We start from the raw sequence: 72089 nt of genomic DNA on the forward strand, positions 1-72089 counted from the left end.
ACCATTTTCTTCATTGTTTATCATCCAAATTGTACCTAATTTTTACATTTCTGTGATTTGCAGAATAAAGAGCAAAAGGACTATATGCGTTAGTTTCTCATCTATATGCATTAGTGTTATCTTATTGTTATTCTTCTTTTACAATTTATTAATTAACTTTAATCCTGGCCCAAGGATGTGTTCACTGATGTGAGACAGAGAGAGAGAGAGAGACAGAGAGAGAGAGAGAGAGAGAAACATCAATCCATTGCACCCCAACTGGGGACAGAACTTACAATGTACCTGTGTACTCTAATGGGGAATTGAACTTACAGCCTCGTTTTGTGTGTGTGTGTGTGTGTGTGTGTGTGTGTGTACGTGGGAGGAAGAGAAAATCAGATAAACCACCAGGCCAGGGTTTTTATATATATAAAATATATAATTTGTCTTTTCTCACACCATAGAAATACTTTTTTCAGGATAATATACATTTCCTTACATTCATTATTAATTAAAACAGTTGTGCTCAAAGAAAAAAAATATACAATTCACCAGGGGCCTTTCCAGGAATATCTTATCCTCATAATTAAATGAGATTACAGAATAGTTAATATGTAAACTATGTTATCTTCCACAGAGTTGGCTAGCTGAGAAAAAATATTCTCTGCAATAAATTACAGTTTTATTGGATGCTCACTTAGTAACCTTTCTTCTCTGAATTTAACAGTAAAAGATATCCATTGTGGTAAATTTAGAAGTTCTCTGTCTCAAAAAAGAAAAGAATAAGAAAAGTATTTATCATTTTCCTACTAGGAGAAAACCATTTTTATTGTCGAATATACTCCTTACACACATGTAAATGTATGCAACCCCATGCACACTCATGCACAAGGGTTTGTGGTGGGTGCATGAGATATATATGGAGTTCAAAAGGATTGCGATTTTACTGTGTATATGCTTGGATAATTATAAATTACACTAATTATAATGTATGACATGAAAAGTTATAGAAAAGAAATACCTGAATGTTCTTTGTAAAGCTATGCAAGCAGAAAAAAAGTTACATAATTTTTCATTCTTAGAATTGAACATTATGAATTATTAACTCCATATCAATAGATCTTCCATCAGTGTAAATATCTTTACTTTGCAGGTCTAAGGTTCAGGCAATCTGATTCCTCTGGAGAAAACAGAAAACTTGGGTGAGATCTAAGTGGCATTTGTGACATCCTTTACCTACTATTGTAGCCTATTCTCTTTATTGTTGCTTCACAACTCCACCCTGGTCTTCATTTCTTAGGAACACAGGGCTTTGATTCCATATCTTACTTTCCTACAGTCCTAATAAGAACACCCCTGGTTTCTGCTGAATTGCTTTTTCAATACTGTACATGTTTACTTCTATCTTTTCTACATCAAAATGATCTCATTTATATGAGGAATAAAATGAATGAAATAAACTGACAAACAAAATAGAAACAGAGGCATGGATACAGGGAACATACTGACAGCTGTCAGAGGGGCGGGGGAGTTGGGGGACTGGAGGAAAGAAAGCTGAAGGAATATATATATATATATATATATATATATATATATATATATAGACACAGAGTGGTGATAGCCAGAGGGAAGGGGGGTGGGGGTAAGTGAAGGTGGACAAAGGGAAGGAAAATAGAGATAGAAAGAAACTTTGCTTGGGGCAATGGGCACATGTTGCAGTGTTCAGATGATGTTCAATTGAGTTGTACATTGAAACTTGTATGGTTTTTTGAACCAATGTCACCCCAATAAATTCAATAGAAAATTTACATGGCTTTCATTTGCAACAGTATGGATGGACTTGGAGAGTATTGTGCTAACCTACGTAAGTTAGTCAGAATAAGACAAATACCATATGATTTCACTTATATGTGGAATCTAAAGAACAATATAAATGTACAAACAAAACAGATATAGGCTCATAGATACAGAGAATAAACTAGTTGTTCCCATAGGGCAAGCAGAGGGGGGACTGAGTGAAAAAGGTGAAGGGATTGGGAAGTACAGATCAGTAGTTATAGAATAGTCATAGGGATGCAAATACAGCCTAACTATGCGTAGCACAGTCCTCTTCTCAGTAAGCATAAATAGCCACAATAGCAGAGAGGATGTGATCAGAGCTACAAAGAAGGACGAATGCATTTTTATGACAATCACATGCCAGAAGTTGACTTCAGTTTGGTTAATGCAGTGGGAAGAACAATTTATGCAAGATGCACCATTTCATGAGTTATAACTGTACTTGCCCTCTTTAGATTCAGTCTTACAATTACATTTTCTACCCACCAAGTCCATGATTTACCTTTCATTATAATACTCTTACTAAACTGTTTAATAAGGTTACTGATTACCTTCATGTTGATAAATTCTATAGTTATTAATCATTACTCATCTTGTGATCCTTCCGCAGTTTTTAACGTAGGTCAAGACTTTTCTCTGCATCTACATACTCATTCTCTTAGTGATCTCACCAAGTTCAGGCTCTGAATATCATGTATGTGGTCATATCTCCCAAATTTATACCTCTGGTCTGCATTTGTACACTGAATTACAGATTCGCATTTAAACTTCCTATTCTGCTTGCAATTGGAGGTCTATTAGGCATTTCAAATGTAACTTAATCAAACCTGAGTTCCAGGTATGTCTTTTACTGCCTTGTCACCTTAATTAATGGAAACTCTGTCCTGCCAGTTGTAAGGTCAATTTTTTTCACTTTTCATGGATGTAAGTAAAAATATAAGTCATGTCCAACATGTTGGTTGGAAACATGTTGGTTTTAGCTCCAGCATCTCTGGAGAGCCTGATCAGGTCTTAATAACTCTACTATCAATGACACCATTCTCTGTCACTCAGAATCACTGGAACAGACTCCTGACTTTTCTGCCATCTGCCCTTGCTCTTATAAATCAATGACCAGGGCAATGGCTAGAATAACCTTGTTAGAACTTGAATCAGATTACGTTATTCTTCTGCTCAAAACCCTCCAAGGCTTTCCATCTTATTTTATTTTATTTTTATTGTTGATGCTGTTACAAATGTCTCCATTTCCCCTCCCTTTGCCCACCTCCACACAGCCTCACGTGCCTTCCCTCTGGCCTTCACCACACTGTTGTCTGTGTCTATGAGTGTGAACGCATTGTTTTATGATGTTCTTCAAGGTCCTTCCTTATCTGTCTATCATCTCTCTGACTTCATGTTTTAAAAGTCTCCCCTACGCTCATTTCATCTTAAACAATACGCACAGAAGGCTGGCACTCGCTTCAGAGCCTTTTCAATTTGCAGTAAGTCTCCCTGGCACACTCTCCAAACAAACATATGGCTCACTCACTCACATTCCCAAATTGTGATTCAAATGCCATTTACTAGTACTACAAGATTTTTTCCTTACACTATAATTAAAATCGCAAACTTTCACTTTCTTTTCCCCTTTCTGTTTTTTTTTCTTGATAGTAATTAACATTATCTAACATGCTGCAGTGAATGGACTTTATCTAAGCAGACTTTTTTTTTTAAGATATTTTATTTATTTATCTTTAGGGGGGAAGGGAAGGAGAGAGGGAGAGAACCATCAATGTATGGTTGCCTTTCGTGCGTCCCTGCTGGGAACTGGCCTGCAGGGAACCAGCCTGCAACCCAGGCATGTGCCCTGACTGGGAATCGAACCTCGATTGTCTGGTTCGCAGGCCCGTGCTCAATCCACTGAGCTACACCAGCCAGGTTCTAAGCAGACTTTTATATATAAAAGAAGAAAATGTGTATTTTACAATATAAGCTATAACTCAAAACTATATCTAAGTTACACCTAAAATTAATATAGGAAAATAGTTGGACTTCATAGGTAGTTGGAAAAGGGAATTTAAACTTGAATTAGGGGAAGCTAAAAGAATTTGAATTCATTTAGCTGTCACTAAAGCACAACTGTATGTTGGAGGACAGAGATAAAGGAGGGATCCTTCAATAATATGCTACTTTAGGAATATTTCTATTAATATATCAATAGCTACAAAATGATATAATTCATCCTTCAAGAAGTGATTTACAGAAAATGTTTGAAATAGACCAGTGGCACTAGTTATTTTTATGAGCTAGTGTGAGAGAGACAGTTTGAGAAAGAAGCTTTCTGACATTCTTCAAGCCATATTCCAGTTGAAGAAAATGACAGAATAATTTAATTCTGTTAGGGACAGGGACGGGGAGCAGGGTATTGCCTCCAAGTGAAGAACAGCCCCGCACCTTCGCCAGCAGTTCATCTTTGCATTTAGTCCTTACATGTAAGTTATTCAAAACATGTTGAGTTGATCAGGCTCCACTTCCCATAAGAATGGAAAGCCCACTACGAAGACTATAAGCACAGTGCCAGGCTTAGCACCACCTATAGTTGATGTGATTTGCTCTGTGTATGTCAGCAGAAACACTTTCCTTACTGACCTTGCTATTTCTTCATTATTATACACAATGGCAGCTTGCTTATTATTACTTATTTGCCTGTGTTACTCTGATAACTTGCAGCCAAGACTTCTACAGATACCTCTGAGAAGCTGCTTTATATACACTTAGATTTCACTAAAATGAAATTGAGGGAATGGAGTAGGTGGTGAGGGGTTTGGGGCTCTTACATTTAGCATCCTGACCCGGGACTTGGACTTTATGGTACTCACACAGCCAAGCAGCAAGTCTTAACAAAGACCATAATGCAAGCAATCACAGGATATTGAAATTAAAGTTATTTCAGAGGTCTCCTTCTCTGGCATTTCCCTTAAGGTTCAGAGATTTGAAATGATGTTCATGCTCATTGATGATTCCGGTTTAAAAGGTAGAACTGAAATACAATAGTTTATTTCAATTAAAACATAATTTTTTCTGACCTTAACCAATCTGCCCTTTAGATCTATAAAGCTTTTTCTGGAAAGACTTGATATACTTTTTGTAGTATCAGAATATATAGCGGGTATAAAAGCAGTAGAATATTCAGATTTAAGAGACCGATCTATTATATTAGTCTGCTATTAAAATAACAAAATATTTCAAATCTTAGTGGCTTTCCACAATGATTATTTATATTTTTATTCTATGTATGTATGTCAGTTGGGGCAAATGTGCTTCAGCACGGAGGCCAGCTGTATTTTGTGAGGTGTACCAGTCTGGTTCTCATGTCCCTTCATTCTCTTTGGACCAGACATTCTCAGGTACACAGTGTTCCCATAGCAATAGTCCTTATTTCGTGTATTTTTCCTTTTCCTTTATCATGTAATTTAAGTTAATTTTATATCTAAAATAAATGAATCTATAATATAATTTTATTAAATGTGTGCCCATCATGTTGTCTACTGAAAGTGACAACTAGTGATTGGGTACAAGTTTTAGGAAATCTACAATTTTTATATCATGTTGAAAGAATAGTTTGATTTTTTAGTAAATGTGTCTTTTGTTCAATATTTTAAAAGAAATAGTGCCTATTCTCTAAGACCTCATTTCTCCTGATTTGATTTCTTTATTTACCATTTCTCCTGAAGAAATCAACCCATTGCTTTGCTTACTCCTCATCCCTCATCTAGTTTTCTCAGAAAGCCATTTACTAAATGTGCTGGTGCATAGAATTAATCAGGCCTTAGCAAAGGCATAACAAAAAAAGGTATTCCATAGCTGCAGTTTGCCTACCAAGACCCGGCTCTGTGCCAATCACCCACACTTTTGCTTGTAAATCATGAATGGCTTAATCTTAACACATACCCATCAGAACAACTGGAAAAGTCCACATTCCACTGAAAATAGATTAAAACTGTGAGCTATGAAACCAATTAACAGTGTATTTGTTACTCTCATGGTCATTCTTTGCAACTTGTGATGTGAATTCACCTCACTATAAAAGTAGAAGTAAATTTCTATACAACCATGGAGCATAACAAGGAGAGGTTTGTGGCTAACACTGTCAGTGCTCTGCATATGTAGCTTCGAATTCCTAAGAACACTGTTATGTACAATATACAACGGTGCTTTCATTTTAAAAGCCAACATCAGTATATTTTTTGTCAGGCTGCTAGAAACCACATTACTTTTGCCCACAGAGAGCCCAATTTGCCTGGAAATTTATACATTCCTTTTAATTAAGAGAGACAACTTTTAACCAATACCTGTGAGACATAAGAATATAAATAATTCATACTTTTTCCCTTTATGGAAGACAATTTGGAGATGGGAGCTACACTATTTCCACAACTCTTCTCTCAATTTGAGTGGTATTTAACTTTAACAAGGCTTTGCTAGATAATGCACCCTTACTTGCCCCCTTTCTTTTCTGGTCCTACCTCACTGTTCCTTTAAGAGAAAAACACTCTCAAGATCCATTCTCTGGCATTGTCTGCCACTTTCTCTATCACATGTTAGTGTGGTCCTATAGCTCTTTCAAGAAATAATTCTTTTATCATTTTTTTGGAAACAGGTCTGTCTTTCCCAACTGGTTGTGCTGCAACTTGACCTATCTGTATTTTCATAGCTAGGAGAGGTAGATGTCAGGTCTTGAGGAAGGGAAGTTATCAGTTTGCCAGGCATCCACCATAACTGAATCTTTTGTGTGGTCCTCAAACCTATTCTATCTTTACTATCTTATAATAAAGCATTCTAGCAGACTGGGAGGTTTAATATTCTTTAGTGAATCTATTGAGACATACATCTCTCAAGTCTTAGAGTCCTACTCTTTCCCTATCTGACCTGTGACTCTAGCACAGGAGACATGCTGGGGCTTTGCACTTAGGCCTTTTTGTGGTTCTGTTACTCTAAACACCAAGCCTATACTTAAGATCTGATTATAATAATTGACTATAATGGGCATGACTGCTCAAAGCTTAGGAAAAATATAACAGTTTTTATAAAGTGAAGTGGTGTTGCCCGAAATGCCCTAGTCGAGGAATAATGAAGAAGGCCTGAGAGAGGTGGTTATTCTAGATGGATCAATTATGAAAGACCCAATAACCTCAACCTCCTCCTCTACTTGGCTTTTTCCTCTAATAGGCCTCGGAAGACACAACCTTTTACTAAGGTTATTAGGATTACTTTAATGGTAGAAATGCTGGCATTATAAAGCTCGGTATGAGTTGTCCTCTATAGATTAAGGTTAACGATCGAGGTTGTACTTATGAAACTGGGCTCTCTAGTGATAATGAGTATAGTAAGATTCCAGAACAGTAAACACTAGTGACAACATTAAACTTTTAGAGAACAGGAACACTGAATTATTAAAATGCAAGCACAAGACACAAACCCTTAGATGGTTCTAAGAAAAAGAGCCCATACAATAAAAGAGGATCCGAATGTGCATTAGGTAGGACCCTCTAACACAACGGTAAGTGTATTTGGTGGCAATTCCTCCAAACTTTCCCCAAAGGATTCTGTGACCATTTCCCTACATTGCTGTTTTAGATGTGGTACCTTTGCTAAAATAAACCAGAAGACCTCTGGTACTTGGTATACAAATTGATCTACAGATGAATGTTTTCTTTATTACCCATTAGGAAAAAGAATCAGGAGTAGTTTGAATGTATAGTGGGCAAGTCTGCAGATTTGCAGACTTTCCTCAATATTAACTCTTTTTGACCTTAATTATTTTCCAACTTCCAATTCCTCTATCTTCTATTATTTTTTCTTAAGAACACTTTTTATTATTTTACTTTCATTTGAATATTTATCTCAAAATCTGTTTTTGTGTAAGCCAACTTAAAATAGGTCCACTTCATTTGTTTTGTTTTTTTAACAAAATTACATAAATCAGTTTTAAAAACAAAGTCAGGCAGTGATGAATTACAGAAGACTGAATGAAAACAAATATTACCCCACATATAATGAGATATATTTGCTCACACAAACTGCAATCATTTTAGTTTTTTTTTTTAACAGAACACTCATGATTTGGCTTTTCATCTACCATAGAAACTGTCTATAAATGGGTCCCCCCCAAAAAACCAAGCAAGTATCTCTGAGTGTACTGTACCTTAGAGTTGAAGGAGGTTTTCTTGTTCTGCAAGTATGCAAACAAACATAAAGACAAACAGATGAAAATTATGTTGTCTGTAGTTCTTTTAGAAAGCAACAAAATTTCCTAATTTAAAAGAGAGGCCACCATTGCTTAATGAGTGAACTGATGGTGTATCCCTTGGATGCTGTAGAGCTCACCAAGTTTCATTTGTCAGAGCGGATAATAGCTCTCTGAGAAATGATTATTCTGAAGTCAATCAAAAACAAAAGACAAAATGCAGAAGCAGGAAGTGGCACCCACATCCCTGTGACCCTGAACCATCTTACTTTAGCTGAGCGGGTCCCCAATAGTCCATCAGAAATCAGCCAAGTGTGCCTAGAAACAGCCTGAGTGCCTCCAGCAGAATCTTGAGCAAAGGCTATTAGCCAAGAACCCAGTAAATGTAAGGCATTTTCCCCTCCTCATCAGTTTTTTTCTTCTGCATTGCCTTCATACAACCTCAGAGATACCCCCATTTTCTTTCATTTGGGAGAGATTTCACAGGGAAATAAAAGGCTACGTAAAAGGGCTTGCTGAGGAAATTTTTTGTTGTCTTATCAGCCTTTAAAAACAATATACACTGTGTGGGCTTTTATATAAAAGTGTCACATAGTTCAGAATTTTTCTCCCTGTCTCATTCAGAACACTAATATTCTGTCCATTATAACTGGGATTAAATGACATCATTTAGTTGGATGGCTGGTGAGTATTAAAATAAGGTAAAAGTTGTGCTACTTTCTGGAAGTGTCAGGAACAGAATGGAGAGAGGTTGCAGTCATTTTTATAAGCTAAAGCAAGTTGTAAAGATTGGGCATTATTGTATTGTGCCTGAAAGTACTCCTAGGATTTTGTAATGACCAGGCTAGAATCCAAAGAATGTTTTTCAGAAGAGGAAGCATACCTCTTTCTTTTCTTTCCTTTTTGCTTTGAATTAGCTACTTAGGAACCTGCGGATTCAGTGTAAAGATCTTCATGTCCTCCTTTGTTCATAGAATTTGTGGATAAGTTCCTACTGTCAGACCTCATGCTTACATAAAAGGTTCACTCACTCTTTCTGTGACTTGATGGTTTCTTTTTAGTTTAAAAGAAAAATGTGACGACTTACCCTGGACAGCAATGGCAGTAGTAAAACCACATTAAATCTGGTTCATCCCTTTTCTTATAAAAAATTATTTTCTTGCAGAAAAGAAAATCCCAGTGTATTTCCAACTTTGATGAACAAGTGAATTCGGGTCATACTTCATATTTACTTGTGTTCAGAGATATGAAACACTGGTAATTGGGCATCTGGTTTTCTTTGACAGCAGTAATTCTAGTTTCCTGGGAACTATTTACAACTATTTCATTTCACCGTAAAACTTAGAAAAGAGAGGCTTTATGCTTTTCTCTATTACTTTTAAGGGCAACGGTCAGCACAGGAAAAGTAAAAAATAAACAAACAAAAACACTTCATAGGTTGCTGATACTTCAACTACTGCTTTTGTCTGACTACATGCTCATTGTGTCAGAATAAAAGAAACAAAGCAAATGTTCATACTTAATTCAAGTATACTAAAATACTTTGATTGTATATTAGCAATACTTGCATCCAGACTCAGTTTTGCTTATGTAAGGAATAATCCTTTGCATGCATTGCTTTCATCTTATAACCTTGTATGGAGAGCAGTTACATCCATACATCAAAATGTTTGTCGAAGGCACGCTAATCAGTCATGAAGCAAAAACAAAGAAAAGGCACAGCACGGGATGCACAAAGCAGTGCTCTGCCTCAGTATGGAGCAAAGCATACTGCCTTCACCTCAAAATGCACAAAAATATCCAAGCAGAAACTCATCTTTGTTTTTCTTGCAGATTGCACAGTTTATCTCCAATAACACACACATTTACCATCACCAAAGCTCAGCAGAATAATTATGAGTATTTACTGAATAGACCATGCAAAACCATATGCTGTTGGTAGAAAAAATGTAGAAGAGATACTGAAAACTGGCATAAATAATAAGACTGCAAAGTCAGCCACTTACAGTTGAACAGCATTAGAAAATCATAGATGCAATGAGAGTGGCCACGGGCTGAAAATAGAGTATGGATTTCCATGAAGCAGAACTAGTTGGATAGGAGAGGATAAAAACTCCAAAATTTTTGTAAAAAGTCATAGAAGTTTTTAAATAGTAAAAGGGGCTGTTAATATACATTATGGCACTCTATGTATATCATTGTATTTTTTTAAACCTGCACAGCTAAAAATTTTCAAAGAAAACATGAGTCTGAGGATGCAGTAAAGGAATCTTATGCCATTACATTAGTATCAAGAAGCACTAACCTGCCACTTCAGGTAAAGCACTAAAAAATCATTATCTATTAAATTTCATTGAATTTTGCAGTTTACAAAACACGTTTCTGCATAGGTTTGCATTTGATTCTTTCAATAGTTGTTGTTAGACCCTGATCCTTGTTTTATGAATGATGACATAAATTCAAGGTGTTTAAATAATTTGTACAAGATTACAAATATGTTACTGGCATCAACAGAGCAGGATTCTGATTTATTCCTAAATTTGGCATTCCATGGTAGCTGAGATGTTTAAAAAAATGAAGGTTGTCAGAAACACAGACCTGTATTCAAGGCAAACCAAAAGTCTTTGAGGGACCAAGCTAAAAGGAGGTAATTAAGGGCACTACATAACATGCAGAAGAGAGAATACAAGGTTCTCTGATATAATATTGGGCTTAGTGGCCCAGTTTAACATTTATAGCCTGAAGCAGTACCGTTGTTAGAACTCTTATTTTACATGCTGATTCATTAAAAAACCACAATGTGATTGCCTTCAATCTTTCTTTATTTTAAACCAATTTCAATTTCTTCCAGAGTTTTAAACTAACTTACTTCAAATCAGACAGTTTAAGAAATGTTTAGTTTCTGAGACATAAACTGTCTTTTTCTCATCACTATTCCTCCGATTTCATTGCACTTTTCATCATATTATTTATGATTATCTGTCTATTATATATTCCTTCTACAATAATATAAGCACCATAAAGTTAAGAAATTCGTTTCTATATCCTTTCAGTCACTGCTAGGGGTATTTCTGGAATGAAGTAGGAACTCATTAAATATTTCTCTAATTGATTAATAAATATAAAACTAGTTGTATTATGATTTTCCCTGTCCCTTTTACTAGCTCCTTCTTTCCCTTTTTCAGCTCCTTTGTTGTGTAAATTCTATAACATTTAATATCTTGGATTTTACTCTCATGATTTCCTTTCTCATTTTTCTTTACCAATGTTAATCCATGATTCATTGCACTGCATTTTATTTGCTGTATCTTTCTCATTCCCATTGCCTAGTCATAATCAATGTGCATGTCCTGCGATAGCAAATGTCTTATTTTTTTCCCCTGACTTAATCTAATTATTCAATGCAGTCTGCAATTTATTTCCACATTACTATTCTTAGAATGCCATTTTAATCAGCCCACTCCATTTTTTCAGGAATGGCTATTGGCTTCTGATTCTCATCAGATGGATTACAATGGAAAAAAGAAAACATGTCATGTCCTATTTCCCTGCCAACACACAATCTTTAAAACATTAGTTTGCTCTCTTGATTTATCAGGTAAGGTTATATCATTTTAGCAGAATCAAAGAGGTACCAGGGACTGATACAGTATAAATAGATCCCATTACCCTCAAACCTCAAGTTGTGTATATTTCAAAAATAAGTAAATACAACTTTCTATGATATTATTCACCTAATGTAAAGTTTTATTACAACTGGAAACTTTAATTATTCTGACAGCATGAGGCTTACATCATTTAAGGGTTATTTGAGTTCTTGAATGAAAATAAATGCCAGAAAGATCAAATGTAGGGATTGTTCCAGATTTATTGAATAATACATCTGCTTTCAGCTTTCTTGCTTTGTAAAAATTATATTTTTTCCGTACTACAGTAGCCAACTCCGTTATAACAACCCAAATCATATGGTTCTTATACTGTGTTTCATCTCAATAAAACTGTTTCTACAATGTCTATTCCCTTGCATCTTGGTGAGTCATAAGGAGGAAATGAGGTAGCAATGCTTCTTAGATAAGAACACAGACTCTTTTTTTAATCTTCATCCAAGGACATTTTTTCAAGACTTTTAGAGTGAGAAGCATTGCTGCTAGGGAGAAGCATAAATCGGTTGCTTCCAGTACTTGGCCAGATGGGGAATTATACCCACCTGGACAAGGAATCGAACCCACAACCTAGGTATGTACCCTGGCCCAGAATCAAACCCTCAACACTTCAGTTACTGGAGGACAGGCCAACCAGCTGAGCCACACTGACGGGGCAAGAACACAAAACTCTTGAGTGAGGCTGGTTCCATCAGTTAAATAGCTGTGTGATTTCAGGCACACCCCATCACTCTCAGCCTCAATTTCTTGTTTATATGAAATGGGAATAATAATGACATCTTATTTAAAACACAGTTGTATTCTTTTTTTATTATTATTTTTCTTTTTTACCTTTTTTTTTTTAACCAGGAGTGTAGAACCTCCCAATTCACTTCAAGGGGCACAGTCACAGCCCCCAAAGGCGACGAGATCCGCTTGCCATCAGCACCTCTGTTTAAACTGCTGCTATGGCAAACAGCAGTGCTTGGGTTTAGGTGCTTGAGTTGTATTCTTTCTAATTGGGAATCATTTGTTGAGATCAGTAGTAACAACTTCTCTAACACCTTTTCTATGATACATCCCTTTCAATAATCATAGAATATTTTCCTAATGAACAGCAACAATTTGAGAGCATACCGTCATCAGAGATCACTTTCGGATCCCAATTACCAGTGTTTCACGTTTCGAAACACAAGCAAATATGAAGTGTGACCCAAATTCATTTGTGCATCAAAGTTGGAAATACACTGGCATTTTCCTTTCTGGTAGAAAATAATTTTTTATAATAAAAAAGATGAACCAGATTTAATGTGGTTTTACTACTGCCATTGCTGTCCAGGGTAAATCGTCACAATTTTTTTTAAAACCAAAAAGAAACCACCAAGTCACAGAAAAAGTGAGTGAAACTTTTACATGAGCATGAGGTCTGATGGAGCAACTAAAAATAAAATCATTCCATAAACGTGTTGAGCACAAACAAAAACCAAGTTTGATCCACAAAGATAACCAATCATGTTCTTCTTCTGGTTCACGTGAGAGACTTCTTTCATAAGATGCTTTTTTTTTAGCCTCACTCTCTTTCTGTCACTTCCTAGGTTTAAAAAAGTAAATCTTTTATAGATATATATATAAATATATATATTTATATATATAAATATATATATAAATATATATTTATATATATCTATAAAAGATTTACTATATTTATATATATATCTATAAAAGATTTATATATTTATATATATATCCTTTTTCTAAGGATTCTTTTATTCTATAAAAGGATTTATATACATCCTTTTTAGTGTGTATGTGTATATATATATACATATATGTATATCTTAAAGATATATTCTGTCTTATAGGCCTATATAAGTAAACTCTGATCCCAACAAACACTCATTTTAAGCTGTCAAAAAGTTCAGAAGAATAGTAAAATTAACGAATCACTAATGCAGTAATTAGGAAAAGTTTATCATATACATGCCAAAAATATAGTTTGCAAGCCAAGAGCACTCAAACCAAAACATGGGATGAAGCTAAGAGTCATATTATCATAAAGCAGTTTGTATGGGATTGAAGCTGTGACTTTATTCTTCACAGTGATTGGTTATAATATTGTAATTTTGTTTTATGAGAGGGGTTGGTTACTAGTTATCACTTATGAATTTAGAAGAAAAATTAGTTTCACTTCTGGTTTTCAAAGGAAAAAGTAATCCAAGTCAAGTAAACTCACTTATCTTCTAAAATAAACTTAGATTAAGATTTGCTTGTATAACTAAACAGATTTTGTCTTCACAGAGACTTTTCAAGTCTGGTCTCTGTTGTGTTTGATTTTAACAGACCCAACCTCCCTACAGTGCAAATTCTCAGGTAGAGAATTGTGTTGGGAGGAAATTTAGCACACACATTTTAGAATAGTGTTATTATAAGGTGAAACAGATTAACAACAACAACAAAGAATATGCTTTATGTTGGAACTAGGCTTTTTCTTGATGTGAAATCACACAGGGACACTTGGCTCAGTAAGAAGGAAGAATTCTCTCAGCTATATTCATTCCCTCTCATATTTAGAACCTGCAAATTGATTCTATTCCTGCCTTATATTTAAAGGGCGACTCATACCCTTGGATTTTAATTCTCTTCAGAAATCCTTCACAACCTTTTACTGCTTAGGGAGACCCAAGCAATTCAGTTAATTATCCCCTAATCATATATGTTAAAAGGCGGTTGGTCCCAAATCCCACTATATCCAGTTCTCCCAAAAAAACTTCCTCAAAAACTCAGTGTCACAAAGACCTCTGTCACTGGGTCTCTCAAAGAGCTCAGTGTTCCTTCCTGCAGCTTTTCGATCCCTTAAAACCTAATCACATTTCTGATACTACCTGAAGCATGTCAAGTGGTTATGGGTTAATAAGTCCAGGCAATGCTCACATCCCTTAACTTTTAGCACCACATTTGATTAACCTAAAATAGAAAATCTTATTAGAAGAGTGGCAGCTACCCAAGACAAGAATATTTGCATAGTAACCCAGGTATGTGCCCTGACTGGGAATCGAACCGCGATTCTTCATTTTGCAGACCAGCACTCAATCCACTGAGCTACACCAGCCAGGGCTGAGAACAAATTCTTATGTGTCACTGTGGTTTTATACTTAGATGTTACATCAACAGTCCAGAAAATATCTTACACTATCCAACTTCAATTTGAGGGAATAATTGAAAACATTAGGCTCATATCATCATTAGAAAGAAAAAAGCAAAAAAATATTCAATGCCCAGGGGACCTTGAGAAATAAATTTTTGTATCCTTAAAAGCTATTTGCCTGAAGATCCTTATTATCTATTACTGATAGATATTTGACACCGATCAGTCTTCCATTTAAAACCTTTATTTTATCAACTAAAAAAGTGTTGGGCATATAGCAATAACCTACTGATTGAGTAATTAAGTAACCATGTTGTGTTTCTTACAAATTTCATTTACCATCTGAATGAACAATTAATTTAAGGATATAAGTAAAACCTAAGTAAATAGTTTTTTAAAAACTGAGTAAAAATTATTTTGTATATTTAACTTATTTTTTCACTACCTTAGAATTGCATTATATTTTATTTATATTGACATATTAGCTCTTCTCCCTTTTCCTTAAAATACAAACAAGAAATCTTCCAGTTAAAAAAACTTAAATTATATACTCACTTTTGTTTATTAACTTCCTCAATGGGAAGGAACATGTTGAGATAGCAGGGAAGGGAGAATTTCTAAAGACTGAAAATGACAACGAAGTGCCAACACAGAGCCCTAAATGAAGTTAAGTTCACTGTAACCTTTTGACCCTGTGATGCTGGTGGCTGAGAGCAGAGGTCTCCAAAGGGCACTGTATGCTTCCAGGTTGTACTAAAGCTTCTGGTGGATGTGAGCTGGTGCTACAACTTTAAGCAAATCAGTTTCCACATTAACTTTCATCTGTATGTTTTTCTAAAACTCAGCTGCTCGCGAATGTTGCTGTGGTCCAAGTTCCAAGCAGCTTTGCCATTTCTAGTTTTTTCCAAAAGGAGAAAAAAATTAAAAAGTCAAAATCTCAACCCACCTGAGTTTGACTGCATTACATTTTTCTAGTATGTAAATAAAACTTCTGAAGAGTTTAAAAAAATAAAAAGAAGGAAAGGGAATTGAAAAAGGGAACAAAAAAAAAAGGTTAACATTAAGAAAAGAGAGAAAAAAACAAAAAAGTACAAAACAAAACAAATATCCAAAAAGGATAATTCAAAATAATCTCATCTGACCAATCTCTGTAATCAGAGAACTGCCTCAGCTACTTCCTTTGCTCTATGATTTCAAATAGAAGAGGTAAAAGCATTTCCATTTTTCCTTCCATGGCCCCCATTCAGAATACAGAGCAGGCAAAGGGTTTGGGCTCAGTTGTATAAGGGTGGGTTTACTGCGCCTCCTCTTTCTGTACTGGCAGCAAAAGAACACAGCCTGTGCTAAGCACTGGAAGGCCTTTATTGTTTTCTGAGACATCAAAGGCATTCATTATCTGGCATTCAAAAGACATTTCAGAAATAAGTTAGCTTAAAAATGTATTGAGACTTACAAGAGGAATTTTCATTATATTTTAGCAAAAGATTATTGAACACTGAAAATTTCTTATGAGTTTTTTTGTTTGGTTGCAAGTTGACTCACAATCACTAGTCAACTAATTGTTTCCTTGTTTATTTGTGCATTCATGTACTTACTTATCTAATGTTAATCTAGCTGAAATATGTTGAGATTCCACTGTAAACAATGTGCTTTACAACAATTGTTAAGTCATGTTTTGTAAGACCTTAATTTATTGGTGACCCATTGCTCTTGCCAATTGCTCTTAATTTCCACTGAACCTTGCTTTATTCTGGCAATAAGTCATATTCATCTGTGAGTACATAAATTAACTTTAAGAGACTTATTCATCTCATTAACTAGTACATTTCCAGTAAAAAATTATTTTTTATGTTTTAATCAATTGTGTACTGTTAATAATCAAATAGTAATTTAATACAAAGAAATTTATTAACATTTAGAGCTTTGTAAGAATTGAAAAATCAATTTTGATTTATCGATATAATTTACTTGAAGAGAGGTATGATAGAGAGAGCCACAAAATAGAATGTAATAGGATGAATTTCTGTTTAGGAAACACCATGCAACTGAGTCAGTGAAAGAAGGCACAGGGTTGACTGAAAATGATTCAAGGTACTCCCAAAGGATTGCTTGGATAATGGCCTAAGTGGAATTTTTTATTTCTCTGCTCAGAAAGAGAGGACATATCGGAAATGAATTTCCATGGTGCTTTCTAGTCCTTACAAATGTCTACATTTTCCAAATGGCCTCAAGACTTCCAGGTAACAAGCAGGTGGTATTCCAGATATTTTTCACAAGTTGATGTCACTCAAATGACTTGCAGGGTACAAGTTATCCATATGATTCTTCACTAATAAGGTTGTTCTTCCATTTTTCCTATGAAGAGAAAAATGGAAGAGAATGTCCATCCACCGGAATGTAATCTATTCTGCATGTCCCTCCCAAATGGTGGTAATGGGGATATAGGAGTTCATACCTTCTCTGTAGCTGACCTTGGCCTTGTTAGCTTTCCCCACATGAAATGTATTGCTCACCTACAACACAGACTGCAGAATCCTTGTACAACGGGTAGGGCTACACATAAGACCACCTTAGCATAGAAAACAATGTAATAATATTTATGAATGTTGAAATATAACACTATAATATACTTCTATATGGATAATAGTGGGTATTAACTCAAGATTTATTTAACACATTTAAAAGAGTAAAGTAACAGTTTTATTCTAAAATTTCATTATTAAAACACAAGAGATTGGGAATTTTTTATCCATTTAATATTTAGGTTAAAAATTAGATACTATAGATTTATAATTTATCAAAACTTATACCAGTATGCAAACAAAAGTAAAATTTGATGAACAATAATCAGTTACATAATTTTAATTGATCATGCAAGGCAGGAGGTGCAGTTACAGAAGTTTTATAAAATATGGAGAAGATCAAAGCTGTGAAGGACCACTTGTTCAATGAAACCATGACCTAGAACAAAACAGGAACAAAAAAAGAAGAGAAGACTCTACGTTAACTTTCCTGTCTTGGTTTTACTGTTCTGTGTAAGGGTATGTTCTCTTGAATTTATAACCATAGGCTTCCTTTCATGCAGTTTTGGAACTGACATCATGCTACCAGTGCAATCCCCAAATCCCCAGGCTGAGTATATCGCTGAAAGTGATTTCAGGTTTATGGCACCCCAGAGATGCAGAGGAAGCAAACTGAAACACTCTCTAGAGGAGCTCCTTTAAAACCAGTCTCCAAGAATTCTCCCTCATAAATTATGAAGAACTGTGGGCTCCTAATATGAAGAGGCAAGATATCAACACTAGAAGCCAAAAGAAACAACTCAAAATAAAGTGATTTTGTAAAAGTGAAAATACTGACATCATTAAAAATCAAGTAAAATCAAGGTTTAATATGATTAAAGAAATAAAGTGAAACCTAAATTACAAAACAAAAACAAGTGACTACAAATTAAAAACTCATATTTGAAAATTATTAAAATAAAAAGCACAAAGAATAAAGAACAGGTAGATACAGATATATGAAAAAATTTCAGAATTCATCAAAGGAAAAGATAAAGAAATATGAAATAACAATATGGAAATATGAAATAATATGAAAATATGAAAAACTGAGATTTACATTTTATAAGTGAAGTTTCAGAAAGATAGAAGAAGCATAAGAAGAGGCAATATTCTAAGAGACAGCATTGAAGATTTTCCAGAATTAGCAGCAGGCATCTACTCCCAGATTCAGGAAGCCCAATATTTCCCAACCAAGAATTTTAATAACTAAGGAAGGAAGAAATTTCCACCTAAAAATATTATTGTAAAATTGAAAGATACCAAAGAGACAGAGAAAATATTATAAGCTTAGAAAGAGAAGACAGACAGTATACAAAGGAATAACAACTAGACTGACCACTAAATTATTAACAGGAAAGTTGGCCACCAAAGGGTATAATAAAATTTTAAAACCTGAGAGAATTTAATGAATAATTGCATAATCAACTAAACTGTATATCAGGAAAACAGTCTAAAAAACTGAGAGAGCTGAGTAGAAACAGAATCACCTGAAGAAATATCTGAGGAATGGACTGTATTGGAAAAAAGGAAAGGAAATAGATGCTAAAAGAAAGGTCTTAGTTATAAAAAAAATGGTGAACAAATAAAATAATTTGCATGTGACAAATTTAAACATAAAATAATCGGTGAAACAATGATCATTTCTGGAGATAAAACTAAACATAATAGTAACATAAGCGTTTGTCTTAGGTTGCAACATCTTATAAAAAGACAGTGGACATGATGTGAGTGCAAATTTCATGACATGCTGGTAGTTTGAACTAAGAGAGGGCAAGATATAAAGCCCATAATTAGTGGGTATTCCCTGTGGTAGCTGTGGTTCAGTCCCTCCGAGGTCCTTTGGGAGACTCCATGCAGCATAATTTCAAGTCTGTGCACCTAAGGTATGATGTGGGTGCAGCCTTCATCTAATAGTTGAGAGTTACCCTCCAGTGTGCAGCTGAGTACTAGTGTACTTATACATATGATGACAATCCTTGAGGTCGGAGAGAGAACTATCCAGGAGGTGGTCACACAGTGCTCGTATTACTTCTTATTACCACCAGCCAGACTGCAAAATTTAATGGTTCATTTGGTGCAATGTTAAAACTGGTTCATTACTGGAGACAATATAGTCCTAGACTGAGCACTGTCCTGATCCTACCTAAAAAAATCGTAAAAGCAAAACCCAAAAGGATCAAGCTTTTTGTAAGAAATGTGATAGCATCTTTGTTCAGAAACAAAGCTGAAGAATATTCATAGGAATACATCAACAAATGTAAATTTCACAATGTCTCCCATGCAGAACTATTCCTATACGCCAGCGATCCAGTCATGGTGCAGTTAGGGGCTCCCCTTCAGGTTCTCTCATAAGCTAAGAAGCTGTCTGCTAGGCCCAGTTATCTTAAAGCACAACCAGGGAACAGATCATGTGAAAAGTTCCAAGTTCACATGATTATTAGCAGGATTCAGAACAATAGATTGCAGGCAACTGTTGAATTGTTGGCCTCAGTCTGTTGGGTAGAATCTGCTACCACTTTTTTTGCTGCGTAGGTGGCTGCAACATTGGGACTTGATTCTTCAAAACATGGAAGTGAAGAAGGCAGTAAAGAGCGTTTGCTAGCAAGACAGACATTACAATCTCTTGTATCTTAACCAGAGAAGTGACATTCTATCGCTTAGCTGTTTTTGGTTTGTTAAAAGCAAGGCATTAGGCCAGCACACACTCAGGGCCTGGGGCCATATGAGGAAGTGAATAATGGAGGCAGGGATCTTTGAGGTCTTTGGCCTATGGTACAAGCATATAAAGGACTAGAGAACCATAACTAAAACCAAACCAAACCAAACCAAAACAATCAAACAAACAAAAAAACAGAAATAAACCAATCAAAATGAATGCAGAACAGACACAATAGTAGAGAAGACCATTAAAACAGCTATTAGGACTATATTATATATGTTCAGAAATGATGTAGAGCAAAGGAAGATATAAAGAGACCAAATCTTATTTCAAGTGAAGGAAACTACAAGGCCTAAGATGAAAACTACACTGAGTGGGATTAAAGACAGACTAGAAAATACAAGATAAAATGTAATGTCTTTTAAGTCACAGCAATATATTAAAGGGAAATATAGACATACATTTAAAAAATAAACATCACCAAGTGACCTCTGGGACAAAAAAAAAATTAAGAGAAATAAGTCAAAATCTTTCGAATGTGAAAAACCTCAATAATATCCAAATATAAGAATCTCAGCAAACCTCATCTAAGCACAAGAAATATTAAGCAAACTTCAATAAGGCACATCACAGTCAATTTTTTCAAAACTGGTTATAAAAACTTGGGTCTGCTTAGGTCTTGGGTTCCAACCTAGTTTGCAGCAACATGGCTAAACTCACCAAGAAGGTTGGAATTGTTAGTCAGTAGGGCACCCATATGTCGCCTCCCTCAGGAAAATGGTGAAAAGTTAGATCAGCCAGCATGCCAAGTACACTTGCGCCTTCTGTGGCAAAACCAAGATGAAGAGGCGAGCTGTGGGGGTCTGGCTTGGTGACTCCTGCATGGAAACAGTCCCTTCTGCTGCCACAGTGAAGTCTGCCATCAGAAGGCTGAAGGAACTGAAAGTCCAGCAGAAGCTCCACAATTTGACGCATTGCTACAATAAATGGGTTAATTTAAGTAACAAAGTTAAAAAAGACTGATGATAAAAAGACAATCATAAAAGCAGCCAGAATAAAGATGTTAGATTTACAGAGTAACAAAGATAAGGATGACAATATATTTCTTGTCAAAAACAAACGGAAAAAGTAAGCAAAGGACAGTAAAGCAACATCTTTAAATTACCAAAAGATAAAACCTGTCAATCTTGAGTTAACCCAGTGATTGTTTGATTGCTGTGGCTTTTTGCTTAGAGACACATTCCAGGCCATGTTCCAGAGAAAGGAAACCAAAAGCAGAGCCTGGCATATTTCAGAGCTAAGAGTCCAGAGAGACCATAGTGAAAAGAGTTAGCAAGACAGAGTTTAAACTCCTAGAATTAACTGAGTTTTGCAAGGCTGCAACATATAACATCAACAAACCAAAATCAATAGTATTTTTATATCTTATCAATGAACAATCCAAAATTAATTTTTTAAATATTTATAAATGCAAGAAAATATAAGATCCATAAGAATAAGTCTAACAAAATATATGCAGGACTTGTGACTGAAAAATATAAACAATACAGGGGGAAATTAAAAGACATAAATAAAGGAAGAGATGCACCGTGTTTACATGTTGAAAGACTTAAATTGTTAAGATATTTATTCTCAGACAATTGATCTATCAATTCAATATAATTCCAATCAAAATCACAATGAATTTTTCAAAACGATTGGCAAGAGGATTTTAAATTTATCTGGCTATGCAAAAATTATAGATGGAGCTCACAAATAGGGCTACATCTCAGTGTCTATTGAGCTTTGACAAAAATGTGAAATTGATTCAATTGGAAAGATAATGTATTTAAATGATTAGAGGAACATTTAGAGGACTTTTGCAAAAACAAAACAAAACAAAGCCCACAATTACCTCATTTACACATACACAGAAACTGACTCAAAATTAATCATAGGATTCAATGTAAGATTTAAAACTCTAAAACTTCTGGAAGAAAATACAGAAACATCTTAAAAACCTTGGGTTTGGAGTATATTTTTAAAATAAACACAAAAAGTAGGATTTATAAAAAAATTCAATGCATTATTGATGAAAATTTCAACTTTTGGCTCCTCAATAGAGACCATTAATAATAGATAAGTGCAGACTGGAAGAAAATATTTGCAAAATGCATATCTCATTATTAAGCAAAGGACATATTCACTAAAAATATTATGTGGATTGAACTGTATCCCTTCTAAATTCTGATGTTGACATTTTAATTCTCAGTGTGCCTGTATTAAGAATAAGTAGTTAAGGTTTAATGAGATGATGAGGGTAAGGCCTGACCTGATTGGATTAGTATCTTTAGAAAACGAGATATCAGAGATCTCAAGCTCTTCCTCCACCACGTTAAGACACAGCAAGAAAACTATTACGTGCAAGTCAGAAAGAGTGCTCTCACTCGAAACTGGTCATTTGGCATCTTGATCTTGGACTTCTCAGCCTCCTGAACTGTGAGGAATAAATTTGTTTTTAAAGTCACCCAGTTTGTGGTATTTTACTATGACAGGAGTCAACTTAGACGGATGGAAAATAAGAATATCAAAACATTCTTAGCTTTATTTGTCATTGGGGAAATGACAATGAAAACTATGGCCAAGTAGTGTTCCACTGTATGTCCTCTAGTTGTTTTATTCATTCATTTATTGATGGACACTTGGACTACTAAAAAGAAGAAAATTTTACCTTTTGTTGAAAGTATGAATGGACCTGGAGAATATTATGCTAACTGAAATAAGCTGGTCAGAGAAAGACAAATACCATATGATTGCACTCATATGTGGAATTTAATGAACAAAGTGAACTAACAAGAAAATGGGGACAGACTCATAGATGGAGAGCAGGATGACAGCTAGTGGTGGGGGCGGGGTTAGGAGGTGGAGGGATGGAGCAAAAAGGAAAAATGACTCATGGACATGGACAACAATGGCGTGATGATTGTTGCTGGAGAGAAGGAATATAAGGGGACTAAATGTTAATGGAAAAATACAATAAAGATTATATTAAAAAATAACAAAAATGAAAACTACAAGAGGTATCAGTACACACACCAAAATGGCTAAAATTAACACTTTGACCATACCAAATGTTGAAGTTTGTAAGGCAACTATAACTCTCATGTACCACTCAGAATATAAAATACTACTACCACTCTGACATACAGCTTGGGAATTGCTTAAAATGTTTAAAATACACTTATCTGCATTTCTTCCCTGGTATTTACCTAAGAAAAGTAAAACCACATTTCCTTACAAAGACTTAAACATAAATGTTCATAGATATTTTTATAATATTAAAAATCTAGGAAAAAACAGATTTTATCAACCAGAGAATTGATAAACAAATTGTGGCATATTAATTCAATGGAATATTACTTAACAGTAAAAAGGAATAAGCTATTGACACATATGATGTGCATGAATCTCAAAATAATTATACTAAATAGAAGACAGCAAATAAAAATAGTACAAATCGTGGCAAAAAGTGCACATGTACAATTTAGTTTATATACAACTCTCGAAAATGCAGATCAGTGAGGATAGGGTTGAGGCACTAAATGGAATAAAGGACCACTCTAAAGTGGTAAGAAGAAATTTGAGATATGACATGGTGTTGATTTTGGTGATATATAAATATGTTAAAATTTACCAGAGTATATAATTTAAATATGTCAAGTGTACTGTATATTAATTGTAAGTAAAGCTGTAAAAAATTTAAACTGCAAACAAAAACTCACAGATGAGGCAACAATGGGGTGGAAAGGTAGTAAAGGGCGAATAGGGTTAAGTATATGGTGAAACAAGAAGAGTAGACTTTGGGTGGTGGGCACACAATGCAATATGTACATGATGTACCACAGGACTGTGCACGTGAAGCCTATATAATCTTATTCACCAATGTCATATCCTTTAACTAAGATAAACTTAGTTAAAATTAAACAAATTAAAAATTAAACTTACGGAATCACAATCTATGTTTTCACTTGCCCGTTGATTCTTATTCACTTTAAAGTTAAGTTCCCAGACGCCAGCCAAGGGCAAACCTTATGAGCAGCCTTTATACCAATAGCAGTCTGAGTCCCGCTGTTAACTCTTTAGAACAAAAAACTTGCAAAGTCAATGATTTCACTGGTGACTTCTTGCCAGTCACCAATGCATGCACCAATGGCCAGTCACCAGTAAAGGCATGCATGTGTTCATGTGTTTATACTCTATGGCAATTTTATTGCTTGATAAAATTGTGACTTAAAGTGTGTTAAATGTTACCCTTCATTTACCATGCTCAACATTTGAACACTTTAGACCAATGGAAAAGTAAAGAGATAAAGACAGATTAAAAATGGCAGATATTCAAAACATATTTATCTCTTTATGAACTGTGATGTTACTTTTGTAATTCTACAGGATTTTTTTAGTATTAGTTCTAGAAATTTCAGTTTCAAGACAAAATCAGAAATCTTCAGTAACTACTACTCAGGCAAATCTTGATAGTATTCAGCATCCATCACTGTCTTCCCCAAAAACCTTCCTCTCATTTATCTTGCATAACAGAATGGATTGTTTTAAAATTTATGTCTACCTCAGAGAGTATGTCATATGTTTCTTGAAATTTCTGCATATTATTATTCCTCTAGGTGGAAGTAGCTACTAAAAACCATATTTATGAGAGCCATCAAATTCAGGGCTTTATAGAAAAAGTGCCAAACAGGCAGCAGTTGCATTAATCATTAATCTGATTATTCTTGTGAAGAGAATTGAAAGAAAAATTTTACTGGAAAAAAAAACTTAAGTCTTATGAGCAAATAATTGTTTGGAACTCCAAATATATTTCTATCATGATTTTTACTTCTTCACAAAGGTCAAAGATATATTGATCTTTTTTTAAGAGATCAATTTTAAGTATATGCAAGTCCTATTTAGGTCACAAGAGGAAAAAATCTGTGTATGTTCTTTTCAATACTTAATGAAACAAAAGTTAGTGCATATATGTGAATATAAATGATGCTGATTTAATCTTGTTTAGAAATTTCTTCTAGCAAACAAGTCATGGGGCCTGAATATGCTAGAGACACAATGTGATATCTGGGAATTGCTACTTTTTATTTCAAATCAGCAGAGAAAACCAGAAAAAAATTGATAGAAAATCACTCTATGTAAATATTTTAATACATAGAATTTTTATTTGGTAACATGACAAATTATATTGAACATACTTTGATGATTTAAACCCCTCAGCCAACAATTACTAATAAAAAGTTTTCAGAGACTTCCACCAAGATGGAGGCGTAGGTGGAAGCACTGCACCTTCTTGGTTTTAAACCAAGTTTAAAAACAACAAAGTTTTAGCAACAAAAATGCAGCCAAACCACAGAAAATTGAACTACATGGAAGTCTGACAACAACGAACCCTTCAGCCAAACCTGCAAGAGGGGCAGAGACAGCAGCAGAGTGGGGTTGAGCAGGAAAGAACCATTGGACTGAACAGAGCGAGCGACCCACGTGCGTGTGCCAGCAGCCTTGGGTGGATCCCAGGTGTGGAGAAGCGGGCAGACCCACTGAGGGCACAAAGCTTTGGACCCACTGAGGGCGCAAGGCGGTGGACCCACTGAGGGCTGATCACGGTCACACACTAGTGGGCAGATAAACCTGTGAAGGAGTGAGCAGTGAGACGACAAACTGCACAGGCCCCCGAGGCAGTGGTGGGAAGCGGCAGAGGGGACCTCCATTGTCCCTCTCTGACCCTGCCCCCACATACAGCGTCACAAACCAGTGACCTGGGTGGCCGTGACCTGGTGAACATCTAAGGCTCTGCTCCTCATACATACAGGCATGAACAGATCAAAACATGGCTCAAGAACAACTCAGAGCCCCAGAGCCAATAAATCTAAGCCACGAAGAAATAGCCACACTTTCAGATGCACAGTTCAAAACACTGGTGATCAGGATGCTCATAGAAGTGGTTGATTTTAGTCACAAATTAGAGGAACATATGAAGGCTAAACTAATTGAATGAATGGAAATGCACAGGAAACCAATAGTAATGGAAAGGAAAATGGGACTCAAATCAAAGGAGTGGACCAGAAAGAGGAAAAAAATGACCAAACAGAGAAGGATGAAGAAACAAGAATTCAAAAAAATGAGGAGAGGCTAAGGAACCTTCAGGACATCTTTAAACATTCCAACATCTGAAATATGAGGGCACCAGAAGGGGAAGAGGAAGAGCAACAAGTGGAAAACTTACTTGAACAAATAATAAAGGAGAATTTCCCCAATCTGGAAAAGGAAATAGACTTTCAGGAAATCCAGGAAGCTCAGAGTCCCAAAGAAGTTGGACCCAAGAAGGAACACACCAAGGCACATCAGAATTATATTAGCCAAGATCAAAATGAAGGAGAGAATCCTAGAAGCAGCAAGAGATAAGGGGATAGTCACTGACAAAGGAATTCCCATCAGACTGTCAGCTGATTTCTCAAAAGAGACCTTACAGGCAAGAAGGGGCTGGAAAGAAGTATTCCAGGTCATGAAATCCAAAGACCTACATCCAAGATTGCTCTATCCGTCAAAGCTTTCATTTAGAATGGAAGGACAGATAAAGTGCTTCTCAGATAAGATCAAGTTCACAGAGTTCATCATCACCAAGCTCTTTTTATATGAAATGTTAAGGGGACTTATCTAAGAAAAAGAAAATAAAAAATATGAACAGTGAAAGGACAGCAAACTGACAGTTAGTAACAACCATACCTAAAACAAAAGCAAACTAAGAGGACAGCTAGATCAGGAGTGAACCATAGAAATGAAGATCACATGGGGGGTTAGCAACAGGCAAGTGTGAGGAGGAGAAGGGGGAAGAAGGTACAGAAAATAAGTAGCATAGACAGTAGGTAGAAAAGAGATGGGGGGGCAAGAATAGTAGGGGAAATATAGAATCTAAAGAACTTGAGACATGTGGTCATAAACTAAAGGGGAGGATGGTAGGGGAGGGGTGTGCAAGGTGGAGGGGAATGAAGGGGGGGAATAGAACAACTGTAATGGTATAATCAATAAAATATATTTTTAAAGATTTTAAAAATAAAAATAAAGACACCAAGGAGAAAAAAGTTATCAAATGTCTGAACTTTATGAAAAACTTGAATTATAATAAATATATTAAAATATACATTTTATCAGAATAAAAATCACAAATAAGAAATATTGAGCATCAATGATATGTAATTAAGTTAAAGTTTAAAATAAAATTAAGAATAAAATTGAATCTCAATGTATCTTGTAGTTTAAAAATAACCAAAATCAACAGATATACACAATGTAAAATTCAAAATAAATTCAGCTGATTTTAATGGTGTATTCCATTTTCTAAAATGATTTTTGTGGATCTGAATTTAACAGAATACATATTTGTGTTAATTTTTCTAAAATGACTACTTTAAACAAATTAATTCTAGAAATCTTGATTTATTCCTCCTTCTTAATCTCATTAACTATCCTAAATAAGAAATGTTCCCATTTTGCTTCTCTAAAATATACTCATATTAAAGCCTTAGAATGCTTAAATGTCTTCACAGGCAGTGGTTTATACTTCCCAGTCCAGATACTCATAACTTCACTGTTAGTGAGAAAAATGGCAATGTTTAGGTATTGTGTATTTTAAAGAATCTCTTTGTGGGGAGAAACATTATTTCTTTTAAAATGGCAGATAATAATTAAAAGTGTGGTATATACCAGTCAATAATAATCACTGAACTTTAGAAAATGAAACGAGGGGAAGAAAAATATATTAAAATAAATTAAAATATTTAAATTATTTAGAAGTAATTGAGCAAACTATGCAAGTGGTACTGAAATTCAATCAAATAATGTTTTTTAAATTTATTTATTTTAATTGTTGTTCAAGTACAGTTTTCTGTCTTTTACTCCCATCTCAGCCCACCCCCCAGTGCTCCCCACCTCCCTCCCATTTCCACCCTTATTAGTTTTTGTCCATGTGTTCTTTATAATTGTTCCTGTAAACCCTTCTTTCCCTTTTCCCCTGAAATTCCCTCCCTTCTCCCCTTTGATCCCTGTCAGCCTGTTCTCTGTTTTAGTATCTTTGGTTATATTTTTCTTGCTTGTTTGTTTTGTTGTTTAGGTTCCTGTTAAAGGTGAGATCATATGGTATTTGTCTTTCACCACCTGGCTTATTTCACTCAGCATAATGCTTTCCAGTTCCATCCATGCTGTTGCAAAGGGTAGGAGCTCCTTCTTTTTTTCTGCTGCATAGAATTCCATTGTATAAATGTACCATAGTTTTTGGATTCATTCACTTACTGATGGGCACCCAGGGTGCTTCCAACTCTTGGCTGTTGTAAATTGTGCTGCTATGAACATTTGGGTGCATGGGTTCTTTTGAACTGGTGTTTCAGGGTTCTTAGTATATAATCCTAGCAGTGGAATTGCTGGGTCAAAAGGCAGATCCATTTTTAGTTTTCTTAGAAAATTTCATACTGTTTTCCATAGTGGTTGTACCAGTCTGCAATCCCACCAACAGTGAACTAGGGTTCTCTTTTCTCCACAACCTCTCCAACCCTTGTTTTTGTTGCTTTGTTTATGATGACCATTCTGACTGGTATGAAGTGGTATCTCATTGTGGTTTTAATTTGCATCTGATAGCTAGTTATATTGAGCATCTTTGCATGTGACTCTGGATCCTCTGTATGTTCTTTTTGGAGAAGTGTCTGTTCAAGTCCCTTGCCCACTTTTTAATTGGGTTGCTTGTCTTCTTAGAGTGGAGTTGTGTGAGTTCTTTGTATATTTTGGAGATTAAACCATTGTCTGAGGAATCATTGGCAAATGTGTGTTCCCATACAATTGATTCTCTTTTTATTTTAATACTGCTTTCTTAGCACCTGCAATTTTGAAAAAGAAAAGCAAAGTAGGAGGGATCACAATACCTGATACCAAACTGTATTACAAGGCCACTGTAATCAAAACAGCCTGGTACTGACATAAAAACAGGCACATAGACCAATGGAACAAAAGAGAGAGGCCAGAAATAAACCCAAGTCTCTATGGTCAATTAATATTCGACAAAGGGGGCAGTAACATAAAATGGAGTAAAAATAGTCTCTTCAACAAATGGTGTTGGGAGAACTGGATAGCTATGTGCAAAAAAAAATGAAATTCAAGCACCAACTTATACCTTACACCAAAATAAATTCAAGGTGGATAAGACACTTAAATATAAGCCATGACACCATTAAAGTCTTAGAGGAGAACATTGGCAGGAAAATCTCAGATATTGCACACAGCAACATTTTTATTGATATGTCCCCTAGAGCAAGGGACATAAAGGAAAGAATAAACAAATGGGATCTCATCAAAATAAAAAGCTTCTGCATGGCAAATAATATTTTTAAGCATTGTTAAGCATTTGAATAGCTAAAATTGAGTGGATGTTGGATCAGTCCTCATAGAAGTGTAACTGTGTAAGATTTAAGCATCTTTTGAGGTAATTTATTTTTTCAGAAAATTTTCATTGAGGGAATATGAAAATATCTGTAATCTTTTTGATTGTTCACTTATTGATGGTAAGTCAACTCCAAAGATTTTTTTCTCTGTCACAGATTCCTTTGGGGATGGCTGAATGCCATTAAAATAGTCACATTTTAAATCCCTAGCAAACTTCCTAATTACCCCTGTTCTCTCATTTGTTGAACCTTTAAAACATATTGTAGTTGTGGGGGAGGGCAGGGGAAAGCAACAAGAAAAATGTGGCACAAGTATAATAGAACAATAATAATAACAAAAAAGAGTTAAAGAGAAAAAACAGATTGTAGTCCCTTTATTTTTATATAGTGCTGTCGTAAAAAACTGGGTGCACATTTAAAATGCCATAATAAAGGGACAGATTTATTATGTTTTAGTTAAGCTAGGAATTTTATTTTAAAGTTTCTGGCCCTATTATCTAATTTCTAAATTGCTTCATGCACAGTTCTAGCAAATGTCATGTCATGGGACAATATTATATTTTTGAGTTAAAATAATGCAAATGGCACTTTGAATATTAAATGAGAGACACTCCAGTGAGGACCTCCACTATAATTTACAGTCACACAATTGTGCCCTTTGAATTGGTCTTGTGAGTTAGTGCTAAACCTATCTTATGATATGGTTCCAAATAATGTGACAGGCTACCATTTGTCTCAGTAAGTTGTTGGCAGTTATGACTGACAAGCAGATTAGAATAAAGCCAGAAACAGAAATGTCTGATAAACACAGATTAGTTTGCTAATGAATATGATTGTGTAGTTTTTAGTTTCCAGTAACCCAAGGACTAGAAGAACAGACACGGGAATGTGGTGAGTAAGAAGTTCATCATAAGAGCTGTCAGTTTGTTATTGCATCTGGAGGCACAAGCCAATTTTTTCAATGACAATACCTCTATGTAATATGAAATGTTGTATAATAAAAATAATAAATTGCTCTATTGTCTTTCTATCACCAGGTCACAGCAAGAAATAAAACAAGAGGAGCCAAAGTAAAAAAAAAAATAGAAACCATATTGTTCCAAAGGTCAGTATAATCTCCTTCATTCTCTTTTAAAATTGCTCATATTAAAGTACAGTTTATTTGTATCATAGTCATAAACATTCTTTAAGGAAGGATTAAGGCTATGTGGAAGCTGCTTGTTTGAGCATATGGGATTCCTTACTTAATATACAGATATTTTATTTCTGGGTTAAATTCACATTTTGCCATCATTACTTATGTTGTTTTCTTCTTCGGAAAGGGCTTCAAAAGGGCCAGGAAACTCAAAAATCAGCTGGCAAATCAGCTAATTTCATCAGCTCCTCAAAAATATTATGTAGAGTTTTTGATCATTTACAGAAATAACTTTGAAGCTTGAATATTGTGGTCTTAAAATATCATACACGGACATTAAGCAGTATGAATGAATGCATGTCATGTACACATCATGCTGTGGCCTGGAAAAGATGAAAAACATAGTTTCAATGGTTACTGGTAATAAAAATGAACAAAATAAATAATAAATACAATGCCTTTTTAGCACTTATAATAGTTAAAAATAATTTAAGTAGTTTAATATCTACCCCTCCATTAGATTTAGTGTTTTATGAGTGCAGAATAGTATGCCCCTCACTGCAGTATCTCCATTGCACAATGTTGTATGACAGTGTTTGTTAATATACCCTCAATATTCATTCATTAATTAATTCACTTAATTAATGAATGAAAAAATAGTTACTGTTGATTGAAGCCTCATTATGAGTAAGCTCACTACTCAAGTTTCACATCTTGGCTCTCAGATCATGCATTCTCCCTTTTTGTGGACAAATTATTATCAATGTTTGTTAATTTACAATGTGCAGAAATCCTTTAGAAACAAGTAATTGTTGAGAATCCACAAAGTGTACTCGCGTAGGCTTCAATAATGGTAAAAGATATGTATGATACAGCATGCAAAACAAAGGATAAGAAAACAAAGTTTCAAAACATTCAGGCACACCTTCCTGGATTCTTTGCACAGAGTGTACTTCCTTTTGGGATTATGAACTACCAAGATATATGCAACTTACTTTGGTTTCAGGAAAACCAAGGTAGAAATCCACTGAGGTGTTCTTATACCCCGCAGGTAGTACAAACTGAAAACAATGCAAACAGCCCAGTACAGTGTACCTTCAGGGGACTTTCAGAGTGTAACAGATCATTGAAAACATCCACTTGCTACATTTTATTTTTATTTTAGCCACCTGTCAGTCCCACAGCTCCAGGCATCCCTGAGATAAAGAATCCATCAAGCAATCCGAGCTTCCTGCCACCAGGTGCGCACCACATACTGAAGGGTAGCTTCCCACGCTCGCAAGGTGTTGTCTCCAAGCTGAGGCGTCACGGGTAGCCTTCAAAGGTCTGTTTCACTGCTCTCACAGTGTGACAGTGCCTGGGACTGTGGGGTGTTTAATGGGTCCACGGTGCGTGGTCAGAGGGCACCCTGCATGTCATTTTCTGTAAAATAAGTGTTTGCTCGCGTGGTCCAACATGGTTCTATGTGGTATTCCATTTCAATCAATCAAATGCTGTGTACGTTCTCAAGCAGTGTGCCAATTTAACATCTTTGACATTATCTTCAGATCAATTTGACTTGAGTTTCTGCTTTTTTTTCAAAGTCTGTAGTCACATACTTGGAATATTTCTTGGTTTTTGTCTTACTGGCCATTGATCTTACTTATAATATATGAATCTTATTCTTTTAACTCCAAAACCTCCTCCTATTAATAGAATCTCATTATAATTCCCTCATAGAGAGACATTTCAGATTCATTTAGTGAGAAAATTTTCATGTACCAATGTATAGCCAAACTTTCTCAACAGAAATCATTGAATTATATTATTTGATTTCTTAAGTATTGGGAAGCGAAATATGTTTTTCTTTGACTTATTTTATATTAAACATTGGATGTATCCAGACTCTGCCTCTAACTTTCATTATACAACTCTCCACTCATTCAGCACTAGTGACACTGGAAACAGCAACCATGTTATTATTACAGTACATGGGCTTTGCACTTGCTCTTGTATGTAACTAGAATATTCATTCCCCACATAGTTGCCTAATTTGGTCTTTCACTTCATCCAGGCCTCTGCTGGAATGCACCTTATTAGAGAGAACCTTCCTGACATTCCTGTCTGAAAGAGCACATTGTGAGCACTCCTCAGCCCCTTATTCGCTGATGCTTATTTCCCCCCACCAACAGATATTACATTTTCGGGAGGGTTCCATGACCAACAATTCATTTGTTAATTTGATAAGAGGCCTCATAGGACACAAATGTAGTTATTCTCAAGGCTATAGTTTATTACCTACGAGTTCACAGAGCACAGTCAGTAAGGGGAATGATGAATCATGTAGAGCCTGGGGGAGATGCGGTGTAGACTTCCGAAGGTCTCTCCCACTTAGGGGTCATACAGAACATACTTATCCTCTTGTAATAAATTGCAACAACACGTAGGAGACATTTCTGCCCAGGAGAGTCAGCTTGAAGTGCAGGCTTTACATAAAAGTTTGCTCATGTAGGCATTTATCACCTTATATATGTGGCAGCCAGTCATGATTCCTAAAACTCCAGACCTAGAAGGAAAAAAGGTGTCTACCATATATTGTTTTCATAGACTAGAAAGACAAGCAAGTGTGATTCACTGCCACAGGCATTGTAGACATCCTGACTGATTAGTGATCCGGGGAATTCTCCAAAGGCTAAGATCCCAGGACCAGTCCCTGGGTCCCAGGACCCAAGACCAGTCGAGGGTCGCCCACACAAGCAAGCCCTCTGGAAGACAGGAAAGAGGAGCACAGCACGCAGTCTGCTGTGTTAATTCTTTCCTGCCCACCTTACCATCAACTGACCTGTTGCATGTTTATCAGTTTATTGTTTAAGTGCCTACTTCTCCTACTAGACTAAACTCTATGAGGATAGGGACTTTGTCTTTATGTGTGTATGTGTGTGTGTGTGTATGTGTGTGTGTGTGTGTGTGTAGAGACTGGTACAGAACAGTCATTTCAAAACATTGTGAAACACAAAAACTAATAAATACTCATTGACCTCTGTCTGGTAGGGTTCAAGTACGTAGTGGTGAAAGACAGAAGAGGTTTAAAGGGTCACAAAAGAAGGCTATGTTGGGAATGATACTTTATAGGCATTGAAAATGAGATATGAATACTTTGCCTCATTCTGTCCCCCAACCTCCCCGAAGAGAAAATTCAGTCCCAGATAATAACTTAAACAGAGCAGGTCACATTTACAAAAATGTAAATGTGGAATTTCCACATTTCCATCAGGAAATGGAAGATGATGGTAAGAAAAAAGGGGAGTGGCTATTCACTGTGTTTTCAAAAAAAAAAACAAAACAAAAACCCTTCAGTGTTAAGCAAAAACAGTGGGAAAGCAAAGGCCGTGAGTCTCGGGAGCCCCCATCACTCTGTTTTTTTAATTCATGACACCACCTGTTTCCCTCCCTTTAGCCACAAACACAAAGTTTAAACTCATAAAGTTTAAACTACTTTCCTTAAAAAAATAGTTTGGAGTCTAGGAACACACAAAGAGAGTAAATATAGATTTCTCAAATTAAAAAATGAAAACTTCCTGGTATCCTGTCCAAAGCTGTATGTTTTGTGAAGACGTAGGAAGTAAATTGGTGGTGTTCGTTTTCCGGGGACAGGCTGTCTCTGAAACGCTAATCTGAGGGAAAGCGCTGACCCAGGGAAGCACAGGTGTAAAGCACCTTTCATGCTGCCGTGCTCAGTGAGCCCCGTAGCAGCAGGCCTGGTCAGTTCTGGAATAAATGATTAGCATTCTTAGACAAAATCACTGCATGTTTTTACATACTCCTGGAACAGAGGATGCTGTATTTGTTCTAGATATCTCCTAGATTCTAGGAAAATCTGTATACAGGTGAAACAAAAAACTCAAATATTCTGGACTGTGATCATTAAAAGTACGACTGGGCTTCTCCTGAGAAGGAAGATTTGCCTCCTGGCTTCATTCTAATGAGGATAATTAAATTCTGCATACCTAAAACACATCTCTGATTCCAGCTTGGAGAAATCATTTTTCTGCTGTTGTTCTAGGATCTGAGATTAGCTGTCGTTCTGCCCATGGATAATTGCATTTCAGGGGTGGGCGAAGATTTATGCTTCCTATGCTATGCAGTATAATGCTTTGATATGAGAATTTTAATCATAAATGTACACTATTAATATGGATACTTTATTTTCTGGAATTATATAATTAAAAATAGTGTATATTTATTATATATTGAGAAAATAAAAACAACTAAAAGCAACATGGTAAATATCTTACTATGTCATTTATAGTAATAAATATTAATAAAATAAGCTACACAAAATAAGCTTATTAATAAAATAATATTAACAAAACAAGCTACACACTAATAAACTTACACATTTTATTAATATGTATATTAATGCATATCAATAAAATGTTAATATTTTAATAAGCACTAAACTATTAATAAATATTAATAAAATACACTATATAAAACACATAAAATATAACTAATTTTCTTAAACAGTAAATATAAGTAAATATATTTTGTTACATTATTTCTTCAACATTAATGTTGAATCTTTGATTCTCACCTCTCTAATATCACTGGTGTAACATGATTTTCAATGGTCTGTGTCCCTGTTTTCTCTCTTAATTCAAACCAGGATTCATTTCAAAAGAGGAACAAGTTTCTCCTTTTGGCAGGTCTCTCTCTTTTCTGCTTAAACCAGAAACTATCATTCTCAGTAGTTAAAGCAAGAGAGCAGCGAGAAGCTATTTCTTTTTGTTTGCATAAAGTATTGGATAGTTCCTCTTATCAGTGCCTTCTCTGCCGTTCAGCCTTCTATCACTGTATGCCAGTATCTAGTCACAATGTTTCTCTGCCTAAAACCCTTGGTATTATTGGGAACGAAGCTTCTGTCTGGGAACATGACAGTGTTGCTCAGTTAATCAACTAGGCGCATCTCATTGCAACGATTGTCAGGCGAATGATGAAGCTTTCCTGGGGACAAAGGTACCTGAGAAGGCCAGCCATCCATACAACAAAACAAGTTCTATCTTTCAAACTTCTATTCTACCACCCCAGAGGTGCAGTGAGCAGACCAGTGGCAGTCTACCTCTTGCTGGAAGGAAACATCCATGTGTAGACTATCAAAAATGGTGTAACGTTTGATTGCTTATATAAGTGTAATTAAATGGAAGCTTTGTGATTATACTCACTCTTCCCAAGAGTATTACCCCCGTGCTATTGCAATTCTGATAAAAAGTCACCATGGCATGAAATTACACTACAGTCTTAATTCCACAAATGTATGTGTTGTCTAATTTCAATTCCACTTTGCTTTCAACTTCAGTTTCATCTAAATCATAGGTTAAAGGGGACGTTCAACAGCAGTTCTATTATATTTTAAAGTTTCCAACAAGGTTAATGAAGTTCAACACTTCAGCTGAATCTGAAAATGAAGGAAAAAAGTAGAATGGTTGTAATTCATTTGGAAATCATGCAGAGGGCCAGCAAAATCATTAAAATATCCATATCCTGTAAACAAATGCAGAGTAATTATGTGAAATGTCTTTCTTTTTTTTAAATTTCAGTATATTTTTGTTTAGTGCCTGCTATCTAGGGGTAAAGTAGTGTTGAATGTAAATGCCCTGTAGAATAAGATGCATGTACTCTAAACATTTATTCAGAATAGCAAATAATTTTCCTCTGCTGCTTTCTTCAAATCAATTTCTAATGGAGTCTTTGGGGATATATACTTGTCTTATGTTCATGCTAAAAATATATTCGCATTGCAGGTAACTGATTTTTTAAAGAATTAGAAAATTCATGTAGATTTAGTGTTTCACAATATGAGTTAGAAATAAATAAGAGTGGATTATGTATACTCTTTTCACCAACTTTTTATGGACAACTTTGTAAACATTAGGACTAAGAAGAGTGTTTAATAAAACAGCCCATAACATTCAAAACCATTATGTTAGATTTACAGAGTGCTAATCTCAGAAGCAAAGAAATCCAGAAGGGATTAACTATTTTACATATGTTAGTTACCATCTGAGTGAGGTCCTTAAATATCACACTTTTGTCAGTAAGACGCAAGTAAATGTTCTCTTTTTATCGTGAGTTCTGTTCTTGCTCATCTGGGTGCCAACAACACACTATAATTTTCAGAGTTAGTCTCTGACAACTATTATATATGAAACAGTATTTGCCGTCACAACATGGGAATTTTTTCCACAAGTTCTAACTGAGATGGTGCCTACACCAACATATACCCTATTTCATTCTCACTGGTATGGCAGGGGTAAGACAAGGAAGGAACCCAAAAGGCCAACCATATCACTATTTCATGCCATTTAGAAATTATATAGAAGGTTTTTTTAGTGGTTTTGGGTGCCCAGTAAGTTTTTAACTATCTAATTTACCAGATAAATTTGATGGGTCAGTTTTGTTCATGTGACCTGGTAGAAATGTTGTGTGTGTGTGTGTATACATTTTGCTGAAATATGATATCATTTGATTTGCCTAAAAGCAATTCTAATACAGCCTGAAATATTTACGACTCACATGCCATGATGTTAGGTGCTGGCTCCTAAACCACAGAGGATGGGAGACGGGGAGTGCCTGTAGATGGGGCAGAGCTCCTGGGAACAGGCGTTTGCTGGGCACCAGGGAGTTCTCTATACTAGTCTGCCCAGTTTTACATACATTTGCAATGCTCCATAATAAACATTTAAAATAAAATCTTCTACTTTAGGGGTGTACAAGCTAGTGGTCTGTACGCTGCAAACCCCTAAGGTAGGTTCCACTCAGTCAACATTTGACTAGTGCTTAAACACCGGGGAAAGGCCACACAATAACGAGATTCCAGATTTTCTTGAGAAGTCAGATGTGGCAACACTGAGGTAGTACTTCCTCATAATAAACAGTGCAAAGCAGTAGCTGCTTCCTTCGAGAGGAGACGTGGGTTTGCTGCAGGCCTGGAGCACCTTAATGTATTATGTCTCACTGACTTCACCTATTTATTTGCCTTCTTGGCTCTTGCAAACTTTTAAAATGTTTAAATTAGAAAGAGGTTTCCACTTGCTTATTAAAAGATGCTGTTACTGACAGATGACAGCTAATGTAAAGGGGGCGGAGGGACTGAGCAAAAGGGAAAAGGGACCCATGGACATGGATGACAGTGTGGTGATCTAAATGGTAACGAGAAAATATAATGAAGATTGTACACTTTTAAAAAAGATGTTGCTACTTTAAACCATTCAATATGGGCTCAATGTTGCCACTTCCGATTTTTCAGGAAAATCTGAAAACTCAGTTAATAAGAAATTTCCCAGTTTACAAATACTTTCTAGATCAAATATCAGTTACAAATTGACCAACAAATCAAAATGTTTTCCAATATTCTTACAGGTATACTCAAAGCAATTTGACTGTCTATGAAATACAATGGAGAATATGAAGAAGATATTTTATGTCCTAAAATAAAAAAGAAAAAATACTTCCTTCTTATCATCTAAGATTTACACTGTGGGATTGTGAGCTTTTATATCAGCTATTTACTCCTTCAGTATTTGTGGTAATTGAAGTGTTTATTCCTAAACTCAAAGTTTAATCTTACTATGCTCCAGTCAAAATCCAATCAACTCCTCTGGCTACATTTGATGTAATCACACACATTTATATATATAACGTGACACACGTAACTGCATATTAAAAATATCTTCCATTTCAAGAAGTTGTAAGTTAAGCATATAAAAGTGAAAGGAGCAGAAAGAAATGCAACAATGTTGCTGTGAACAGAAGTAAAAGAAGAAAAATGAGTTATGGGTGTCATCATACACTATTCATGTTTGAAAGAACTTTTTGTAATATGAATATTCAATTTAAAAAGCCTTGTTATAAATCAGCCACTATCAGTGAGAGATTTATCTTGTTTGTCAGTGTGTTATAGTAACTTACTGCTTTGTGGGGAGGAAGCCATAGAGTAAATTGCTAAAATCATTAAAAACTTATATATTATTGTCTAGGAAAAGATCAACTGATTGAAAACTGCTAAACCACCTAATAGTAAATTCTACCACATTGGCATATTTTAATGAACCTGTATTAGAATAGGTATTTTAGATACAGTTAGAGAAAATGATGTCACATCAGGTTAATTATTATAGTTCACAGCAAAAGCTTTTGGGGAGTTCAACATAAAAAGAATGTTTTCTAAAATTTAGTGCTGGAGATTTCTATCTCTTCTAGGCCCAGAGACTTTAACGGCTGAGGGGGAATGTGGTACAGAGGGAATTTCAGCACCAGCACTGAACCCCATGCTTGTAACAGTTTTGCATTTGGATTGTACCTAATAACACTTTGTTTTAAGTTCTATCCTCTGCCTTTTGGTTTCAGGAAAACCCATTAGTATCCTGATGCAGAAGAGTTAAAAAGCTGCAGGGTAGGTTTCTCAGTATGCATTCAAAGAAATGAATGAAATGTCAACTGTGAAAACTTTTCCCTGCAAGTTTACATAGAACAAATAGGATTTACAGGGAGATATGTAACTTCTTTCAATTGTTATGTATATCCTTGAACAAATTTTTAACAATAATCATTCACTTCATAACAGTCTCTCTAGACCATTAAAGAAAATATTAAAAATTGACTTAGAATGTAGGATAAATGATTGTGTTATTCTTAGTTAGAAATAATTACTCATATTCAGTCAATAAATAACAAGTATGTGGTCCACTATAACCATATAACTTTCTATTCGTCCTTAGAACAACTTCTTATCCTCTATAGACCTCAGAAAACTGAAAGTCCTTATAATTTTTTAAATTAAAATTTATTTTAAAAAGTGCAAATGTATTTATTGGTGGGAATGCTGGACAGGATAATATTTTTAAAATGCCTAGAAATAAAACTTGTCTACAGACAAGTTACAAACGAAACATTTCTTCTCATACTTCTTTACTTGACCATTCCTAACATTGTTTTCTGTTTCTCAGGTATTTCTGTTGTGGCATTTGATGAGTTGAGGTCAGCACTGTTAAAACAAAATAAAGAAGGTTATAAAGAAGGTTATTTCATATTCTCCTTTGAGCTTACTCATGGACTGCAAACTGCTTCGGGCAAGGTCAGTGGCTACCTCACGCATGTATTTTCTGCTCCGATTCTGTGTCTGTCCCTGTCAGACACTAATTAAATGTGAGCTGAATTGATGACTAGAAGAATAAATAAATGAATGAATTATAGTCATAATGACTGAATTGTCAGGCGATCTTAAGACTAGTGATTGAGCTCAGTGTTCCTGAAGATTATGATGTCTATCAAGACATTGTCTAAGTATTGCCATGTCTGTAATTTACTATGATATTTTATGTTTTATATCAAGGATATGTCTCTAATAAACTTGACCTCTTACACACTCTAACTTCTGAGATAAATAGAAAGGACTAGAGCTTGAGTTAGCAGAGAATGTCCAATAGTGTGTCTGAAGTGGCCATCTTTAATCCTGGGTATCTCTTAGAGCTCTTGGGTATCTCCTGGGTACAGTATGAGCTCTTAGAATGAAAAACACATTTAGCCCTACAATCAAATGACAAAGCAGTGGTTCAGAGGGGAAGCTGACAACAGGAGAAAACAAAGGAGAGAAGGAAGTTCCAACTCTGGTGCTGGAAATATTCCTGAGTCTCGTTTACATACCGTTAGCTGAAAACCTTCCCTCCCATCCCATAAGGCTAATGAGAGCAATTGGGAAAACTATTTTAAAGAATATAAAATACTCCTGTTGATGAGCCACATTTTACTTAATTTCAGGACGAATTTTAAGGCAGTAATGACACACAGCTCATTTAACCCTATAATTCCCTTGCTCCTGCGTTTTGTTTTGGTCGGGTTAACTTTTACTTCAGTTGTTATTGAACTGTGCTTTTCCCCAAAAGATATGCTCAAGTCTTAACCCTCAGTACCTCAGAACATGACCCAATTTAGAAAAAGGGTCTTTAGAGAATTAATCAAGTAAAAATGAGACCAATAAATTGCGTTTAATCCAATATGATCAGCATTTTTATAAAACATAGTGATTTAGGCACAAGCATACATAGAGGAAAGATGATGTGATGAGGCACAGGGGGGGAATGCCCATGGGCCTGGGGTGATGCATTCATAAGCCCAGGAGTGCTAAGGATTGCCTGCAAACTCCAGGAGGTAGAAGAGGTAAGGAAGGATTCTCAGGGCCCTGCTAACACTCTGATCACAGGCTTCTAGTTTCCATTTTGTGAAACAATACATTTCTGTTGTGTTAAGCCATCCAGTTTTTGATGTCTTGTTACAGAAGCCCTAGATGCATTCCTTCCAGTTTCAATGTTATTTCTTCTTGTGAAACTTCCCTGGCAATTTTGGCCCCAAATAACAGGCCTATGTTGTCCTCTGGAGCACCATACTTGTACATGGAGTATAGTAGGCACTCAATAAATATGAACTAAACTAATGAAAATTTATTTAAAAATGGATAATTGGTTAATTCTTGGAGAAGCTGGGAATACTTGTGGCAAATATTTGTGTGTTAAGACTTATCCCTGTTAAACATTTCCAAGAAGTTATGAAATGTACGACACTTGAAGTTAAACATAGTTTCATGAAATCAAACTATAATGTTAATAGTTACTTTTATCCTCTGTATTTTAATTAAAATATAATAGTTATACTGTTATCATTTAGCATTAAGCCTAGTTTTATGTAGGAAAAATTGGGGATTTCACTCTAAATATATTAGAAAATAAATAACAAAATATGGCAAAGATGTCTGACAACCAAAACTGAAAATATTATTTTATTTTTATTTTTTTAAATTATTTATTTATCTTTAGAGGGGAAGGGAAGGAGAGAGGGAGAGAAGTATCAATGTATGGTTGCTTCTTGTGCATCCCCTGCTGGGAACTGGCCCCTGCTGGGAACTGGCCTGCAACCCAGGCATGTGCCCTGACTGGGAATCGAACCAGGATCTTTTGGTTCGCAGGCCCGTACTCAATCCACTGAGCTACACCAGCCAGGGCTTCAAAACGGAAAATATTATTGATATTGATTATTTAAAAGTATATAAAGTAGAATTTCTGGAAATCCACTTTATCTTATAAAAGCATATCAGGTGGGATTTCTGGAAATCTTATTTGAGTGTTACATCTTAAGGGGTAAGTTTTCTAAATTACAGTCTAATAGTACTGCAGACCCACCAAAAACCCTTTCAACAAAAGTGAGGAAATATAATACTATGAAGCCATATTAGCGCTTGCATTTACTGAACATTGTCCCTGTTTTCCTTAAGATGAATTGAGGAACAGAGCTTGAGAGATTTATCAGGGGACAAGCCGATGGTCATCTCAGGGCTGGGTCCTGGGTCCTTTGAATTCCTCTCACTCATGCTTTCCATTTCAAGTTACTTCCTCTTCAAAGGATACAAAACTTGACACCCAAATCATATTTAATACCCACTTCTTTCTATCCTAGCAGTCACTGCGGTTTCAGGTATCATTATTTCTTACCTGGATTCTATACTAAGCTTATAGTAGACCTGCATGTTCCCACTTTTGTTCCTATTGCCTGAGTTTCCCCCCAACCCAATCCCACCAAGAATTCACCCAGCAACCGGTGTTCTTTCTAAAATCTAAATTTGATCATGTGAATATCTTGCTTTAAAACTTTAAAATCCAGCCCTGGCTGGTGTAGCTCAGTGGACAGAGCACGGGCCTGTGAAGCAAAGTGTCGCTGGTTTGATTCCCAGTCAGGGCACATGCCTGGGTTGCAGGCCAGATCCCCAGTAGGGGAGGCGCATGAGAGGCAACCACACATTCATGTTTCTCTCTCACTTTTTCTCCTTCCCTTCTCCTTCCCTAAAAATAAATAAATAAAATATTTTTTTAAAAAAACCTTTACAATCCTACCCATTATTTTTGGAATAAAGATCAAAGTTCTTAACCTGACTTTCAGAGCCTGACTGATCCCATGTCCCTCCCCATCTGCACTCCACTTGTAAAACTTACACAAATTTCCACTGACCCAGTCACAGAGGTCTCCAGGTTTCTCAAGTGGCAAGCTCAGTCTTGCTACCTCAGAGTCTAGATGAATTCCCTTCTACCTAAATTTGTTTTTGTCACCTAATTATTCCTGTGCTTTCTTTACATGATTAGCTTCCATTTATTAATTTTTGTTTTAAAATTTTAATGTATTTTTCCATCAGCATTTATCCCCTTAACTCCCCTCTCCAAGCAACCACACTGTCGTCCATGTCCATGGGTTCTTTTTCCTTTTTGCTCAGTCCCTCCACCCCCTTCCCTCCCCCCACTGCCCCACCCGTAGCTGCCATCCTGCTCTCTATCCATGAGCCTGTCTCTGTTTTGCTTGTTATTTCAGTTTGTTCATTTGATTCCACATATGAATGAAATCATGTTGTCTTTGTCTGACTGGCTTATTTCACTTAGCGTAATGTTCTCCAGGTCCACCTATGTTGTTGCATAGGGTAAAATTTTCTTCTTTTTTTTACGAATGAGCAGTATTCCATTTTGTAAATGTCCCAAGTTGTTTTATCCACTCACCTACTGATGGACACTTGGGACACTTGGGTTGCTTCCATAACTTGGCAATTGTAAATAATACTGTGATGAACTTAGAAATGCTTATCTTCTTTTCAAGTAGAAGTTTGGGTTCCTTCAGATAAATTCCCAGAAGAGGAATTGCTGGTTCACAGTAGACCATCTTCTTATGGCACACATGAGAATAAATACAAAGTGGATTAAAGACTTAAATGTTACATCCAAACCATAAAATTCCTAGAAGAAAACATAGGTAGTAAAATATCAGACATTGCTAATTGCAATATTTTTTTCTGATATTTCTCAGAAAAGGGGAACAAAGTGGGACTACATTAAACTACAAAGTTTTGAATGGCAAAATAAACCATCAACAAAACAAAGACAGTCCACTGAGTGAGAGGACATATTCACAATACATCTCATAAGGGGTTAATACCCAAAGTTTATAAAGAACTTATAAAACTCAACATAAAAAAAACACATGCAATCCAATTTAAAAAATGGGCAAAGTACCTGAATAGATATTTCCCCAAAAAGGACATACAGGTGGCCAATACACATATAAAAAGATGCTTGATGTCACTAAATTATCAGAGAAATGCAAATTAAAACCACAATGAGATATCACCTCATACCTGTCAGAATGACTGTCATCAATAAATTGACAACCAGTAAGTGCTGGCAAGGATGTGGAGAAAGGGGAACCCTTTTGCACTGTAGGTGGGATTGCAGACTGGAGCAAGTACTGTGGAAAGCGGTATGGAGATTTCTCAAAAAATTAAAAATGGAACAATTTATTTTTGTATGGTACTGCTTTAAATGTCATTTCTCAGATAAGCTTTTCTTGCCTCTTGGGAACACTAGCTAAGCCCCTCATATTTTCTCTCACAGCACTTATCACTCCCAATTATAATTATATTTATATTAATGTGATCATTTAATGATCACCACCATGAGACTGTCTCTCTGAGGGTAAACACAAGGGTTGTTTTGTTCACTATACTCCCTTAGCATCTTGCAAAGTGCCAGGCAGGATATAAGTACATGTTGAATCAAGAAATAAGAGGAGAAAAGAAAGAAGGGGGGAGGAAGGGGGAATAAAAACTTAACAGCATAATCAATTCAAAAAAATAAAAAATAAATAAAAAAAAGAGGAAGACAATATAAATTAATTGGTAGTTCTCACATTAGCATTATTCTCACTCATTGCCCTTGAAGTCCAATGCCTGAGAATTACCCCTGGGCACAGAGGAGCCCTACATCAAAAAGTTATTCTCATGCGCTTCTTAGTTTGTGAAATCACCCAGCTAAGCAATGTTTCTAAAGTCACAATACATGAAACTGTATAAACTCCAAATTCAATCTGTTTACAAGGAAGTATAAAATTATCCAAAAAGCCATCTTAAATGTGTGATGGATGAAGAATTACTAGGCAATGTTTACATGATGTAAAAATGAGTAAGACTGATTTACTTGGAGGAGACCACACACTAGTAAATCAGATAGATTTATAATCAGACAGGTTATAAAAATGTTAAATTATATTTTCAACATATTAAGATGTGACTTTTACTCCTGATTAGAAAGTATGAAGTAGAAACTTTGGAATATTAAGGCCCCAATTGAAATTGAGTCTTAATACATGAATAGGGATAGAGCGAGGAGATTTCCAGAAGACAAAATAGTTCAGAGTTGTGGAATCATGAGAAAGCATGGCTGCCTTGGGCCTTGGAGTCAGTGTATTCGAGGTTAGTTTGGAGAGGACACCATAAACCAAGCCAAAGAACTTAGATACGAAAATTGTAATTGAGATAATAACATTTAAAAAATAAATTAGACTGTCTTTAAGGACTTTGTGATGAACAAATAGATCCATAGTTGATTTCAGAAGCTTAACTGTTCTTCCTGTCAACTCTGAGACAAGTTACCATCTAAGTAGAAAAATATTCTGGTTAACAGCAAGAACATTTTTATTACTACATACATGAAAATGAAAGCTTTAGTCTTCTAAATTCTGACTGTGAAATGTCATGTTGGAAATTAAAGTGATATTTAAAGACATCTGTAAAAAAACTATGCCTTGTGCTCTTCAAAATTATATTCACTTTATATGGATTGCCATCTAGCTATAGTAAAAGAACATTTGATATCATTGACATAGAATTGCATCATATTGTTAACCAATGAAAAAGTCCTAGAAGCAAGGGAATGGGCATCTTCTAATTCTATAGTTCCCAGCTCTACCTAAACCTTAAAACACCTAGAAAGCCTTTTAACTGATTGATAGTAAGCCCTCAGTATATGTTTCTTGCGTTGATTTAGAGTTTCTTTATTAAAGAGTCTAACAATAAATAATAAAATCTGTACTAACTATGGTAATCTGCTAACATCAAGGGAGAAAGATATTAGAAAGAAAATCTATATTAATATTCTTTGAAACCCAAAGGTTCTGTAAAAACACACTCTTTACTAAACAGTCTTAACCAACCTTTTTCACTGATGAAAGATACTTAAGGCACCTCCATGATTATGTTTGAATTTTTAGTTCTTACCTTTTAGGGAAAAATATGTGTGATTATTTGAAGGATCATAAAGAAAGTTATTTTATACACCATGTTTTGTTCTTGTCAAACTGTGTTAACTGTTGGATTAACCTCCAACATTTCCTTTACCATTATATTTTTGTGCACAAATGTTAACATCTAGTTTTACAATTAAAAAATATATGAAGAGGAGCATTATCTGGATGAATTTGTTTCTTTGAGAACCATGAAGTTCAAGCTGGCTGCATATTAGAGGTCCTGCCTTGATGTGTTATGTGAGCAGATTACCATGTGCTAGATTAATATTCTCCCCTGAAGAACAGAATCTAGATAAGCTTTCCTACCCAACTGACCTGCATCTAAAAGCAATTATAACTTACATTTAATCCATGAAGCTTTATCTGCCTCCAAAATTGCAAGCACTTTTCCTATCTCTGGCAGTCCTTGGGCATATTAATTAGAGCATTTAAAAACCACAGTTGTAATGGTAGACATATTTCCTGGTGTAGAAAGAAAGCATAGAATGAATCAAGAGGTTTATTTAAATTCTAAGTGATAATAAATAGCTATATATTTCTATGCACTTCAACTCTTGAGTTCCTTTTCTGCCTAATAGGCATAATAACTTTTACCTTACTTAATCTACATGGCTGCAGTAAGAATAAAGGACTCTACACATATAAAGTAATATTAAATAGTATCATGTCTTCAGCCCCAATTCACTTGGCATCCACTCATTCAGTAAATATGTTTTTGAAACTGTACCATGTGGGTATATTTTAATGATTAAAATCTTTACTTTGAAGTCAAACCTTGTGACCTTTTCCTGGCTATATAAAAACTTTTAATTAATCTTCTTTCTCCAGTTCTCACTTTTCTCATCAGAAAAGTGGAAGGGACTAGTAATACTTATTTCAGTAAGTTGTTGGGAGAATTTAATGGAACCACATGCATTAATTGCATAACTTACTACCAAATAGTGGGTGGGAGTTGAGTTGACAGCAAGGGAGGATGTTCAGGAACCAGTTAGCATAGCTAGTCTGGTCCTTACAAGGTCCTGATTGCAAAGCTGGCCCTTGGCTTTCTCCAGGAAACTTGAATTTGGGACATTTGTTAACATCTCTGCACCACCCTGATTGCACTATTTCTACAGAAACATGATATATACTGAATATCTGCTTTTCTTCTGGGAATCTTCAACTTTGGTAGCTGTGGCTGGGCAGAATGCGTCTATGACCAGTCTGCAGTGAAGCCTTGGACTCCAAGTCTCCAACAGGCTCTCCTGTGCGGAAGTGGTACATTTCACTGGTGGAGGGAGGAGAGTAACACCTGTAGCCCTTCCAGGAGCGTGCAAAAAGCCTGTGGTAGAATTCCTCTAGACTCTGACAGATGTCTTTTTCCCCTTATTGGTCCTACTGTGTATCTTGTTTCTGTAATAATCCACAGCCCTTGGGTCCCCTGAGTTTTTCTGACAGTCAAATATGTGAGTGGATCTTCAACCCCCTACCCACCCAAGTAGCATTAACGATGGAACAATCTCCATTCACAGAAACATCACTATAGTGGTGTTTGAGGAAAAGAAAGAGGGAAAGATGGGGATATTGCACCCGAGATCCTAAATATCTATGGAATCACCTGTATGTAAAACAGAAACTGAGCTTGGTATCTGTTTGAAGAGGTAAAAGTTATCAATGAAATTAAAAAATGATAAACTAATCTCAGGAGAATTGGCTCAGGGAATGCCTTGGTTTCTTTGTTCTGCACTAGCTAAGGTAGTAAAAAATAAGTTGAGAAAAAGAAAAGAGCAGCACAATTTACAATAGCCAAGAAGTGGAAGCAACCTAGGTGCCCATCAGTAAATGAATGCATCAAAAAAACATGGTACATTTATACAATGGAATTCTATGCAGCAGAAAGAAAGAAGGAGCTCCTACCCTTTACAGCAGCTTAGATGGAACCTGAAAGCATTATGCTGAGTGAAATAAGCCAGGCATTGAAAGACAAATACCATATGATCTCACCTTTAACAGGAAGCTAAACAATAAAACAAACAAGCAAGCAAAATAAAAACAATGACAATGAAATAGAGAACAGGGGGACAGCGGCCAGAGGGGAGAGGGGAGGGAATTTCAGGGGAAAGAGGGGAAGGATTTATAGGAACTAGTATAAAGGTAGTATAAAGGACACGTGGACAACAACTAAGGGGGGTAGAAATGGGAGGGAGGTGGGGAGCATGGGGGGGTGGGCTGGGGTGGGAGTAAAAGACAGAATACTGTACTTGAAAAATAATTAAATAAAAAAACTTAAAGAAAAGAAAAGAACAGAAAATACTCAAAAATTCCCAAGATTATACTTTTGAGGTGGGAAGGAAACACATTTTCTGAATGCCTATATTTACTAAAACTAAGTTCTTGTTAATCTGATCCAGAATTGTGATGAATAAATGAGTACTATGATCCCTACAGCAGCTGATAAAAAAATAACTCAGAAAATGAGAAAAATTAATGAAATAATTAAAATAGCATATTAGATATCTGTTTAATAATTATATATTTGCATTTAAAGTATATTATATATACTATGGCAGATATGATTAGGTATAATTACTCTTCTAAAGCTTTGAAATTATAAAACATTAATATAAAACTGAACTATAAGAATAAAACAAGTTAAAATTCACATATACTATATAAACAATATAAATATTACTTATTAAACTGTTTTTTCAAAGTTTACATCACATTCAAACAAGATATAAATGTATATCTATTCATATACATGAATGTAAAACATTAATATATCTGTGTAATAATAAAGTAATTTTATAACTTATAAAGACCTTAAGAACAAGGTCTTTATTTGCAAATGAGGACTGTCAGAGACCATCAGAGCCTCTAGAATATTCCCCTTCCACATCTATTTTAGAAAATGTATTTCTCATTTCATAATAGATTCCTTAAAAGTGTATATATATTTTATTTAAATTTTTGATACTTTTATTAAGTTAACATTTCAGCATTAAAATTCTGAATTGCCCTAGGCTCTTTGTCAAATGATTAATCACATGCAAACACCTTCACCACTATATTTCTACTTTCAAATTATCCTGATAAATTTTCCATATTAAAAATGATAAAATCTTAATGTACCTCTTTTATATTAGATTGAAGTAATTTGTATAGATTTAGAACTAAGCCAATGCCAAATACTGGTTGGAGCTTTTTAATCAATAACATTAATGTAGAAATCATCAAATTACCTTCTACATCTTATAAAATTTCATCTTTAAGACTTTTTGAGAGCCTGAATTAAAGTGTAAATTCCCTTTCTGAGCTATAGCTACATGGCCATTCATGACTTCAACTTAATAGGGCAGGGTAATTTGGGGTTGGTATAATAGAAGCAGCATATTTGTCGATATAGTTTGACTTGAACTCATAATGAAACCCCATTCAAAAAGTGACAATTTTTTCCCTTACACACTATGCAATTTCCAGTGTCAGCCTTCAGGTGGATGGCATTGCTCAGGGATTATCACTCATGCAGGTTCCTATCAAAAAAGATTGGTTCTTGAGAGTTATAAAGTTCAAGAGGATGAACAAAATACAAAGGAGGAAAAGAAGAGAAAGAAAAAGTTTTAGAGTGTTCACGAAGTCCTCTCTAGACTCCTCGAATGTAGCCAGAGTAAGAAGCATTTGTGTCTCTGTGACTCTCTGGTGGTCACTAGAAAATGTGCTCATGGGTAGGGTGAAGTGCTTCTCTGCTAATCTGCAATTACTAATTCTTTAGCTTGTCTAGTCTTAATTTTAATTTTTAACAATAAATGAGATTGTTGAATTATGTCTGTACTCAATAGGTTAACTAAAAAAATTCATTTGAAATCCATAGAATCTGGTAGGGTTTCAGAATACCACATGGATAAAGCAGTTAAGCACATGCATAGCTCTTAAATACTTTTATTTTAGAAAAGAAATAATCTTAAATCAATAATCTAAGATTTTCTATTAAGAAATAAGAACAAAAGAGAAAAATTAGGCCAGAGAATGCAGACAAATTAATATATAAAATATTAAAGTGAAAATCGATGAAAAAAGAAAAAGAAGATAAAATCAATGGAACCAATACTTTGTCCTCTGGATGGTCAATGGAATTTGCAAGTCCCTCTTTATGTTGTACAACAGAGAAGAAACACATTATCAAAATCAGAAGCAAAAGTGTTAAGTTTCTGTCATTCTTAAGAACTTTGTATTTCAAAAATAAACTCAATAAAGCCCATTAGAGGTATGCCAGTGGGGCAGAGGGAAATTAAACAAAAATAATACCAAGATTACTGGTCATTTGTGAGTACTTTTGTCTCCTTATTGGAGAAACAGTGGAGTGCTTTATAGCAAGAACTGAAAGTCAGTCTGAGGAAATGTCCTAGTACAACTAGTATAAGACCCTAAGTTAGTTAAAATTATGTCCTAATACATTTTAAGCATATTTTGGACATGTTTATTGTTTTCCATAAGAAGTCATTGGGAAAAAAGATATTACAAATGTGAATCAGTTACTCTTATAATTTAAGAGTATATTATTCCTGATATAATATTGATATTCCTATTGATATTGGTATTACTGTGCTTTGACTCTTTTACTGTCTTTTTTTAGGTTATTTTTTAAAATTTAAGTTTGTTGGGTAGGCATTGGTTAATAAAATTACATAGGTTTCAAGTGTACAATTCTATGATACATCATCTGTATATTGCATTGTATGTATCAAACAGGGCAAACCTTCTTTTGCCACCATATATTTGACCCTTTCACTCTCTACTACCCCTTCACCCATTCCCTTTAATAACAACCATACTGTTGTCTGTTTTTTGTTTGTCTTGTTTGTTCATTTGTTGCTTTCATTTTTTTAATCCCACGTGTCAGTGAAATCATATGGTTCTTGACTATCTTACTTATTTTGCTTAGCATGATGGTCTCTATATCCACCCATGTAGTCACGAATGGTAGCATTTCATCCTTTCTTATGGCTCAGTATTATTCCATTGTATGTATGCACCACATCTTCTTTATCGGATCATCTACCAAAAAACACTTCAGTTTTTTTATCTTGTCTACCTGTGAGTAATGCTGCAATATACATAGATATGCATATAATTTTTAGAATAAATGTTTTCTGGGTTATATGGCAACTTTATCCTTTTTGAGAAACCTCTATACTGTTTTATGTAGCATCTATACTAGTTTACATTCCCACTAAAACGGTTGAGGGTTCTTTTTTCTCCACAACCTCTGCAACACTTGTCATTACTTGTCTTGTTGATAACAACCATTCTGTGTGAGGTGGTGTCTCATTGTGGTTTTGATTTTCATTTCCCAAATAGCTAGTGAAGTTGAGCATCTTTTCATATATTTCTTGGCCATTTGTATGCTTTCTTGGAAGAAGTATCTATACAGATACTCCATCTATTTTTAAATTGGATTGTTCTTTTTTTGTTGTGTTCTTGTTGAATTGTATGAGTTCTTTATATATTGGGTTGGTCAAAAAAGTTTGATGCTTTTTTCCATAAAATAAAATATACATTATTCATTTTCACCAATAACTTTATTGAGTTGGATATTTTGAATGTGTCAGTTATCTCCCTCTTATGAGAAATAATGGTGATTGTATTCAATTAATTTCTCTATTTGATCACTATCAACTTCATCTGTTCTATCCAATTGTAGAATATCGTCCAGTGAGAAATCTCTAGCACAAAACTTCACAATCCACTTTTAACATGTTTGATCAGTAACAGCACCTTCTTCATATACTAGACTAATTGTTGTTTTTGTGTGTTTGTGTTTCAGTTGTGTTTTACCTTCCTTGAAATAATAAACATAATATACCAAAACTGTCTCATGTTTCTTCCATCTTCAATATTAAAATGGCTACAGAAAAATTCACCAATATCGATTTTTTTAAATGCACACAGATATGATAGCTGTCACAATACAATCTAGCACAATTGTTTCAAATGAAGTTAATGACAACTAAGTGCTACTGGAAGCATCCTAAGGGAAAAACAAACTTTTTAATCAACTCAATATTTGGTTAACTCCTTCTTGTTTGCAAATATCTTCCCCTGTTTGGTTAGTTTCTTTTTTATTTTGCTGTCACTTTTTTTTTTGCAGTACAGAAGTTCTTTAGTTTGATATACTCCTGTTCATTAACTTTTGGTTTTACTTCTCTTGCCTCTAGTGCCAATACTATAAAGTCCTAAGATCAAGGTCCATAGTTTAGTACATATATTTTTTCCTATGTAATTATTGTTTAAGGTCTTATATTTAGGTCTTTTTTAAAAGCTTTTGAAGTTCATCCTCTTTTTTTCTAAGACTTTATTTTATTTATCTTTAGAGGGGAAGGGAGGGAGAAAGGAAGAGAAACATCAATGTATGGTTACCTCTCCTGTGTCCCTTGCTGGGAACTGGCCTGCAACCGAGGCCTGTGCCCTGAGTGGGAATCAAACTGCGATCCTTTGGTTCACAGACCCATGCTCAATCCACTGAGCTAAACCAGCCAGAGCATATATTTAGGTCTTTGATCCATTTTGTATCAATTTTTTATACAAGGACAAGTAGAAATCTAGTTTTATTCTTTTTCATATGGCTTCCAATTCTTCCATCACCATTTATTGGAGAGGCTTTATTTGTATAAATATGTATGGGTACATAAATTCAAGAGAAAGTAGATAGTGTGTCTAACACTTAATATATTTGAATCTTTGTTCTAATCCAATGGTAAATTCTAAACCGCTCACATACATTGACATAAAAAATCTAAATCTTATCTACGATGACATTGGGCAGTGACTTTAAGGCTAAGTGACTTTAAGACCAGTAAATGACTATATTGGTCTCAAATGCCAAAAATTGTAACAATTTCTATATTAGACACTATTCTAAGTGTTTTACACATATTATTATCATTAATATTCAGGGCAATACTTTATGGAAGATATTACTATATCTAGATGAGAAAACTAAGTAGAGAATTTAGTAACTTTCTCAACATATAACTAATTACAAGGCAGAGTCAGGATTTAAACTGAGCATTCCAGCTCTAGAACATGCATATTTTATCCTTACACTATTATAACTTTGATATAAGTTATTATCACAAAAATAATATAATGAGCAATATAGTAGCTCTTTTGCTGCTCAAAAAGTAATTCCAGCTCTATATCTTCTAAAAAACATCTCCTTTTCTGTTTCCTTTATGTTTGGTCTTTCTAAATAGTTCTGGTAAATCAGTTCTGTGTGTTATTTTTAGGCCTAATATTTAATTGTCTGTGTGAGACTCTGACACAGAAAGGAGAACATTCAAGATGGTAGATACTATCAATTCTCTGAATTCCTTAGTAACTACAATGAATAGTTGCTGTAAATTTGTGGGAAATATAGTTGAACAAAAATTTAAAATGTATTGTTTTAAGGCATACACATTTGGAATTGCTTATTAACAGTAAAATCTAAATACATTATATGTTTCTGATATGGGTATACCAAAACTGTGTAAATAAAACATGATAATCAATGACTGTCAATCCTTCTAGAACATTCATTAGAATTAAAAGATGACAAACAATTTTCTAAGAAGATGAAAGTAATTTTTTATTGATTTCATAACTTTATGTGTCTCAGTATCTTTATGGGCCAGTGACTGACTTCTTGATTTCATCACCATTGTGGAAGTAAAAAAATGAAACATATAATGGCAAAAGTTTAAAAATATAGAATAGATAAATGGTTTATCAGAAGTCTAGCTCACTTAAAGTACAAAATTTTTGTAATGTAATGATGTAACTTAATCTGTCAACAAATACATATTATTTACCTAATATATGTTCATCACTGATGAATTAGCAATTACTACAGATTTTAAAACAGATATTTAGAAAAGTAGCAGATATCCATAACTTTTTCTTTCAAATAACATTTTATAGATACATATTACATGTGATGCATCTAAGTTTGGGAAACAGTTTCTGGAGCCAGTAACTTAATATGTCATTGCATTTTGAAATCTTCTCTTACTACTATGTTTAGTAATTTGTAAATGCAATATATATATTTTAATCTTAAAGTGTTAGCTTGCTATAAACTATAGAATAGATAAGTTTTCCATAATGAAGTAAAAAAGATGGATCCCTTCTCTAAGGAACTGTAATAATATCTACATTTGATCATTAAGTATAAATAATTTGAAATACTTCAACATATCTTTGGCTCATAAAATACATTTCATGTGGGAATTTGTTGAAAAAAATCTCTTCATAACACAGTTTATGCAAAGTCATATTTCTCATTTTCTGTGTGTTCCTTCATCTAATAATTTCTGTGAACAGATATAATTCAACTCATGTCACTGATAGAGTTTATCCAAATAAGACAAGTTCAGTTTTCTAAGGAAAAATTGTTGGCAAATAAACAGTATATTAACATGCTTTCCAGTCCCACAGGGAAAGCAATTACTGTGTTTGCCGTGGAAATATGAACACCTTTCTGATTTTCCCACAGCTCTGTAATCATGCAGAAGCAAGAGCTTTGTGCATCACTAACAAAGCCATTTCCTGAAATTCTTTTATAACACTTTCTTTACAGACAGTGAATATATTCTAGTTTTAATTTTTTTAGAGAGAAACATATGGTAACAAGAGTAAAACTGATGAAGATGGAATTGATATAATTAAAAAGAAAAGAAGATAGACTTGAACTAAGTTATAGAAATATGAACATTGAATACCTCTTATTAGTAAAAATTAAGATGGTGCAAGTGTATTTATTATTAAATAATCATACCGTGGAAAAGGAATTATTTGTGAAATATTTTAAATTAACCTTTAAGAGTGATAAAATATGTCCCCAAACTCTCTTTTTCAGAAAACTTTTATTTTGTTTTCTTTCTTAATAGTAAATAGAAAACATCATTTTCCTTATTATGTCTAGTCTTCTGATCGAATTGCTTTGTACACAGTCATTCTAGAAAAGAAATGGCAGGCAATTGTGTTAAAGGTAAAATGAGGCACATTACATTTTTTTGAGTTTATTTGAACTTACATAGATTCAGATCTGGCAGTGTCAAACCAGGGACAGTTAGGAGTGCTTCACGGACAGGAACAGTGGGCAGGTTTTATAGAGAAGATACTGAAGCAAAGCAGAGAAATTATTTGGTTATAGCTTAAGCAGTTGCCTAATTTGGAAAAGCCTAGTTGGCTGTCTCCAATTGGTTGTTCTTAAGTTTTACTTTCTGAGATTTCAGGACATTAACTCAGGTTTAGGTTTTGGTTTGCATATGTATGCCTCCTTATTTAATTACTTTAACAATTGGTACTTTAATTATAAACAGAGGTTGTTTAGGGACAAATACAGGAGGAAAAAATTATTTCACTATCCATTCTCTTTCTCAGCCTTGAAGAAATGTTATTTTGAAAATTAGTATTGCTCTGGTTGTTTTGGCTCAGTGGATGGAGCACCAGCCTGTGAACTGAAGGGTTGCTGGTTTGATTCCCAGTCAGGGCACATGCCCGGGTTGCAGCCAGGTCCCCAGTAGAGAGCCTGCAAGAGGCAACCACATATTGATGTTTCTCTCCCTCTCTTTCTCCTTCCCTTCCCTTCTTTCTAAAAATAAATAAACGATTTAGAAAAAGAAAATTAGTATTTATACAAGCACCACATTCATCCACTTCATTTGGATTTTCACATTGCTACACTGAGAAAAAATATTGTGGGAGTACTTATATACCAAATAAAAATAAATACAATTTCATTAGCAGAACAGCTCAAGTATGTTGCCTCCTGGTGGTGCTAACTTTTTGACCTTTGGATAAAGGGAAAGACTCACACTCTCTGCTCTAAAGGACCCAACTAAGGACATCCTGTGATCTTACAAGTCTTGTTTGCTGAAGTCAGTCTGGCACTGTTTCATCTGATATTCAAACGGTATTGTATACTGATTAAAATAATTGGCTTTAGTCTTCCTCAGACCTGAGTTTAAGAACCAACAACACCACTTCCCAAATATGTAAACTTGGACAAGCCCCTTAACATCTTTAAATTTTAGTTACTTCATCTACAAAATATAGATATGGTTGTATTCATCTTACTGGAGGTTTAAAAAATAAAGTATGATAAAGACTGAAAGATGTTTAGCACAGAGTCTCACACATAAAATATTGAAATAACTATTAACATCTCACGTCATAGTTAATAACAGGATGACTCTTTTATTTATTGCCAGAACTGATTTTGTTCCAGATGATCCTCCTCTGTACATGGTGGGGAAAGAGATAAGTGTATATTGGGTCACCAGAAATCATATAACAGTTTAGACCTCTACGTTTAAGTCAGCTATGGCTCCTCAAGGAACAATCAAGTTTCCATTTTCAGTGTTCTTGTCCTAGAGATATGCTGTCACTTAGCCACTGGTGGCCAAGCTGTCAGACATACAGTAACTGGAAATCCTAGAGTTTCAATTATTTGCATCTTTGTTTTCCTGACTTCTATGTTTTTATCTAGTAGGAACCAAAGCAGTTCAAGACAATCACATCATATTTAGCCTATTTGTGTTATGCCCATGTTAAATTCTTCATAGTCTCCTGTGTAGCATTTGAGTGTCATCTAAATCATGAACCAGTTATTTTATGAAGCAATATTTAATTGGATGTTTATTTTGCACTAGATTTTTTCTTAGTGAGTCAATAAATCAGACATAAATTTTTTAACACATTACAAAAAAATAATCTAGAGATCTTGGCTATTCTAATTACCGGAAAAATATTCATCTTTCGATATTTCTGAAATAAAATTATATGCCAAATAGCTTTGAGTTATCTGAGATGAAAAACCGAAAACCTTATTTTAGAAATGTGCTTGCAATGGACATAAATGGACAAAAATATAGCCAATCCAAGGTTTGTGGATTAATTCAAATATTTGCTTATTTGCAAAATATTAGCAGTAGTTTTTTAAATTAAAAACTATGTATCTTTATACATTAAATTAGTAAGATGGTGTTGTTAGTAGGGCCATATAGGTTTCAGGTGTACATTTCCACGATACATGATCTGGAACAGGACAACGGTGCCCACTCTCACCACTCTTCACATAGCGCAGGAAGCCCTATCCCGGGCAACCAGGCAAGAGGGAAGAACAAAAGGCATCCAAACTGGAAAAGAAGAAGTACAAGTGTCACTTTTCGCAGATAATGTAATTCTGTATCTAGAGAACCATAAAGACCCCACCAAAAATATATTAGAAACAATAAATAAATACAGTAAAGTTGTAACATACAAAGTCAGTGTGCAAAAATTCACTGATTTCCTATATACTAACAATGAAATGTCAGAAGAAGAAGTGAAAATAACTATTTCTTTTGCAATTATAACCAAAAGAATAAAATACCTAGGGATACACTTAACAAAGGAGATAAAGGACCTATATACTGAAAACTATAAAGAATGAGTAAAAGAGATTGAAAAATGCACAATGAAATGGAAAGATCTTCTGTGTCCATGGATTGGAAGAATCAACATAGTTAAAATGGCCATGTTACCCAAAGTGATATACATATTTAATGTAATCCCCATCAAAATCCCAAAATCATTTTTTAAAGATATAGAACAAAAAAGTATCAGGTTTGTATAGAACCACAAGACCCCAAATAGCCAAAGCAATTCTGAAGGAAAAAATGAAGCCAAAAGTATCATACTACCTGACTTCAAATTATACTACATAGGTCTTTTATATATTAATAGATTATTTTAAATTCACAAATTTTAGTCCTAGACTTGAGCGGCAACCTAATTTAATCCACTCATTTTTTAAGACAATAGGTAAACTCAGGAGGTTTATGAGAGATGTCCTAGGTCATGCAGCCAGTTTGAGTCACAAAGTCTGAAGTAGAATCTCTATCACCTGGTTCCCAATTTCATGCTTTTCCCATTATGCATTGTTTAAAATGAGAGGACAGAGATGGATCCTCTGAGTGTTTCAGAAAGGCCATGATTCCATGAATTTCATGGTTCTCAAATCATTAATTTCACTTACTGCCAAACTTTTCAGGGAAGCTGGTATTATAGGAGCAGCATTTTCACTAGAAAGTGTCAACTGTGACCACAATTGCTTTTCAGAAGAAATACAAATAGAGAGCACTCCGTATATTATGCAGTCATCATCTAAGATTATTCAATATAATTGCAGTGTAACCAGAACATTTCATGGGTTACCAGAAATACCAGAGTTCTAAGTAAATTAAATCTTCTGTTAATCATGTTATTCATCATCTTTTCCCCTTGAGATATTTGCCTGAAAGAGTCAAAGCTGTCAGGATAAGAGAAGCATTATCTAATCAGAACATGATTACTCAGACTGGCAGACATTAGAACAGTTTTTCCTGAGTCCACTTGCCGTGAGCTAAAGAGTCCAGTTTTTAGATCCATTATTTTAGAAAGTAAAAATTTAAGTATTAGGGTGTTTTTTGATGCAAAATATTTCCTTATTCTTTGTGAAGAGCTATTTTGGGTTTATACATATGGCTTTTTAAAGACTACATATTGGAAATTTGCATTTTTAATTAATCAAATTTTTCATCAGCCAAATACTCTGATTCTAATCCCCACTATACAACACAATGCTCCACTAATTTAAATATATTATATTTCTTAAAGTACCATTAATTTAAAAATAAGTTCTTTCCTGTCCTGTAGTGTTTATAGAGAACGAATGTAATACCTAGAGTACTCATTTCCCAGAATCTTTGTATCCACCAGCCCTTCTGGGTAGAATACATGCATAGATACATACAGGATGTATATATACACATTCTATACATATATGATTTGCTTTTTTCTATAACTTCTAGTCTCCTTACTACTTGTTTCAACCTGTCTTTAAGAACTATTCCCTGATATCAAGGCAGCAAAGAGAACAGCAAAATTAAAATAAAACTAATAAACAGTGGAGCCGTGAAACTGAATATAAAATGGTTATAGGAAAAAGAGAAATGGACCTAGTTGAACAAAAGGAAAAAAAGAGGGAGGTTGCAGCTCCAGAATAATCAAAGATTATTAGAAGCTTAGAAGAAGCTCCCCCAAGATCTCACATCATCTCACTTGCATAATTTAGGAGAGATGGTTTTCAATCCTTTGTCACATTTTTATTAATAAGAGACCTAGTTGAAAATTTTTGTTTCTAATGTTTATCAACCTGCATTATATGAAAATTGGTCATTACAAACTTAACATGTGGATTTACATATTTTTCTTTTTTTCATGGCTTTTGATAAAACCTAATCATGTTATTTATATGATAACACAATTTAAAGATATTTTCTCTAACTTGCCTAGAGAAAAGAAAACTCTATTAATCTTTATTTATCTCAAAACATTAAAAACCAGCATCTTTGTGGAAGATGCTCTTCCGTAGTTATAACTAAGCAAATTTTACTACAACTCATGAGATCCAACTGTGTTTTTGTTCCAAGGTATTAAAATGTTAAGCCTTCCAATAAAACAAATATTTGAATAAGCTTATTTGATGTCTGAAAATAATTGAAGAACTTTATTTGGGTTCATTTATTCATTGCTTTAGTTGAAAATGTTTACTGAATGTCTATTATACACAGAACACTGTGGAAAAATATACAAGTTGCAATTATAAAGAAAACATGTTTCTTTGTATAATAAGCTAACAAATTAAGAAAATAATTATAATATGTACTCAGAGAAGAGCTAGAGGTGAGCATAGCAGGAAAAGCAAACCTTTTTGAGCTAACCAGAGAGCATTTAAAATACAGCAGAAGATTAAGGAGAATTTCATAATTTGAAAGTAAAGGTCCCAGGTATATTAGAAAAAAAGTATAAGGCTAAACATATTGACTGGGGTGATTTAAGTTTATATGAAAAATGACAGGGGATGGAGGTTGTAAGAAAAAGAGTAGTTGGTTTGATTTTTATAAAAACATTAAAGGTCTCCACTGACTATGATTTGTCTAAGTGTGAATTTTTTGTTTTAATTAAAGTTTAGTAGATTAATTTTCAATATCAAAAATGAGAGTTTTTTTTCAGTTCTTGATAAATTTAAAGCATTATCACTGAACATTTTCTTTCCCCAGTTTTGAACAGTTGATCTGCCTGGAAATCCTTCGACGTACAACTGAAGCCTCTCAATCTGTTCTTCATGTCTTTCATCTTCCAATACTTGTCATCACTTTTTTCTCTCTGATATGTTCTATGGTACATCTTTATTTGTACATTCCAGTAATTAGTCTTCTCTTCAAAACTGACTACTACTTTACAATTTATTTCATATGTTGATTTTTTAGACATTTTGTTTTCATTTACAAGATTCATTAAAAAAATAGAGTTGTGTGTGTTTTGTCTCTACTGGCTTGACTAGAACCTCTCATTAACTTTTAAAATAAATTGCAACTTTGCTCCAGAGTGCTGCTATCCCCAGTTAATTCCAGTTCTATAGGAGTCCCTGGGTTTGTCAAGTCACCATGAACTTTTCCCGTCTTTTGATCTCTCAGCAAACATCTTCCACGCTGGATTCCTTCATTCACTCATGAGCTATGCTCTTTGTTTTAATTTGTGGCATTGTAATAGGCATTATACCTATGTGTATCTAATTTTATGTAGAGAATTTAATTAGAAAGAAAAAATACACACATCTTAGCAGAGATTTCTTGTTCTCCAAAAATATTAAATAATTACATGGTAGCCTCTCAACTTACAAGCAGAGTTTAAAGAAAATGACACACTATAAAACTTGCTTTAGTGCAGTCATATTCAGTGACTCATGCTGTTGTGCCTTTTAACCTATGCTGTTAACAACCAGCCCTTACAAGTTCATTGCAACCTTAATGATGTTGATTGTCTTCAGATTATTCTGTCACTTGACAGGAGCCATAAGAAGGCCGCACTGTAAATGATACATCTTGATCACTAACGTCCTTCTCTGCTGGCGCTCAGATGGCTCTTGTCAAGCTCTTAAACCAGTTAATGTGTTCTTACTCCCGTAAAGGATAATCTGACAATGTTACAGAGAGCTATCGAAGTCCCAGAATTGTCTTTCTGTGGATAGGTCATGTCTTGAAGAAAAGCTGCAAAAACTGTAGGAAGATTTCTTTTTTACTGGCTTGGGAATGTAATACATATATATGCACATGTATATATATGTAAACACACATATAAAAGTTAAGAAGTTCATAATATTTTTTGTTAAGAAGTTTTTTGCTTGCTTGCTTTTACTTATGTAATGTCAATTAATCTGAGTACACCACAAGATGTGTTCCTATTTTTCTTTCTGAAAATTAAGTTAAGAACCCCAAAAGGTGGGGTATGTTAAATTCCTCTCTAGCCCATGAAAAGCATTTAAAACATGAGGATGCATATTTTAATGCAAGGTGAATCATCTGTCCTTATTATTTGTGTATATTAAACTAATTATTGATATACTTTAATATTGATGCCCATAAACTTTAACAAGCAAAATGGTCAGAAATAAAAATAACTAATTTTAAAATAAATAATTATTTTTAAATTCCTTACTACAAAAAATCCTTAATTTCTCTGTGTGCAGCACACATCCTTCAGAAGTATTTTTATACTATCCAAGGTGATAATTTATGTATTCAACATGGCAAGCTTTCATAATGTCTTTAGCCCTAAGAATGTAAAATCTTTGACAGCAGTAATACTCTAATTTATTTTACATACCCAGAGGAAGTTTAGGTAGAGTTAGTGCAAAATAAATGCTATTTGATGAATTGAGCAAGGGAAAAAAGTTCCCAGTTTATTCCATCATTCAAATGTAGTTAAGGTATTTCTTGCTAATGTGATATTTTATGAAAAAGGTAAAATATCATGTGTCTGTATCATTCTAAGAAGAAATTTAGAGAACATAATAAAATTAATCACCACTGAACAGGCACAGCTGAGTTTTTCAGAATGAACAATAAATTCATAGAAAGCTTACAGACATTTAAAAAGAACATGTCACAAAGCTGCATGTCAGAGGAGTATAAAAAGGTAATAAGGAACTTCAGATATTTCCTAATGCTGTTTCAAGCACAGGGAAGACCTATGTTTAATTTGAACTGGCACATAAACTGAGCATTGCTGAGAGGTCAAATTACACTTCATTGAAGTCAGAAGGAGTGATGGATAATAATAATGATTTCACTGTACATCATACAGCAGTAAATGTCATTTAATCTCCTTTTGTATCTATAGCTCTAGAGCAGATTGCAAAGATTTAGATTTCATGATGTTAAAATTATGATCCAGGCTTATTTTCCATCTACCTACACTATGCAGCTAACATGCATTTCATATGGTGTTCCTTTTTCTTGGAAATGCCAGGAATACCGAATACTAATATCTACTGGGCTCTTCTGTCAGCTGCCAATTGAAAAGATATCTCTCAATGCCAGAGATTTGTGAAAGGGAAACAAAATGTTTATTTAATGCTATTTAGGCTTAATGCCTCCACTAAAATATCAAAGTCTTTTAGGGTATACACCTACACCCACACAGCTCTCACTTCTCCTACTGTCCCAACTCCAGGTACCATACATCAGGAAAGGAACATACGTCTGTTTTGCAGGCTGCTAGCACCGTCAGCTGTATCACCGTGCAGGCAGGATCTCTCCCTAGTTAATCCAAAGTACTGTGGTACCCCCTCATGGTCCCCTAGCAAGAGTTCTTTGTACCCAGTTCCAGTCAAAGTCTCTGTTGCTTTCCAGGCCCCACGGCCAAACGGGGCACCCCAAAGCCGAGTGGGCCTCTTCTACCAAAGCCGCAGGGGTCCGCACTCCACCAATAACATGTGGCTTTCTTCTTCACCTGGCTGCAGGGATCTCCATTCTGGCAAAGCTGCATGGTTTTCCCTTTCACCTGGGAAAGAGGAGGTCCACACTCTGCCAAAACCGCGTGGCTCTCTCCTCAATGGCTGCCGCGTCTGGCTTTTAAATCCTTGCGCCAGTCTTCCTCTGTACCCCTATTTCCAACTCCTCCCATGATCAGTTACACCTGGCAGTTTTCTGTATTATTACAAGCTTACTGGGCTGCCATCATTAGTCTGGGCAGTTATCATCCCATGTCCTAGAGTCGATCTTCTCCAAGCTCCCAAGCAGGCACTGTAACTTGGGGGACCTGCCCTCAGTTACATCTTGGGGAAGTGACTTCATCCCCCTAGCTCCAAGCCTGGCCAAAGCCATTTAACATATCCAAGTGACCCGCCAAAGGCTATAGATATGTTAAATGACCATGCCATGGATTAGCTGCAAGGCTGTGGCTGTACAAAACAGCTCTCAATGGCCCAGGCTCTATTTGTCCCTTTCCCCTGGTGGTGGGGGAGTGAGGATATCTTAACATTTCCTGGGCACCCTGAACTCTGGACCCCATCCTAATTTTTTGGGGGGCCCCCCTTGGCCGCAGCCTGTATCAAGATTAGTGCAGGAGCGGGGCAGCAGGCTTGCACAATTCCGATCGGATAAACAAGATCCGGGCGAGTGCTGTGACTGGACGGGCTGGGCTAGCGGAGAGGACCGCCATTGCTCCTTCTCTGACCACGCCCCCACACACAGCGTCACAAACCAGCGACCTGGGTTGCCCGGTCCTGGTAAACAACTAAGGCTTGGCTCCGCTTACTTAACAGCACGAATAGACCAAAAATGGCTCTAGGACAACTCAGAGCCCCAGAACCGATAGATCTAAGCGATGAAGAAATAGCCAGTCTTTCAGATGCACAGTTCAAAACACTGGTTATCAGGATCCTTACAGAACTGGTTGATTTTAGTCACAAATTAGAGAAACATATGGAAGCTAAACTAATTGAAATGAATGGTAATACAAAGGAAACCAATAGTAATGGAAAGAAAATTGGGACTTAAACCAAGGGAATGGACCAGAAGGAAGAAAAAAATGATCAAACAGAAAAGAATGAAGAAATAAGAATTCAGAAAAATGAGGAGAAGCTTAGGAACCTCCAGGACATCTTTAAACGTTCCAACATCCGAATTATAGGGGTACCAGAAGGGAGAAAGGCACAGCCACCAGTGGAAAACTTATTTACACAAATAATAAAGGAAAATTTCCCCAATCTGGCAAAGGAAATAGACTTCCAGGAAATCCAGGAAGCTCAGAGAGTCCCAAAGAAGTTGGACCCAAGAAGGAACACACCAAGGCACATCATCATTACATTAGCCAAGGTTAAAATGAAGGAGAGAATCCTAGAAGCAGCAAGAGATAAGGGGACAGTCACCTACAAAGGAGTTCCCATCAGACTGTCAGCTGATTTCTCAAAAGAGACCTTACAGGCAAGAAGGGTCTGGAAAGAGGTATTCCAAGTCATGAAAACCAAAGACCTACAACCAAGATTGCTCTACCCAGCAAAGCTTTCATTTAGAATGGAAGGACAGATAAAGTGCTTCTCAGATAAGACCAAATTCAAGGAGTTCATCATCACCAAGCCCTTATTATATGAAATGTTAAAGGGACTTACCTAAGAAAAAGAAGATAAAAAATATGAACAGTGAAAGGACAGCACTCACACAACAAAAGCAAACTAAGAGGGCACCTAGATCAGGAGCAGAACCATAAAATGAAGATCACATGGAGAGTTAGCAACAGGGGAGTGGGAGAAGTAGAAAGGGGAGTAGGTACAGAAAATAAGTAGCATAGACAGTAGATAGAAAATAGATAGGGGGAGGGTAAGAATAGCATGGGAAATACAGAATCTAAAGAATTTGAGACACGTGTTCATGAACTAAAGGGGGAAATGGGGGGGAGGGATATGCAGGATGGAGGGGAATGGAGGGGGGGAATAGAGCAAATGTAATGGCATAATCAATAAAAAAAATTTAAAAAAAAATTTAAAAAAAGATTAGTGCAGGACTTTACAATTGAATGTATGGTTACAAATATTTAATATCATATCTGAAACTAAATATTATTTCTCAATACAAGTTGTTTTTAGATTGAAAGAGATATATTTGTATTGATTTTATAATGATAGAACACCAAAGCAAAGACCATTAAAAATATCACATCAAGTGTATTCCCTAGTGGACCAAAAGTAGATGATAATAAAAATATAATATTTTAAGGTTTTTCTCTGAAACTAGAAATATAACAGTAACTATACTAATGCATCTTTGTCTGCCCACTGTCAATCAGTATTCAAGCAATGTTTGCATAGTTATTTCTCTGGATGCTATGTTAAGAAGTACAGAAAGGAAAAGGATGGGAATTGGAAGAATCATAGTTATTTAGAACGGTACTCTCCAATTTTAAGAATTTATGACTCCAGTAATTTTATTTTGCTAATAAGTAGAAAATCATTTCATATTCTTCACCATGGATAACATTCATATCATATCACAAATAAAATGTTTTTGTTTTCATTAGATTTTTATTTAAAGCATTTGGACATAATTTTACTATACAAATTCTAAGTCTTTGTGAAATTATCAATATTGTCATCATGAAAAACCATATTGTCTCTTTTGTTGTATATTTATTAACTTATTTTCTTCCAATTTCCAAGATAATCTATGATCTGAAAATGCTGTTTAAGACAGATTTTTTTAAAACAAAAATGTCTCTCAGAGAGAGTAAAAGGAACATCTTCTGTGACAAAATATCAATGGCTATTACAAATGTTGCTGAATTGGGTGCTGGAGGAGACAATTTTGCCTGGCGTGGGCCCAGCTCCCAGTAGCAAACATTTACTTAAATTGACTTCCTATAAACCTTGCTAAACCTTCCAAGGACCAGTGTAACCAGTTCAAACACTTTTGCCTTTACATTTGCAAATATCCCTCTTGTGTGATGTGATTAGCAGCATTGGCTCCTTTGTTTTCTGTGAAAGATAACCACCTAAAGCAAACATTCGCATAGTAAATGAGGACCATCTTGTAATGTGTGGAGAAACCCAATAAAGGCCAGTCAGGCTTTTGTTCCCCTTGAAAGAGAAGCCATGCTGTCCCTTTTCCTCCATGGACTCGGTAGTCTGTGTGAATGTCTCATTTCATCCATAATGACGCAGACACTGAGGGCCTGTGTCCGCATCAGGGTGCTATGATTTGGGGGGAAAATAAGTGTCTAAAGAAATGTGTTGTGATATGATCTTTTTTTCAGATTGACCAAATTATGCAAACTTCTTCCTGGTAGTGGGGAGAGTGGTAGAGAGGACGGCCTTGCAGGTCGCCAAGGGGAGTGGTGGTTGAAAATAATGAGAGCTGCCTAATGAGCCTCTTCATATATCTGCCAAAACAAATCACAACTATTAGCGCCATTAAAATGTGCAAAAACATCCTTAACAAACTAGAAGCCAAAGAATACCTAAAACTACAAATGAAATGCATACATTAAAACAAACTCCAAAACCCAGGACGTTTCTTATTATGATCTTGTACAAACTTTTACCTTTGGCATTCCAGACACCACCAGAAACATCAGGAATTTGGGAGTCGCAGGTGGGAAGATGGTACCACAATATTTTGGGAAGCTTCAATGTCCCCACTGTGAACATGGTCTTGATCTTGCTGCAACTTTGCTGTGCCTTCTTCAGCATGGAGAACCAAGCAACTTTCACTGGGATAACTGAGCCTTCATTTCTGGTTTATAGCTGTAGATTCACCGTTTATTTCTAGTTATGACCTTCTTGAGGAAATCTGGTTTGTTGGTAGTGGTTTAAATCAAGTCATTTGCAACTGCAGCACAATGTTCTCTCTGCTCTGCTAATGAAAGCCATAAAACAAATTTTGCCACAACATTCCAAGATCCTACATCAAAAATCTCAGACACAGTAGTTTTTGGAATCCCCAGATCACCTTCTAGTTCTTATACTGTCTGTTGCCGATCTTTGTTGATTGCAGCCTGTTCACATTCAACATTCTCAGATGGTCTGTTTGGCAGGGCTTTCAGAATGTGGATCACTTTCAACAGATTCTCAAACATCTTTGAAGCATTTTTGCCACACTTTTGTTTGTGCTACACTCATTGCATCATCCCTTGAAGCCTTTTGATTTATCTGAATAGTTTCTGCACAATAATGGTCAAGCTTAATGCAAAATTTGATGTAGATTTATTGTTCTACTTTCTCGGTCATTTTAAATGCCACAGCCACGCCATACATGTGCTCACTCAATGGCATATGCTGCCCTAACTGAAGAGTACAGTGAAGTCGTCATTGTTCACACATGTGCATTCCAGTTTACTCTCCTTGGCTGTCAGGTTACATCAATGGTGCATGAAACACTCTTCATTATATTAACAATGGCTGAAATTTTTCCAGACAGTCTTCATATGTAAAAATAGGAATCACCACTGGCACAGCAGCTAAAGAGGTAACAGTTGCATGCAGGAAGGGGGTGAAGTGACTGGACACAGGGTGAGTGCCATGCAAGTCTTCAGCAGGGAGGCAGTGGCATTATCCCCTCTTAAAGCCCTCCCCTATATACAGAACCACAAAATGGTGAAGCAGATTGCCCCACCCAGGCGAATCCCTAAGGCTCCACCCCAAGCAACTTAACAGATTCACTAAGATAGGGAGTCAAAGCAGTTCTACCTAATACACAGAAACAAACACAGGGAGTTTGCCAATCAAGGAGACAAAGAGACGTGCCCCAAATTAAAGAACAGAACAAAATTCCAGAAAAAGAACTAAGCAAAACGGAGATAGCCAACCTAACAGATATACAGTTCAAAGCATTGGTGATAAAGGATGCTCAGAGAACTCACTGACTACCAAAGCCTAAGGGAAGAAATGAAGGTTATGCTAAGTGAAATAAAGAAAAATCCCAAGGGAACCAACAGTGAATGGAAGGAAGATGGGCTTCAAATCAATGATTTGGAACATAGGAAAGAAATAAACAATTAACCAGAACAGAACAAAGAAACAAAAATTCAAAAACAAACAAACAAACAAATACAAGAAAATAAGAACACTCTGGGCCATCTCCAAAAGTGCCAATGTCTCAATCATAGCGATGCCAGAAGGAGAGAAGGAAGGAAATTGAAAACTTATTTAAAAAAAGAATAAATGAAAGATTCCCTAATTTGGCAAAGGAAATAGATGTATAAGTCCGGGAAGCACAGAGTGCCAAGCAAATTGGACCCCAAAGAGGACCACAAAAAGACACATCATAATTAAAACGCCAAAGTCTGAGGAGAAAGAGAGAATCTTAAAGAGCAAGAGGAAAGGAGACAGTTAACTGCAAAAGAGTTCTCTTAAGACTGTTAGTTGATTTCTCAAAAGGAACTTTCCAGGCTAGAATGGACTAGCAAGAAGTATTCAAAGTGATGAAAAGCAAGGACTGACACCAAGATTACTCTATCCAGCAAAGCTCTCATTTGAAATTGAAGGACAGATAAAGTGCTTCCCAGACAAGGCAAAGTTAAAGTTCATCATCGCCAAGCCTTTATTATATGAAATGTTGAAAGGACTTATTTAAGAAAAAGAAGATCAAAACTATGAGCAGTAAAATCATAACAAATTCATAATTATTGACAACTAAATTCAAAAAATAAAAACAAAAACAAACTAAGCAAACAACTAGAACAAGGAACAGAACTATAAATATGTACATCATCTGGGGGGTTATCAGCAGTCACGGGGAAGGGGGAAAATGGGGGAAAAGGTACAGGGATTAAAAAGCATAATTGGAATATGCAAAATAGACAAGGACATGTTAAGAACAGTATAGAAAATGGGGAAGCCAAAGAAGTTATATACATGACCTATGGACATGAACTAAAGGCAGATTACTGGATGGAAGGAGTATACCAGATGGAAGGGTGCAAAAGGGGAAAATTGGGACAATTATAATAGCATAATTGATAAAATATATTTAAATTAAAAATAACATGTTTGTATCTCTCAGATTAGAAAGGTACATTAAGAAAACAATCCTACTCATTGTTACAAAAAAATTAACTTACCTAAGAATAAACCTAACCTAGGATATGAAAAACCTATACTCAGAAAATTTTAAGACACTGGAGAAAAAACTAGAGAAGGTACAAATAAGTGCAAGCATATACTGTGTTCATTCATGGGTGAGAAGAATTATGTTATTAAAATGTACATACTACCCAAAGCAATCTATAAATTCAACTCTATTCTTATCAAGATTCCAATGATGTATTTCACAGAACTAGAATAAATATTTCAAAAATTTATATGGAACCAGAGAGGGACCCATATAACAATAGCAATCCTGAGAAAGAAGAACAAAGTTGGAGAAATCACAATATCTACTATCCAACTATACTATATGGCCAAAAAAAAAAAAACAACTGCCAGGTATTGGCATAAAAACAAACATATAGGCAATGGAACAGAATAGAAAGTCCAGAAATAAACACATCTTTTATAGTCAATTCATATTTGACAGAGGAAGCAAGCACATACAATGGGCTAAAGATAGTTTATTCAATAAATGGTGTTGGTAAAATTGGACAGATACATGCAGAAAAATAAAACTAGACCATACACAACAATGACTTTTAAATAGATTAAAGACTTAAATGTTAGATCCAAAACCATAAAAATCATAAAAGATAGCATAGGCAGCAAAATTTCAGATATTGTTCATAGTAATATTTTATTGGATATATCTCCCCAGAAAAAAATAAGCAAATGGGACATCAAACAAAAAGGTGTTTGCACATCAAAGGAGATCATCAACAAAATAAAAAGACAAAACACTGAACATAAGAACATATTCACTCATACAACTGGTAAGGGGTTAGTAGCAAAAACCCATAAAGAACTTACAAAACTTAACATCAAAAGACATCCAATTAAAAAATAGGCAAAGTCCTGAATAAATACCCTTTCAAAGAGGACATGCAAATGGCCAATAGACATATGAAAAGATGCTCAATGTCACAAAGCATCAGAAAATGCAAATGAAAACCACAATAAGGTATCACCCACACCTGTCAGAATGGCTATCATCAATAAAGCAACAAACAACAAGTATTAGTTTGAATATGGAGAAAGGGGAAAACTTTTGCACTGTTGGTGGGAAGGCAGACTGGTACAACCACTGTGGAAAGCAGTATGGAAATACATTAAAAAAATTAAAAGTGGATCTGCCTTTTGACCCAGCTATCTCACTTCTGGGACTGTATCCAAAGGAACTCGAAACACTAATTCAAAAGAACATAAGCACCCTTATGCTCATTTCAGAGTTATTTACAATTGCCAGGATATGGAAGTACCCCTCGTGTCCATCAGTACATGAGTGGATTAAACAATTATGGAACATTTATGCAATGGAATACTACGAGTCCATAAAAAGGAAAATTTTACCATTTGTGACAGCATGGGTGGACCTGGAAAGCATTATGCTAAATGAAATAAGTCAGTCAGCAAAGGATAAATGCCATATGATTTCACTTATGTATGGATTCTAATGAACGAACTGAACAAGCACAAAGCTGACTCCTAGATAGAGAGCAGATGACAGCTATTGGAGGTGGTAGGTTAGCGGGTGGAGGCATTGCTCAAAAAGGAAAAAGGACTCATGGACATGGACAATGGTGTGGCAGTTTCACAGGGAGGGAGTATAAATGAGGTAAATGATAATGGGAAAAATATAATAAAAAAATAAAAGAAAACAGATTAATGAAACAGAATAGAGCCCAGAAATAAACCCAAGCATATATGGTTAATAATTTTTAACAAAGACTTTTTGAGTATAATATATGGAAAGGATAAGTAAATAATGTAGGGAAATTGGATACTCACATGCAAAAGATGGATTTACACCATTACACCATATACAAAAGCAACTCAAAATGGATTAAAGAAGTAAATATAAGGCCTGAAAATATAAAACTCCTAGGAGAGTTTTAAAACTCATAGGAAAAAATGTCAAGGACATTGGCCTTGAGAATGATGTTTTGAATAAAACATCAAAATCCCAGGCAACAAAAGCAAAAATAAATTTGAATCAACCCCAAACTTCTGCATAGCAACAGAAACTCATGGATTGGATATCAAGATGAAAAGGCAACTCATGGATTGGATATACATTTCTCCAAAGGAATAGAGGGATGTCAAATAAATACATGAAAAGATGTTCAGAATAATTAACCATTAGGGAAATGCAAATTAATATCATGACTAGATAATTCTACACCTGTTAGAATCATCAAAATTTTAAAAAAACATAATGAGAATATCTAATTCTGGCAAGAATTCAGAGCAACTGGAACTCTCATATATCACATCTGGTTAACACAAAATGGTTCAGGCACACTCTGGAAATCAGTTTGACTATTTCTTATAAAATTAAGCATACAATTAGCAAATGACTGAGCAAGTCCACTCCCGGGTATTTGCAATAAAAAAAAATATGTGTGCAGTAAAGTCTGTACACAAGTGTGTTTTAGCAGCTTTATTTGTAATAGCTAAAAGATATAAATAACTTAAATGTCCTCCAATAGGTGAATGGATAATTAGGTGGATAGTGGTGCATTCATACATGGAATTTTACTCAGAAGTAAAGAAGAAAATTATTAACAGAAACAATAACATGGAACAGTGTTATTGCTGTTCCATGCTGATTAACATGCTGCATGGAACAGCAATGAAGACATGCTGAATGATTACATGTCACAGAAACTATAAACAAGGAGGGACCCCCTCAAAAAAATCCCAGAATTATCTTCTGGAGGGTGGGTACTTTGCAGTACAGGCTTCCCCTGCTAGGTGAGTGTTCAAGGAACCCATCTGTATCAGTGCACTAGCGGGCATTGTTTTGAGAGGCAGTGTTTGGTTTTAATGAATTTTCTTTGAAGACTTACAATGCATCTGCTCATTTCATGGTGGATGATTATTGAGCTCACCTGCCCACACTGCAATGAGTTTTCAGAAATTTTTGACCAAAAACCAGAATGACCTCTCTGCTTCACCCTTACTATTTACCTGTTCTTTGCCTGGAGCGACTATATTTTGTTTTCCTAGATAAAAAAAGTTTCCCAAAGGGAAACATTTTGCCAGCACAGAAGAGGTGAAACAAAAAATGGCAAAAGCCCTAAAGGCATCAAAATGAACAAGTTCAAAAACTGTTCTGAGCAGTGAAAAAAATTGTCTTGATGGGTGTATTGCATCAAATGGACAGTACTTTGAAGGTGACTGAAGTTTAAACATGTAAGAGCAAATACACAAAATTTTATAAATAAATTCCAGGTATTTTTGTGTTTCCCCTCATACTGTGTGATTCTATTTATTTCACAATCTCAAGAAGACAAACTGCAGGAAGAGAAAACAGGT

At 35.1% G+C, this 72089-nt stretch overlaps 2 non-coding genes and 1 pseudogene across 2 annotated transcripts; 1 reads left to right on the top strand and 2 right to left on the bottom strand.

Moving 5' to 3' along the window:
- Positions 1 to 12555: 12555 nt before the first annotated feature.
- LOC119045022 (small nucleolar RNA SNORA68) lies at positions 12556 to 12687 on the bottom strand. The gene has a single exon (XR_005081722.2). It is a non-coding gene; the product is annotated as a small nucleolar RNA SNORA68 (small nucleolar RNA).
- Positions 12688 to 16060: 3373 nt separating this feature from the next.
- On the bottom strand, positions 16061 to 16190 carry LOC119045025 (small nucleolar RNA SNORA51). The gene has a single exon (XR_005081725.2). It is a non-coding gene; the product is annotated as a small nucleolar RNA SNORA51 (small nucleolar RNA).
- A 4569-nt stretch (positions 16191 to 20759) lies between these two features.
- Positions 20760 to 21076, top strand: LOC128627359 (60S ribosomal protein L37a-like; annotated as a pseudogene).
- Positions 21077 to 72089: the final 51013 nt, after the last annotated feature.

The sequence above is a fragment of the Artibeus jamaicensis genome, unplaced genomic scaffold (genome assembly GCF_021234435.1).
Source record: "Artibeus jamaicensis isolate MK-2021 breed Jamaican fruit bat unplaced genomic scaffold, CSHL_Jam_final contig_387, whole genome shotgun sequence".
In the NCBI taxonomy this organism is placed as follows: Eukaryota; Metazoa; Chordata; class Mammalia; order Chiroptera; family Phyllostomidae; genus Artibeus; species Artibeus jamaicensis.